This window comes from Salvia splendens, chromosome 18 (assembly GCF_004379255.2).
Source record: "Salvia splendens isolate huo1 chromosome 18, SspV2, whole genome shotgun sequence".
In the NCBI taxonomy this organism is placed as follows: Eukaryota; Viridiplantae; Streptophyta; class Magnoliopsida; order Lamiales; family Lamiaceae; genus Salvia; species Salvia splendens.
In genome coordinates, this window is record NC_056049.1 from 109602 (window position 1) to 178749 (window position 69148).

Here is a 69148-nt window from a genome sequence, read left to right on the forward strand (position 1 = left end):
GTACTATTTGTGGGCTGGAAAAGTGGTTTCACTTTTGCATTACATTTTTTCACCCAAAACCATGCAAGACAAATTCGGCCCAAGTCATCAATCCTCACATGGATTTATCATATGCGGAGTAGTAAAATTTTGGAGTCACATATTTTTTTCAATGTATAAAAATATGGTCCGGCCCAATTTGAGGCGGATTGTTTATTGAGTATTATGACTCTTTAAGACCTAGTTTTCATTTAATAGCATACTATAATTGGTGCTGTGATTTAATCATCATCTCGCTATAATATCAAGATTCCCCCGTTTGTATTAACTCACTCAATTTTTCGATCATCGGAAAGTTGACACGGCATTATCGGATTGGAGTCTATAAATAAAAGAAAAAAAAATCGAATCTTAGAGATGAGGCCGATGAGATAGGGCGGTTTGGGCGGATCGGAAAGTTGATGTGGCATTATTGGATCGGAGTCAATAAATAAGAGATCAAATTGAATCTTAGAGAGGAATAATGATGGGATGTGATAGAGTGCTTTGGACGATATATAGTATGTCATGAGATAAGAGAATTAATTGTCTCACCAATAAATTATATATTAAGTACTCCATAAAATAATTATAAAATAGAATCACTTGCCCTTAACTTGAATTCATCAATATTAATTCCAGATATGAAATTTCTTAAAAAATGGCACAGAGTGAAACGAATAATGGCTATGGATAATTTGTGATGTTCTTCGAATTAGTCATAATCTAGGATTTAAATTGAAGAATTTAACAAAATATTCGAAGATAATAACGCATCGTTGTTTTTTGTTCTTATTCCTCATAACCAGATAATCAATCTAATTAATATTGATTTGAATTTAAGAGACTGAGCCAACAAACGTTGTGAGTCAAAGTTTGATAGTATTACTTGTACATTTTTAGAAACAAATAGTTTATTTATGCAATCTACATTTATTTCGTTTTCAAAATCTTGACTATCGTAGAGATAAGTTTTTGTTTTGAAAAACCAATTGTTACCAATTATATAACAATAAAAATTAATTTCCCACAATATTCGTATATTTTTATCTAATTTTAATTTTAATTTTAAAAACTACATTTTGCACCGTCAAACATCTACCGGAGATAATTTTATCTGAATACGTCTTCTTCCTAAATTCAACGACATATGAACTTATATTCTGGAAAATGAGCAAAGCAGATTTCATAAACTTTTCGAAAAAATGCGCAACAACTTACCATGCTTCACCAGAAACTGAACAAAATTCTTTTATGAGGGGAGAATTCAACATTATTTAAATTTGCGTTGTCAAATATTACTAGCTTTTTCTTGTGGATTAAATTAAAATTGTGATCGATCAGATCCCTAAGAAAGACTTTTATCCCCTTTTTAGCCACACATAGACATAATCAGTTTTGCTTTTATTGAAGAATAAAGTATTTGGAAAACTTCCATTCGAATTCAACAACCATTGGAATATTACTAACAATTTATTTTCTATTCGTATATTCGAATTAAGTGCAAATAATATTTGTGGGTTGTGGGTTACTACTGAAATTACCTAGAAAATATGGGGTCAAACTAAAAAAGAGGAAATAAGTAAGCAGAATACTGTTTTATTAGAAAAAAAAAACACAGTGTGACTGACTGTAAAAAGGATTGTTTTCTCTCTTTCTCTCTCTATCTCTTAATTGTAAGTTTTTTGTTCTTTTGTATTTGAGTGCATCATTTTGCATGGCTTTAGCACCAACTTCCTTCGCTTAGACCTCCGTCACCACCATTCCTCACTCACTCACTTTTCACACCCAACTCTCACTCAATTTATTGCTTTAAATCAAACAATTTTGCTTTTTAGTTGGAGGTTCATGCTTTCCGCTGCTTATATATACAGACAATCAGGAATCCTGCTGCTGTTTTGCTACTTCTGCGTCCCTCTTCTTCTTCCCTCTTAATCGTCTGCGTCCCGGAGAATTTTGGTTTCTGCTATCATGGATGACTGGGATGCTCAGAAGATGTGAGTATAACAGTTTTTTTTTAATTTTACAGCTATTATTCGAGTTTTTCCCCTTTTTTCTCTGAGGGTTTTGTGTTTATTGATTTGGATAATTATTTCCTTTTTCGAAATCGGATGTTTGGAGTTTTATTTATTTAAAAAACGCTATTCTCTTTTGCAGGTTGGACTTGTACATTTACGATTATTTACAGAGGAAGAGGCTGCATATGACTGCTGAAATCTTAGCTGACGAGGCTGATATTCATCCCAAGTCTGTTGGTAAATCACTTCTTTCTGGCCGTTTCTTTTGAGATCCTTTAATTTACTTTACAACTCTGTGCTTTCTCGAATTGAATGTATCTATTAATGGAATCGGTACATCTTTGCTTGATTTAACCAATTGATTTTTACCTTTCCCAATAAAAGGAGAAGGACCATGATTTATCAGTCGCTTATGTTTGTCTACTTAATGTATGTGAGTTTAACTATTACTACTACTTTAACTTATGTATTTGACGTGTATCTGAGTCGCTTGATTAAGTTTGCAGAATCTTTTTGTTAAATTGTGTGTGTGTGTGTGTGTGGAAAAGGTAAACAAAAATTGATGTTAATGGCATGTAGTTTGCATCTTTTAAAAATCATTTTTAATGATGAACTGATAACTATTTTCTGTTTGCATGGTTGTTTTCTCGAGTTATTCGAATGGTTTTGAGTAAATTATGACTTAGTTGTCATATATGCTGATCCAATCTGGCTAAATAATCTGACCAGAGTGCTTTAACGTAGTAACATTAAATTTTGTTCATTACACTTTAATTGGAAGTTGTTGCAACAAATCAGCTTAGTTAATATGAGTACTCATTTTGATGTTTCACATTTTATTCTGCAGTTATCACCCCCCCGGAAGGATTTCTGTCAGAGTGGTGGTCCTTGTTTTGGGATGTATTCATTTCTAGAGTTCCCCAGGGAGATCAAGCCAGTACATCTGAGGTTTTTCGATTTTTTTTCTAAGAACTTGTTTGATTGCATTCTTATATTCATGCACTGAAGTTGATTCTCTTGTTATCTTTCAGACACCTTTGAATGATGTCTATGTTCTGCCAAATGCTCAGCCTGGTTCTCCGGTGCCAGATGTCAGCTATATGATGCAAAATGTCTCTCTAACACCGCCTAGGTCAGGACTTCCTAATCTGACTCAGGCAGTCAATCCACCACCAATGCCAAATATGGGAAGTTTGCTGCAAAATGCTTTTCCATCTATGATGCCAAACATGGATTTCACCTCAAATCAGTTCGGACAAACTCCCTTATCAATTTCGGACAACACTATGAGGCTGGAGCAGATCATGGCAGATTTGGTTGCTCAAAGGGCACGTGAGCAAGAGCATCTTAGGCTTCCTCCGAGGAGCCTTGGTACTAACTCGCATGTCCTTAATGTTGATCACTTAGCTAGCATGTTGCCGTTGGCAAGCAGTTCAAGGTAATCCTCTATCAAACATTGTCTGTCTACCCATTAAATATGCTTACTTCTTCTTCCCTTGTTTGTGGCCATCCGAGTTGATAACCTGTTAACTAGACCTATCAAGGGGGTGATTCTGCAAAGGCAAAGGCTGACGCGAAGGAATGTAATGTTCAGCTGGATGTTGATAGTATGCTTAAGTATCTGTTGCATGTTATACTTGTATCTCTATCTGCCTCGATTTGTTATTGGGGAAACTGAGAAAGCACAAAGATATTAAAAGTCAGGTTTGATTTCAGAAGTGAAATGTGGTCAACTGTCTTTAATCATGATGCTAATATGTTCTTCAATGTGAAATATGGTTTTGCAGCCGCCGTCAGAAGAAAGTTAGTAACAAGCAACAGATTCCAGTTATCAATGTAAGCCTATTTTTACATTCAATAATTGGAGTATTTTCACAGTGAAATGAATTTGAGATATACTATGTATTTTGCAGGACGTCAACTATGGTACTGGCTTGAGGAGGTCTATCCCGCCGGAGCTAACTCCTTATACACCAAAGCTGATACAGGATGACATAGGACATGCTGATGCTGGTTTGTACATTTGACTGTTCAAAATGACATACTTATCTTACATATGCTTCAATCATATATTTTCCATGTGTGATATGTACACTATTCTTGGTAACTTGCATAAAAGATGTATGCACCACGCATATATACCCCCTGCCAAGTTTACTAAAATATTTTATAAGCTTTGGTATAATAAGCGTACATTTTTAGGAAGATCAAACCCAAAAGTTATTTCTTATATGAGTACATAAACAAATGCTTCATACCTTTAAACTTTCCTTCACAGATATGCTACATATAATTTTTCATAATTTCCTATCTTTATTTTTTCAACTGTGATCTCTTCTCCAAGAAACTACCTTTAGGCTATGAATTAGGAATCTTTATTCTGACATGGGTTATGGAGAACTTGACAGGTTATGTGCTTGTCAGGTTTCTCTGAAGATGGTTCAATGGGTAGATGCTGATTGAATCTTAGGGTCTTATCAAAGTGCTTGCATTTCTTGCATTTCTTGCATAAAATGTACAATTAAATTGGAGGAATGTGTAACCATTTCCCTATGGTATCACTCTTTCATGCAATTACAAGTTATGTCAAAATAACTTGGCCTATATGATGATCACTTTGGTTGGTCTAGGACAAACCGTCCTGTTCTGTCCAATTATTTTGGAATTTCCTGGTTTGTCATATTGATAGCCGATTTCTGTCAATCTGGTTTAGGCTCTTCAGCAAGTTCCAACTCTGCATGTCCTGATACCAGCTCCTGAATCAAGAACTCATGCTCATGCATGAAGCAGCCCGCGCAGCGAATAATTCTCAATCTCATGTTTATTAAGATGACTTTGGCCTTATATAGTAAAAATTAGTCATTACCTTGATTAATGATATTCATAGAAAGGCAGTGCTTGTGAAAACACTTCTTGATGTTTGGACCAGAGGCAGACTATTTATTTATCTTGTTTTCTGAAGCTTGTTGGGTGACCTTTGATCTATTTTAGTTTTCGTTTTTTCATGGTTATTGGGATGCATTCCTTATAAAAAAATTTATAATTACTTGGCGGTAGCTTAGATTTAGCTTCCATAATGCGAAGCTAGAAAGTTAAGGCCATAGAGGACATGGAAACTTTCAAAAGTTAGTATGTCCATTGACTATTGTCATTACCTAGTAAACGCCTCATGCTTGGTATTGATAACAAAGTAGAAGCATTGGGTATGCCGAAAAAGGGAATATGAAAAGTGTTACCACAAGTGATGAAGTCAAGAGTATTGTATTGGTAGTATAATGATTTGGTCGGAGACTTGGTCAAGATGTTGCTATTATTATGATATGTACATTAACTATGTTGTGATGGTCGATGAGAGTTAGTAATGACAATATGAAGGTACTAAAGGTGATCATGTTGAAGTTTTATCTCATATTAGATACAATACGTAGTTCCGATTAGACAGTGCATTGAAACAGATGCATAGTGTTGGGGTGTAGGCATTACAAAAACTTGTTCAACTATGTAATGGTCGACATTCACTCAAGAATGTGTGCATGGCCTTCGTTAGGTTCCATCTTGGTGCATTAAGAACCGATTGTTGATGTTTGGATTTAGCCCTAGGTTCCTTTCATTAGTTGTCTCAACAACTTCTCTAACTTAACAAATTTCCATTGCTCCAATAACCACTCACTATCGTCGTCTTAGAAACCCATCAAACTTTTATTTGTTGAACTTCTCGTCAACATTGGTCTAGTGTCACGTAAGCCCGAAGGCTCATCCAAAGTTGTCACAATCAATCTTCGACATATATTATCTTCGAAGATTTTCATACTACCGATGCATCATTAATAAGATTACGTACCTAGTGATATAGCTAGATCAAATATGTTTTTTGTTTGATCTCATCAAATCTCACCTTTTGTGATTGTGAGTGGATCAAATAGTTTTTTTTTTAAACTCTCATCATTGACAATCTATCCTCCCTAATGTAAGTTCGTAACAAGAGAGATCAGCTTTGCTCTTCAAAATAAACCATGCAATCCTTATCTTTTTCTTCATAAGGAAATTTTCCCAAAGCTAAAATCCTTCACCTTGGGAAAATCACTCGTTCTAAAACCACCATTTTAAGAAAAACTATACTTCCATCACAAGATAGTTTTTCGAACTTCGAGACTATGATTTTCTATAGGATTTTTCGAATCCGTGTAATACTTAAACAAACTATTAGGTACATATACTCATAAGGAGGATGTAAAACTTTTTGAACATTACATTTAGACAATAATATATTTAATGAGAGATTTCTATGCATTAGGCAAGCGTTGGTAAAGTGAAATGCATAGATGCAAAACAGAATTTGGAAGTACATGTAGAAACACTTGAACTGAAGCTCACATATTTTCTGTAGTGGTATATATTTAAATCCCCAATATTAGCTTTTGAGGACAAGATCAGTTGCAATACCTAAAATAGCTCTTATACGTTGTCTATTAAGAGGTTATTTTTAAACTTCCCACCTCCGAATCATTAAGGTTGACAAATGAACGTTTTGCAATGAAATTCTTTCTTATCTTTTAATGTAAGGGATAATCTCCTCCAAGTAGCAAGAGCAAGAAAGATCTTTTTCAATTTATCATTAGGATTTTTCCACTCAAAGGTGTCGGCTTAACCAATCAAAGTTAAAGCACGATTTTGTAACTTGCGATATTAGGTAATCGATAGAATCTCAAACTATGTCTTTGTGTTCAAATGCCTAACTTCCTTTTTTAGGAAGTAGAAGATCTTTTCCCATGATTGCTCATGTGACGATCGTCTATGCTAGCTCTTAGGGAAGTTATCAATCATTTTCCTTAATAGAGATCTTACCTCTAATTTATTAGGATACTATATCTTTTGCTCACCACCATCTAATCTCTTATATCAAACATTTTTCCAACTTCAGGAGAGCTTTTGCAACTAAACTCCATACACTCAATGGCTACTTTCCTTTGGTAGCAAAAAAGAACTCAATCTTTTTCAGTTATAACTGGAGAAGTGTTTCTCATAGTTATCAACTATATTGGCCCAAATTTATACCAATAGAATCACTTATATGAGTTCGAATCTGACATAACACTATAAGGATATTCCAATATTCGTATAACATCATTAAAGATATATGAAATGACATGTCTACCCTTACCTAATGTTAGCATGAATTTATGTTCGATACACTTTTCGACGAGGCAGGTGTGTCTTAAAGGCCACTGTTCTTTGAGCACTTCTTATAAGTGTGTTTGTCGATAATGCTCAAGGTTCTAGGACTGAGGCTTCAGACAAGTGTTGCCAAAACAACAATAAAGATATATGAAATGACGTGACTACCCTTACCTAACGTTAGGGTAAATTTATGTTCGAAGCATTTTTCCACGTGACAGGTGTGTCTTAAAGGCCACTATTCTTTGAGCGCTCCTTATAAGCGTGTTTGTCTATAATGCTCGAAGTTCTATACTTGAGGCTTCAGACAAGCGTTGCCAAAGCAAGACCTACATAAGGGGTCTTCTAGTCTTTTTGACAATAACAAATTCTATATTTATTATATGTAGATTTTAGGTTGAAGCGGCTAGTTTTTATTTTTTTGGTTAGTGAGAACTATCAGTAGACATATTGCCACGAGAAGCATAAGTGAAATAAAGGTTGGTTAGACCAAAATTGTTTGTCTAGAGTCAATTGTTCGTAAGATTATCAGGGACTATGAAGGAAAGTGGTTATTGAAGAGATTTTTATTGCTGTATTTGACAGGTATTTCCTAGAGTAGATGTTAGGTATGGCATTAATGATGTTACCCATTACTTTGGTGGGTTATACTTTGTACCATTTTATGCATACAAATAAGTGTAAACTAAATAATCAAGTTGCCAATTTAACATTATTTTCCATTTATCAATATATATATATATATATATATATATATATATATATATATATATATATATATATATATATATATATATATTGTTTTTAATGTAAAACGTCATGAGCATGTTATCTCAGTTTGGATCCTGTAGTGCACCGGTTTATTTTGTTCCATGCTCCATTACACTAGGCGATGCAATGAATTTCAGCTTACATTACGCATGCGCATGTGGTAACATTTGGATTTATGCAATTTCTACATGCATGGTATCATGTTTTGCCAGAGAAGACATGTAGCAGAAAATATCTTCTGCCTTAATTTTGCAATTGAATAGTAAGATATTTTTAACTTGCATTGAACCTAATTTGGGGGGCTAGGATTAGGAAAGTTTTTATTGCAAGTATCTCATTTTTCAATTCCTCTCTTCTGATCTTCAAAACTTCTCCCCTCTGTCATTGACCTCTCATGGTTTGACTATCATGTAGATCTTAACGATTTTATTTCAATTCTTAGATTGAGCCTAGATATCTGATACTATGTAAAGCTTGAGGGATAAGTCTTATCTAAGGAGGTTTAGTCTCCCTCTAGTCGGAAATCGGAATTCACTAGTAAGCTGACTAGAGAATGTTGATGATCTTATTATCTTCTTTATGCTAAAATTCACCTTTGTTTTATTGGTGCTTGGGAAAAATTGCTCAGATATGCATTGTTATGGCAATGGAACTTATTTGACGGATGAGCTTACTTACCAAATTTTACCAATCTGCAATAGTTTGCATGAATATTGTATCTTCATGGCATAGCCATAGGCACACATTTTTGGTGATATAGTTTGTGTCTATTATAAGATGTTATTGTTTTTTAATATCTTAGATTTCCTATTCTTCTGGATTTCTCCTTTTTGATTGTTCATTTTCAATCCAATCTTTCAGGAAGGAAGATATTAGAGGATGTATCATTGCAGGGGCAATCTTCACAAGTAAGACCATGTAATTTAGCATGTGCTGCGTGACTGCTCCTAACTGTTTTATCTTTCCGAAGTTCAACTATTAATTATTGACGACCTTATGTCAGGTATTCGGTTATGCTGCTAACACTCCAGTGTCAGATCAACAGAGGAAAAATTCGTCTACAACAGAAATCTGTCAAGAGAGTTCATCTGACTTGGAAGCACAAGCATCAAAAAAGCTTATAATAAGTGAACCTGAAAATTCGAATATGATGACAAGTCCTGCTCTCTCTAATGATGGATCAAAGGGGAAAGGCATACATGTAAGTTAGAATGTCATTCAATTTTGAAGTACTAAATTTGTTAGCTTCTTTTTCTAAGAAACCGTTCTTCATGATCAAGGGGGTACCTACCATGACAGCTTTTTTCAGCTTTAACATTATAGCAGAATCTTTTGAATTAGTATCTCATTTATGGGCAAATGGAAATGTATTAGATGTAGGTAATTGCTTAAGTTCATTCTTCACCGTTGGTTTATTAGTTATGAAGAATAATGAGTTTCTTGTTGAATCATGAACATGCATTTATATTCCATACACATAAACACGCTTGCATTTCTGTAGTCACCAGATCAAGTCTAAGATGAAGAATCGTGGAGTTGGTATCTCGTGTCAGCCATGTGCTTGTTTCTCTTTACAGAAAAGTGGGTTTTAAGCATTATAGTCCTTCAAATACTCCATGCTTCTTGGAGAGAGGTGAACATTTTGTTGTGCCTGATGATGATATAGATGCCATTTAAATAGAGAGAACTAAGCTTAAACTGATTTTCTGTATTTCTATTTTCTTCTTGTTACAAGCCTTTTATAAGATAATCTAATAGTATCTATAAAAGTAAGAAATGTTTTTATTTTGGTACAATGGTTTGATTGAATCTAAACCGAGTCTCTCCAACAGTGCCCAGAGTTTTGGTTCTTGTAACAATTTGCTCTTTTCCTGTAGATTGAAATGACTGAATCAGAGGGGCCAGTAGATGAGGAAATAGCATCTTTTTTCTCAAATGATGAAGCTGCTGACACTATGAACATTTCCTCCACCCACACTTCAGCACAAAAACAAAAGGACCAGCAAGGTAAGTTTCATTTTCATGTAGTAATAATTTGCTGCTACCATGACCTCTTTCTCTGTGTGGATGTATCTGCATTGGGTTGAAGAGAGCGTAATGCGTAGAAATCAAATAAACCACCAGAAAGTTGCAATAACTGCTGGCTATTAATCTTTTCCCCCTTATTATGCATGTGATACTTATGTTGTTGAGCTTCTGCTTAATGATTTGATCAGCTGTTTGTTGAGGAATTATTTGGCATTCTCTAAGTATTCTCTGTTATGGAAGTCAGGTCAGCAAAATACTTGCACATCAGGTTATTCGTGTATATGTGTACCCTGAATGTATTGATGCTTTACTGCAGTATACAACTGCAAAGGTGTTTATCGGGATTTATATCATGGCAACCGAACTTTTTGGAAATATTATAATTCGTCAAACTTAAGTTAGAGGTCATTGTGTAGTCAGAGTACTGAACATGGTGTTCATATGTCAACAGATGCTATTACACAGCTGCAGTAAGGTATTCATACAGTTTAATTTTTAACTTATTATTCAAAAAATTTATGTTTTGGCAGACTTCCCTTTCATGCCAATCAGAAGTCTCCACCCAAGCAATAATAAGCTATTATGCTGCGACTTCTCAACCCAAGGGAAATTCTTAGCTACTGCTGGGCATGAGAAAAAGGTTCTGCAGTTTAGCTCATCCTGAAATTCTGTTTTTACGAGTGAAAATTCGTATGTGACTGAAGTTATTGTATCGTTACAGGTTTTCATTTGGAACTTGAAGCAATCAACGAGACATGCTGTCCAAGGGCATACACAGCTCATTACGGATATTCGATTTAAGCCAAATTCCCATATGTTTGCAACTTCCTCCTTTGACAAAATTGTGAAGATATGGGATGCAGCCAATGTAATAACTCTTCCCTTGCAACTTTTATATGCTGCTTTTTACCATTGCTAATAGTTTTTTACTGGACGATGGATCACATGCTTTGCATGTAATCAATGCTACAAAATGTCTACTTTCTTTCACTTGTATTTGGAATCCACAAGCATGACATTTCATCAATGGTATAAGTTTTCCTTGGCAATAGCCATCATACATTTGGAAGTTTTGAGCTATGCGTTCTGTTGTTCTGCTGAAGGAAACTTATATAAATGATTTACTAAAAGCACTTGGTACATATGCTCACCTGCTTTACACTCTGCTATTTTAGTCAAGAAAGATACTTTACAATCTTGTTGGGCATGCGGATCAAGTGTTGTCGGTGGATTTCCACCCAAGAAAGTCCAATCTGGTATGCTCTTGTGATTGCAGTGATGAGATCAGACTATGGAATTTCAAAGAATCTGCTTGCTTTCGCTTTTTCAAGGTCAGCTTGTGTAGTTTTGTTGAACGTCTTTTGCATGTGTGATTTTGTTAGCTTTATGTTTCATCCTTCTGTAATCAGTTTTTCTGCTATAATCTTTTGCTGATATTATTAGAGAGTTTATAAAATCTTTAAAGTAAATTACAGGTTTCTTAAAGTGTTTGACAACTTTGCAAAACAAACCTTAATTTCCTCTCAAAATAAAAAATTAAAACCATATGAGCTCTTTTTAGAGTTTTCACTTTGTCATTCTCCCGAATTTTGATATTCTGCCATCAATAAAGAGCCATATAATATCGTTTCATTAGCTGAATCGCGGATCATTCTGATGGAAAATGTGTAAGTCTGTACTGACATCAAGTTTTTGATGGTTGCTAATAGGCAGGTGAGATTCCAGCCTCGACAAGGGAACCTCTTGGCTGCTGCTACGGGTAATGTCATCAATATGATCGATGTGGAAACAGGCATGATCCGATACCGCTTTGAGGTAGACTCGGACCATATATAAGTTGATCACACGTGAATTCGTATCAGCAGCATGCGTGCTTACTTCAATTACCTGCAGGGACATGAAAAAGACATCCGTACAATATGCTGGGACATATGTGGAGAATATCTCGTCTCGACGAGTCAGGACAGCACGTGCATATGGTCAATTGTATCAGGTGGAAAGTGCATACACGAGTTGCCCGCTTGTGGTAGGGAGTTCTCGTCGTGCACCTTCCACCCTGCTTACTCTCAAGTAGTGCCGTGGGTTCCTACGAGGTACGTTGTTGTTGTTGCTACTGCATTATCTAAGCTTGTGATTGGAATTAATTGTTTTGTACGGTGCAGTCCATTTATATCTGGAACCCGGCGATGGGAAACAAGACGTGGAAGTTCGATGGTCATCGAGATATCGTATCTGCGATGGCGAATGCACCGGAGACTAACATGATCGCCTCCGTGAGCCATGACCAGTGGGTCAAGGTGTGGAAGTAGCCATACAATATATATCTCAAGTTATATGCTAACATGCATTATGTATGCAGAGATTGTGCCTCCCTGTTGTTGGGAGTTTGTCAACTTTGAACAAGTTACTGCTACTGTGCTACTTACTTACATAATGCATGTTTTATTATTGTGGTCGTATTGGAAATTTGGAATTATGCATGCTACATGATTCATTTCCTAAAATTTAACTACTCGCACTCTTTTTTGTTATTATTTTAAATAAAAGGCTGAAATATACTACTTAGTCTATTATTACCCTTCATGGAGTATTATCGCATGATATGAGAAGAGGCCCAATTGAATTTTATTATGCTGGGCTCAATATTATGAGCTTCTTGGGCCATTGACTAGTCAAATTAGAAAATTTGGGCTAGCTCGAAGCGAAGAGAAGACAAAATCAAGATGTAGCTATTGGAATTTACTATTTAGCGTCAGCTTTGGGCTTTAAATTAAAACTACCCAATCATTGCAACGTGACTCACATCATATATCAAATACAGTAGTATTTAAAAAAAATTAAAACGTGAGAGAGAAAAATGGGAGCATAAGTAAAGTTGATATGCAATAAAAATGAGAGAGAGAGAAATGAAAACGAAGACATAGCTACAAGTACAACTATAGGGAAAAGCATGATTTTGATAATAAATACACCTACCTGGGTACTCCGTGTATTTTGTTGCAATAATAACTAACTCATTAAACTGGAGAGTATGATTTGCACTGATAAATAAAATCTGCAATAAAATAGTAGGAGTATTAAAAAAAAGCAAATTGTGAAATAAATATGCTTTTATAGCACGTCAAATCAGAAGTTAATAATCTAAGGGATTAGCCGTATGGTCATTATTATAGAATAACTATTATTAACTCCTTAATAATGATCAATAATAAAAGTAGAGGTCACTAGAATAATTAAAAGAACACATTACAAAGAATCGAGAGTGTATTAGTGTGAATCACCCCAAATTTGTAGCTTATTTTAGGTGTTTTAGAGCACCAGCAACCTATCTCGTGGGTGTCTCTTATCTCGTCTCTCCGAGACAAGACGGACGCGGGACGCGTTGCAGCGTCCCGTCTCGTCACCATCCCACCGAGACGGATGGCGAGCCGTCTCGCCACAAGTGACGCCCACTCGCCGGCCCGCGAGTGGGCTTCGTCACGGTGACGCAATAAATCATTTTTTTAAAAAAAAATGATTTTAATAAAAATAAATAAACAAATAAAAAATCAAACGGTAATATTACCGTTTTCGACCGTTTTTTCTTTATTTTTATTTTTATTTTTATTTTTTTACTCTATAAATACTTCTATTTCAACCTCATTACACACACATACACACATCTATTCTCACTAAATCATATTTATTTCCTCTCCAATTTTCATCACAAAATGTTCGGCGACGGAAACTCTGGCGGTGGCGGCTCCGGTGGGTTTGACATCAACGTGTTTGGCGACTGGGGGGCATGTACAATGTATTGGGTGGTTCTGGTTCCGGTTCGTCGACGCCGGCGGGGTACCAACCACCCCATTTTGATGTGGATGCATACGCTAGTCCCTCCGCCCCGAGGTATTCGCATGGATTATCCCAAATTAGGGAGGATTATCCGGATGAACCCACTCCGGAAGGTGGACGAAGCGGTGGAAGCTCCAGGGCATTCGACGCCGTGGAGGAAGAGGCGGAGGCGGCCGAGGAGGAGGAGGTTATAGGCTGGCATCCGTACAGCCGCAAGGACACGATGGCTGTGTACAACGCCTGGATCAGCGTCTTGTACGAACCCATCGTCGGGAATCAACAAACCCGGAAGTGCTTCTGGGAAAAGGTCACCGAGGCCTACAACGAGATTAAGCCGAAGGGGTCCCGCCGCCGCACATTGAAGATGCTCCGCGCTCACTTTGACCGAGTCGGCAGAGAGGTCAAAAAATTCTGCGGCATCTACAAGATTGAAGCGGCTCATTACCAAAACAGAGCCACGGGAGCCGACATTCTGAGATCGGCTTTGCGAATCTATTTCAACGACACCAGCAAAGAATTCAAACATGTCGATGTTTGGGAGGTCGTCAAAGACGAGGCAAGGTGGGCCGGCGGTGTCCAGTCCAACACGGGCTCGGTCTCGAAGCGCACGAAGCACACGACGGGTGGTCAATACTCGTCTAGTGGGGGCGGTTTAGGCAACGCCACACAAGAGGTTACCTCGCAGGAGGTTGAGGGCACGGCGTACGATGCGGGGGGGTCCTCCCATGGGCGTCGTCGGCCGCAAGGGACCAAGGCGGCTAGAGGGAAGAGGGGCCGAGGCGAATCAAGCCAAGCGGGCTCCCAAGGGCCGCCCTCCTCCTGAATATCCATGTACTTCACCGCCACGATGGCGGACACTTCCCGCATGACGCATGCCCAATTTCAAGCCCATCATGCTGACATTCTGTATCTGGCGGGACAACTTGGTATTCCGCCTCCACTGCCTCGGGGGGATGATTCGCCGGCAGAGTAATTTTTATAATTTCTATAAAATTGTATTTTAAATTATGTCTTGTTTTATTTATTTTGCCACGAATTTAATTATGTATTTTTTAAGGATTTTAAGTTGTAATTTTTATTTTATTTAATGAAGTGTGTTTTTATTAATTGAATTTGTTGGAAATAAAAATAAAAAAATGAAATTGAATGAATAGTTAAGGGATGAGATGGTTAAGAGACGGATAAGAGATAGAGGGTTGAAGGTTCTGTCTCTTAGTTAAGAGATGGAGTGGAAAGTACAATGAGGCTCATGAATAGTTAAGATATGGGACGGTTAAGAGACGGATAAGGCAATCTGCAATGCTGTCTCTTATCCGTCTCTTAACCGTCCCATATCTTAACTATTCATGGGCCCCATTGTACTTTTCACTGCATCTCTTAACTAAGAGATAGAACCTGCAACCTTTCATCTCTTATCCGTCTCTTAACCATCTCTTTGAAGGGGTGGGCAGCGGAAGCGTGCGTTCAATATCCGATCACATGAATTTGATCTATTTAGCAGATTATTTAGACAAATTCTATTCGCGCAATTTTCACATGTATCATGCTCATAACTTGAATTAAAACATGCTTTAGCATATAAAATCCCTAAAACATGCTTACTACGGAATTAGCCAGTTTACCTCGTAGATTCAATCAAGAATCGATGATGGCTTGCTCCGTCTCCACGTGAAGATCTTCAATACAAGACCTCGGATCTTCTGACTGGTGTCCCGGACTATACGCTGATATTTGTGTGGGCAAATCTCACCAACGTACTAAGACTCGAATAATGGAAGACAGAAACTGCTCACGGAGGAAGCTCAAATTTCGAGCTCTCTCCTTCTAGAGGGGGACGAAAATTTTTTGTATTCAAAAGTCTATTTTCTGTCTCCTTTATTCTTCTATTTATATAAGTCACATATTGGGCCCAGTCAGGGATCTAAGGAAGAATTTGGATCAGGCCTCACCCAATTAGCTTTTTACTAATTAAATTGAACCCACAATTAATATAAGCTTATATTGGAATATTACAAGCAGCCACTACAGAAGTATTATTGCACTGCCTTTCCAAATCCGAAATTACAAGTATTCCGGGTTTCCTTTATTCGCGTTCAATTTATTTCCCGTGCTTAAGATAGAAACATCCATTAATTAATTATTGTTTGCTATGGACTTAATTAATTAACATATTTTATTCTCGAAGAGTGGACTCAGCAAGAAACTCTTATTTATTATTCATAGATTAATCAAACTCCAACTAGCTAGGTTCCGAATAATAAACCCTCGTTTCGAGATCTTTTTGTGGATGTTATCAAACGAGACTCTCCTCGCGCAAGTTTCAACATAATAGCAATCCTAGCACCTCTAGATAATGATCACCACTACCCAATATACCTGGATCGTTGGGTTACGAAAAACCCGCACCTTTGGTAAGTCAAAGTAGTGGATACTCAATATCGTATGCTCAATGTTAACGTACATTGATTAAGAAATTAATTATCAAGACCTCGTCTTTCAGTAGATAGCATAAAGACTCGTCTTGCTGTTAGATCCATTCAGTGCTATACCACACCAACGTCATCTTATTTCAATAAGGTTTAGAAATAATCGGACTAACATTGCAACCTTTCGCGATAGGTAGTCTAGGCCTATCTAGGTTGTGAAATTCTTATTTTTCTTTGTTTAGAACTGACCGTGTTACCTTAAATTGGACGACACCCACAACCGGTTTACTAAAACAAATACTTAGACTTTGTTACGTTTGCTCATACATTTAAATATGCAATAAACAACCATTAAATGTAAAACATAACAACATTATGACAAAAATAACCTGTTGCATTTATTGGAAAATAACCATTAGAGTTTTACAGTATGCAATCACTCGAAAGGTGATTTCAAGTATACAAAACCCTAAGAGCATCCACAACCGTGCTCTTGCCAGCGGCACGGTTGTGGGCCCGGGCGGTACTATTCATGCCTGCTCTCTGGCAAGAGCACAACACCCACAACTGTGCTCTTCCGCAAGGACGAGCACAATTAATATAAAATTCAATTACACAAAAACATTTCCATAATATTAAAATTCATTTAAAACCCACAATAAATATTACAAATGACAAATAAAATTAAACATTGCATAATTAAAATCCTAAAAATTAAAAATTACATAATTAAAATCCTAAAAATTAAAAATTACATAATTAAAATCCTAAAAATTAAAAATGACACTACTCGTTGCCGAATTTCGCCCACATGTGGTTGATTAGGTCTTCTTGTAGTTGATTGTGGATTCGAGTATCGCGCATTGTGTGTCTTGTCTCGATCCTCTGGCCAACCGTCGTATGCTCGCCTCGGCGTAGGGGAGACCTCGCTGTTGAGCTTCCGGCTTCGTCCTCGTCGTGGAAGCTAGCCGCCCTCGGCCCTTCGTCGGCTATAATCATGTTGTGTAATATAATACACGTGAACATGATGTCGGCGATATTATTCACGTACCACAGCCGAGCCGGGGCCTTCACAATGTTGAATCGAGCTTGAAGGACCCCGAAGGCTCTTTCGACATCTTTCCGCGCTGACTCTTGACGCTGCGCAAAAAGAACCCGTCTCGGGTCGTGCGGGTTGTGGAGCGTCTTCACGAACGTCGACCACCTTGGGTAGATACCATCGGCGAGATAGTAACCCATGCGGTATATATTTCCGTTGATGGTGAAGTCGATCGCCGGTGCTACACCATTCATCACATCATTGAAGAGTGGTGACGAATATAGCACATTCAAGTCGTTGTTGGATCCAGCAACGCCGAAATATGCATGCCAAATCCATAGGCGGTAGTCGGCGACCGCTTCAAGGATAAGCGTTGGGCCGCCGCCTTTGTGACCGCTCAAGTGTTGCCCCCTCCAAGCAGTCGGACAATTCTTCCACCTCCAATGCATGCAGTCAATGCTGCCAAGCATTCCGGGAAAGCCATGGACTGATTCGTGAAGATGAAGCAACCGTTGGCAATCATCAGTGGTGGGTGCTCGAAGGAATTCATCCCCAAAAGCAGAACGAACGCCCTCGCAAAAATTCTTTAAACATAGGATTCCAGTGGACTCACCGATATGCAAATACTCGTCGAACATGTCGGCCGTTTGCCCAGTAGCGAGTTGTCGGATGGCACACGTACACTTCTGCAACGCCGTGATACTTTGCCGGCCGGCTGCATCTACACCTGTTTGAAAGTATTCAACACGTGCGGACAATGTGTTGACAATTCGCATGAACAAGCGCTTTGACATGCGAAAACGGCGCCTGAAGTAATCTGCCGGAAACCGCGGCTGGTCGGCAAAGTAGTCGGCAACGAGCCTTTCGTGGGCTCCCTCCCGGTCACGATGGATGTACCGTCGATTTGATCTGGTTCGTTGAGGAGGAGGAGCAGGGGTATTCGCCGCGACATATGCTTCGTAAGCGGCACGATGTTGTTCGTAGTATTCTTGTTCTTCGCGTTCCGCTTCCGCCATAATATGGGTGAAATCCATTTGAGATTTTGAGTGGGGGATGAATGTGTTGATAGTTTGTATGAGAATTATGAATGAGAGATGAATGAGAGATGATTTGATGTGATAAATGGATGATGAATGTGTGTATTTATAGATGATTTTGGGGAAAAAAAAATAAAAAAAAAATCAAAAAAAATCAGAAAAAACGGGAAAAAAACGGCCATATTTTTGGGATTTGGAAAATATTTTTTTTTATTTTTTAGCATTATTTATAATTAAATACCGATTTTTTAAAAAAAAATTAAAAAAAAGTTTAAACACAACGGCTATGCCGTTGACGAATGGGAGCGCGACACGTGTGCGTCCGCTGGCACGGACGTGCTCGATACATCGAGCAGCGCCGTGCCAGCGGCGCGGCTGCAGCGGCGGCGGTCCTGCGCCTTGCCAACGGCGCGGACGGCGGTGGCGTCTTTCGCCACCGCTGCGGATGCTCTAACACTCTTAACATACTATTCATTCAATTTCATTTTTTAGTTTTATTTTCAACAAATTCAATTAATAAAAACACATTTCATTAAATAAAATAAAATTAAAACATAAAATAAAAATACAACTTAAAATTTTAAAAAAAATACATAATTAAAATCCTAAAAAAATAAAAATTACATAATTTAAAATACAATTTTATAGAAATAAAAAAAAACTACTCCGCCGGCGAATCATCCCCCGAAGACGGTGGCGGTGCACTCAAGCTACATGGAGACAGAATACCAATTTGTCTTACCATATACTCAATTCCGGCAAGATGGGCTTGATATTGTAGAGGCGTCATGCGGGAAGTGTCCGCCATCATGGCGGTCAAGTACATGGACAATAGGGTGTTTGAGCCCGAGCCCGCCTGGCTTGATTCGCCTAAGCCCCTCCTCCCTCTAGCCGCCTTGGTCCCTTGTGGCCGACGGCGTCCACAGGAGGACCCCCCAGCATCGTCTGTCGTGCCCTCAACCTCCTGCGAGGCAACCTCTTGTGCGGCGCTGCCCGAACCGCCCCCACTAGACGAGTATTGGCCACCCGTCGTGTGCTTCGTGCGCTTCGAGGTCGAGCTCGAGTTGGACCGGACACCACCGGTCCACTTTTCCTCGTCTTTGACAGCCTCCCAAACATTGACATGTCTGAATTCTTTGCCGGTGTTTTCGAAATAGACTCGTAAAGCCGATCTCAGAATGTCGGCTCCCGTGGCTCCACTTTGGTAATGAGCCGCTTCGTTCTTGTATATGCCGCAGAATTTTTTAACCTCTCTGTCGACTCGGTCAAAGTGAGCTCGGAGCATCTTCAATGTGCGGCGACGGGACCCCTTCGGCTAATCTCGTTGTAGGCCTCAGTGACCTTTTCCCAGAAGCACTTCCGGGTTTGTTGATTCCCGACGATGGGATCGTACGAGACGTTGATCCAGGCGTTGTACACAGTCATCGTATCCTTGTGGCTGTATGGATGTCGGCCTACATCCTCCTCCTCCTCGGCCGCCTCCGCCTCTTCATCCACCGCTCTGGAGCTTCCACCGCCTCGTCCTCCTTCCGGAGTGGGTTCATCCGGATAATCCTTCCGAATTTGGGATAATCCTGCGAACTCCTCGGGGCGGAGGGACGAGTGTATGCATCAACATCAAAATGGGGTGGTTGGTACCCCGCCGGCGTCGACGAGCCCTGGGTGCCCGGCGTCGACGAACCGGAGCCGGAACCACCCAAGACATTGTACATGCCCCCCAGTCGCCAAACGCGTTGATGTCAAATCAGCCGGAGCCGCCACCGCCATAGTTGCCGTCGCCGGACATTTTGTGTGACAATTGGAGAGGTTAGATGAAAATTGGAGAGGAAATGGAGATGATTTGGGAAGAATTGATGTGTACTTGTGTGTGAAATGGGGATGAAATAACAGTATTTATAGAGTAAAAATATATAAAAAAAGGAAAACGGTCGAAAAACGGTAATATTACCGTTTTCGATTTTTATTTATTTATTTATTTTTATTAAATTCGAATTTTTTTAAAAAATGATTTATTGCTTCAGCGTGACGAAGCCCACTCGCGGGCCGGCGAGTGGGCGTCAAGCATGGCTCCGGAGCGCGCCACGTCGCACGAGCGCGTGGCAAGACAGCCCGCGATCCGTCTCGGTGGGACGGGAGTCTCGGCGAGACCGGGACGAGACGGGACGCTGCAACGCATCTCGCCATCGTCTCGTCTCGACGGGATGAGATACGAGCCACCCGCGGGACGCGTTGCGGGTGGCCTAAAAGACAGCATTGCGGATGACATTATATGCGGTAAATTAATTTCTTGCCTAAAAAATTTTATTAAGTGAAAACATTTTGAACTTGTAAAACGGTTTAGTATTTTTTTAATATCGTGAGAGAATAAATTGTATTAATTTCTTGCCTAAAAAATTTTATTAAGTGAAAACATTTTGAACTTGTAAAACGGTTTAGTATTTTTTTAATATCGTGAGAGAATAAATCAATTTTCATAATATAATGAGTACTCAATTTATAGACGTTCATCTGTAGAGGTCCATCGCTTCAAAAGGATGAGAGGGAGGGTTTAGTGTGGTTTGTTGGCCACCCAAGTGATGTCAGTAGAATAGGGTAGAAAGAATCCTCTCTTCAACAAAAAGCGAATGAGAGAGAGAGAGTATTTTTCGTAATCTAAAGAGGAAGACAATAAAGCTGACACAGCCACCACTCCGCCACCCCTTTTGCCAGTACTGAGCCACCGGCCGCCATCTTAATTCGTAGATACACCACCTGCCAAGAATTTTCCATCTGAGCGAGGTTGGTTGATTTTATTCTCAATATAAATGCACCACAAATTTAGCTAGGGTTTATAATTTGATGGATCAAGCTGATCAGCCTGTTTGTGGTGAGACCGACGTCCGTACAATTAAAGCCAACTCTCTTTTATTTTTATTGTTGAGCTGAAGAACATAAAGGGGCAGTTGGCTCTCTCTAACTTCATCTGGGTACATTTGGTACTTGGTAGAGAAGAAATCATTCATCATCATTCCTATTTTCAACAATTCTCCTCATTCCGTATAACTATGGATTGTAATTGCATACATATATCACTGATTCTCTACCTTTGAAATTGAATTATCATCCTCTCCTTTTCTCTCTATACAGAATATGGAGCAGCAGCAGCAGCAGCAGCAGCAGCGCAGAAATGATCTCCACCGCGTGAAGGCAGCGGAGAATCAGCAGATGGCGCCTGCGCCGCCGCAGAAGTGCCCGCGGTGCGACTCCGCCAACACCAAGTTCTGCTACTACAACAACTACAGCCTCTCGCAGCCGCGCTACTTCTGCAAGGCCTGCCGGAGGTACTGGACCCACGGCGGAACCCTAAGAAACGTCCCCGTGGGAGGCGGCTGTCGCAAGGCCAAACGCCCCAAACACGAGATCGCCAGGTCTCAGCCCGCGATCCCCTCTCAACAGCCCATCTACAGCGGCGGCGGCTCCTTTCTCTCCTCCATGCAATCTTTATCCACCGCCCAACCCCAATTTCATGATCACTACTTCCCACCGCGCCCTTCTTGGACTCAAACCTTCATCAATACACCTCCCACCTCCACCGCTCCTCCCACCTACTGGACCGCCGCCTCTTCATTCAACCCGGATACCAATCAACCCTTTCATCCTTCATCTTCTCACTAGCTTCATTTCACATATTCTATCTCCTTTAATTTATTACCTTTCCTTTCCATTATTCCTCTAAATTAGATGCCTGTTTTATGTATATAAACAATATAATGTTCTTCTTATAGAGATTCAATTTAAGTTGGGTTAGGTTTGCTTCTTCAACTTTTTCATCAAAAGTAGTAAATCGGTTTTTAATGTTATTTGCCTTTTCGTTGCTTTAATTCACTTCATTTTGACAATATAGAATTTGACAGAGATAGAGAGTTTTAGATCGATGGTTTATAATCTAAGTAGGGGTTCTTATAGAGTGTGTAAAGTCTAAAAAGAGACTCATTCAAACCAAGATAAGAGAATAATGCATGAATGGATGAACTCAATGTCAAACTAAAGCTAAAGCTAAAGCTAACGCCTAAAGCTGATGGATAAGATCGATCGTTAGGTAATTTCGTGTGCCCCAGCTTATTACTTCCCAATTAACACTATGAATTACCACTTGCTTACTAAGATTGTGCATGTATCTCTAAAATTAAATTAAATAAACTTCCTAACCTTATAAATGTAACTCCCACATCTTTAGCAAACCACAAACACTACTAAAAACATGTACTCTACTAAATGGACTACTAATATCTTTTATCTTTATATACATGCATTATGCTGTTAAAGTTATTTAAGTAATTATTTTACTTTTCTACTATAACTAATTAAACCATTCTCGCTTCCTAACTTTTTTAATTCCAATTTTGATTCTCATTAAATTTTTAAATTTTAAATTGAAAAATCAGTATATACAAATAATTTTTTTGGTATTCTGAAGGGGTGTAGGCGTCACAATAAACCATTGGTAACATAATTAGTGGAGTATATAATAAACACGGCTATTGCAAATGATGGCAGTAATGATAATGACGATAATTAATACTACTACACTTTAACATCTAAGATACACGTTTTATACGATTGAAGTGAAGATAATCTATATATTTAACATACTCTCACATCTTAATAGTACCACGGACTATAGTCTATATCTATCATAATTAATTACTAATAATTTAGCAATACAGGACTAAGTCCGACTTCATGATGCTGCTCACATATTATATGCCTTCTCAATCCCACCTAATACATTATAATTCACTGACAACAGATGCAAAAATTCTTCAGTTAAAACAAGAATGTTGCGGTGGGCAGACACCTAAACCATTTGCACTTTATTAAAGAACAAATACCAGTATACCATGAAAAAAAATAAGAAAGCATTCGCCATTTTAAAAGACTTCAAATATAGTGGAGTAGTAGTATTAAATTGGAACATGTTGCATCAGTCCACTACTGAAATAATTTAAGCAGATGTTGGAAGAATAAAGTTATGCGGCCACATTATGGCCAGCCATAAATTAATTAAATAACAAAAAAATTGATTTTTTTTCAAAATTTTAGTTTAATACTACTTGATTTTACTTTTATATCATCTTCGTTATATGTTGCTCAACATATTAGTGTTGCTCTTTCGTAGTTTTTGCTCAACTTATTACTACTGTCATTTCTTGATTGTTGCTCAACGTATACAATAATTCGTGATATTAACGTGTTTTACGTAATGGAATTCAAAGATAAGTATCAACTCACAAGTCCATTCACACACATATAAGTTTATATCGGTAATTCTAATTTTTTTATACATGTAAATGAACTAAATTAACTCTTTATGGCTGGCCACATTATGGCCATTTAGCATCACTCATGTTGGAATGTTGTATGTATATCTATGCGACTATGCTTAATATTAATACCAAAAATTATAAATTAGTCAAGAAGATTTACATATGATGCGTTGACATAGATAGAGATAGAGTTGTATAAGTAATAAGTCTAGGCTCCATAAAATCCCTATATATAGAGAGGTGAAAAAGAGTGGTGGAGAGATCAAAATTTAGCCCATAGGTAGCCAAGAAACTAAAACAATTAAAAGGAAAATTAAAGCATGATATATATAGATATGATTGTGTGGCACAATCTTCCTTTTTCATTATTTACCAACTTTAAATTTCTTCATTTTCTTTTTTTTCTCTACTTTCCAAGAGATTGGTGACAAGTGCACCAAAGGAACAATCCTCTGTCGACCTTTACCACTACAATTCCATGTACATTACTACTTCACATTGGATTCTGGGTCCATATTTTTCATCTCTTCTTTCTTCTCTGGTAGTATTAAATTAATTTTTTTCCATTAATTCATATGGCATGCACAATTGAAGGGGACCCAACTGTCTGGAGCTTTTTTTTCAAAATCTTTTAACTAAATGTATACTCCTATATAAAGACATCACCCAGTTAAATCAAAGATGATTTTCATCATTTCTACTTTCCATGTAATTAAAATTTGATTTTCGCCACCGTAATTGACACACTTGCTAAAGAGTTCTTATTTTTCAACTTCGTATGATGATTTCAACCAGATAGTTTAATTTAATCTACCTATACTTTTCTTATTGAATCATACCCGTGGAGCAATGATATTGTTTGAAATATCCTATATATTTCAGGATCGAGCATTCTCTCTTCCTTTACCATATTTTGAGAATAATGCACTTGCAATTGATTAAAATCGAAACAATAATATTTTTATTTTATTTTTGTAGATAGAGGTTAAATAATTCTCATTGACTATATATATATATATATAATATCCTTCTATATATGTCATCATTAAATAGATTTTCCCTTGGAAAAGCATAAGAAAAAATTATCATTTTTTGAAAATAATGCACATGCAATTAAATAAAATCAAAACAAAAGTATTCATTTTTTAATTTTTTTTGTAGATAGAGGTTAATTACTTCTCATTGACCATATATAATCTCCTTCTATATATGTAATCATTAATTAGATTTTCCCTTGGAAAAACATGAGAAAAAAATTCCTTTATCATTTTTAAAAATAATGCACATGCAATTGAATAAAATCAAAACAAAAGTATTCATTTTTTTATTTTATTTTTGTAGATAGAGATTAGTTATTTTTCATTGACCATATATAATGTCCTTCTATATATGTCATCATTAATTAGATTTTCCCTTGGAAAACATGAGAAAAAAATCCTTTATCATTTTTTGAAAATAATGCACATGCAATTGAATAAATTCGAAACAAAAGTGTTCACTTTTTTTTGTAGATAGAGGTATTCTCATTGACCATATATAATCTTCTTCAATATATATCATCATTAATTATATTTTCCCTCGGAAAACATGAGAAAAAAAATCCTTTATCATTTTTTTGAAAATAAAGCACATGCAATTGAATAAATTCGAAACAAAAGTATTCATTTTTTTTGTAGATAGAGGTTAATTAATTCTCATTGACCATATATTATCTCCTTCTATATAGTATATCATCATTAATTAGATTTTCCCTTGGTAAAACATGAGAAAAAAATATATTGCATTGAGTGCATTTTAATCTACGTCTTCCATTTGTCCGATTTAGTAATGAAACTTTAATTCAAAAGCCATTTTTCACATGAAAAGGGTAATTAAAATATATGATGAAGAGGGCATAATTTTGTCGTTGGTCAATTTGATTCTGTTATATGATTATATACACTTTTTATTTAGCCAATCAAATAAAACCATTTACACCAATTTTAAAAGCCTCATTGAAGACGCACTGTTTCGCACTTTTTGGTCATGTGTAGTGTGACGCCGATCGATATGATTTTAATCCATTTGTGTATATCCACACTAATTTACATAGGAATTAATTTAATCGTCTGAATCATGCACTACATATATCACCCCCACGTGTCAAGGTTTTCGAAATCTCTTGAACTTTAAGTCTTCAGCCCTCATCATAATAATGATCATCAATCAAGCTCATTGTGTACTCAACAATCCTATATAAACTAATTATGACAACCAATTCTATCTTTCATTTGTTTTTTTATTGCTGAGCTGATTAGTAGTATTAATTAATTAGCTGTCTTAGGACGTTCTAGAAATATGCGGGTTAATTTCGCAGAACGTTACTACACTATAATATTAATAAGAATAATGTTATGTGGTCACATTATGACCAGCCATAAATTAATTAAATAACAAAAAAAATTGATTTTTTCTCAAATTTTTGGTTTAATACTACTTGATTTTACTTTTATATCATCTTCATTATATGTTGCTCAACATGTTAGTGTTGCTCTTTCGTAGTTTTTGCTCAACTTATTACTACTGTCATTTCTTGATTGTTGCTCAACGTATACAGTAATTCGTGATATTAATGTGTTTTACGTAATGGAATTCAAAGATAAGTATCAACTCACAAGTCCATTCACACACATATAAGTTTATATCGGTAATTCTATTTTTTTTATACATGTAAATGGACTAAATTAACTCTTTATGGCCGGCTACATTATGGCCATTTAGCATCACTCTATTAATAAACAATTTTTTTTTTGAATTATTATTAGAGAGATGGGGTGAATTAGGATATGTAGGGGCCATGTTACGAGGATCAGCAAAGCCAAAGAATTAGCTTACAATCTTTTAGTCTACCTTCCAAAAGTGATTAAACATGCATCGGCATTGAAAAATTGAAGGGAAAAGTGTCTCGCATCTAGCAATGTGTATATATCTTAATTTGTTTTGTGCTAATATTATTTAATAATTAACATATACATCCATGATCCATCTATTATACGAAAAATATACTCCCAGACAATAAACATAGCAAATTTGTTTAATTCTTTATTCGTCCAAAAAAATAGATAATCATTTAGTATTTGTTAAGGGTGGCTCAGTACTTATTTACATGAGCAAGAGGGATTGTGTGTGAATCTTACATTTTCAACTATATTAAACACTTCTACGTATGGTGCATGTAAAAGTTAATGGATTATTCTAGTGGGACGAGAATATTTATTAAAGAATCAGAAAATAAAGCCAGTGACCCTTTTTACTATTTTTTCGCTTTGAATTAATTTCTGATTAATGCGAAAAGATGGATATATTGGTAGTTAGTAAGACAGGTTAATATCGAAGTAGTTAGTAAGACATGTTAATATCGAAGTAAGGGAGTGATCAGTTGCTAACTCACTCTCTAGTTGCTAACTGCAACTAATTTAAGACCATAGGATTTTAGAAATCGTGGTCTAAAATTTACCATGTGTAATTTTCGTTTTTATTAATTAAATCGAAAAAGATAAAAAAAACTACCAAATTAGGGTTTTAGATAAAAATGTCAATATAGTGTTTTGAAAATATCAACACAATGCTTTGAGAATGTCAACACATTGCTTTAATAATGACATTCTACATGTATTATATTGACATATTTTATATACTATAGTGACATTTGTTTCTATACGAAAAAATTGAAAATTTTCAAAAAAAAAATTCAAATTTTGACATCGGAACATATGCAAGTGAGATCTCGTTAGAATCCTTATGAAATTATCTTTATTTTGATATATGTTGTGCGAAAAAATAATTTAAATCGAGAAAGTTATATGCATTTTAAAGTTATGTGATATTTTTCAAAAGTTAGTTACAACTAATTTGTTTGAAATTGACCTTAATATCCTTATTTGTTGATCGTATTAACATTTCGGCTGATCTAGGCCCTTGATTTGAATATCTAAGGGCTATTATTTAATTGTAGTTAGTAATTAATTATTGAGTTAGTAATATAATCAGCAAAGTAATGTTCTAAATATAATTTTTACATTAATTTAAAATAATCTGAATCAATATACCGTGGTTGTAACTTATACATATCTTTATGCTGTGTATACTTTCCTAAGAAAGCGTACAAATTATTTGCCTCAAAATAAATATGGGCCCAAACTAACCAACAAAGTCCCAATAAAGTTGTTCTAATCATTCTATACCAGTAAATTCTGAATAGGCCCAGCCTAATAAACGGGTGCAGCGGCGCAGCCCAATAATATTTGAGAAATTATCTGCTACACGTCGCAGTAGTACTCCCATGTGCATTTGAGCATAATAGGTGTAGAACACAACAAATCTATTTTTGCATGCGTATTTCTTTTTCTAGATATAGATATATGGGCAAGACTTTTATTATGTTTTCCGACATATCACTTTCTTTTTACGTATTTGTCCATAATTACCCAAAATATTCAATGCATATATGTAGGGACTACCTCCATGGGTAGCATATATAGGATTTCGTTTAATTTGACAAATAATGTAGATAGGACTGCAATAGCATTGATGGGAAAAAAAGATGAAAATGGAAAACCAGGATTTGAACATGAAACATCTCCACTCAGAAAAACATGAGACTTTATATTTGATATTAATGGTAGTATTGAAAATTTCATCCAATGTGCATTAATAGTGCGCTTCCTACATAGCAAAATACAAATGAATAGGGAAATTGAGTACCCCACACTCATTTTATGACTTCACCACTGCGCTTCTCATATAGTAGTAATTTCTAGTACTGTATCAATTACTATCATTTGACAATTTTTAAAGCGCAAAAATAAATGTACAATAAAACAAAAAAGAAAATGTTATTTTGGACCAAATATAAGTGGTGTTTACGGATTGCGTTCGCATGAGATAAAGTAATACTGTATCTCTTTATATGTAAAAGTATACTACATTACATTTATTAACAAAGTGAATCAAAACTTACATGAAAGTCAAACAGTAGTAAATCTCATTGTCACCTTTACTTGAGCATCTTATGGATGCTAGAATGTGAGGTAAAAAGTTATATGGGCTGAGAATTCGACAACTTTTTTTTCCGATTTCAATTACTCATACTAAAATGTTTGTAAATCATAACATAAATCTCTTTACCATCATGACGAACTAATTAAGTAATTTCATTAGCTAATTAAACAAAAATAACATCACAACAATTAAATGTAAATTACAGTAAATCTCCACAAAATAAGCTAATTGAACCGGTAGTTAAATTACCAGGAAAAAAGAAGGATTATTGTGTGAATTAACAGAATGCAGATACATATATATTGAAACAACAACAATATTAATCTCTCTCTGTCTCTTGTATACCAGTTCCCCAAAACCGAAAATCAACAAATTCTTGAAGAAATACAAACAATTTTCCAATTGCTTCATCAACATGTAAATGTATTAATCCAAAGTAAACCCCAATTCCAAAAACCTGATACACAAGCTAAACAAATACACCAATAAAAAGGAAGAAAACCAATGTCACGATAATATATATACATATATAAATTAAGGTTTACCTATTCATAATCCCATCAAATCAAAGTGATAACAATGTGTTGGAACAAGAAACCTTTTTCCGACAAGAAGAAGAGGATCCGAGGTTCCTCTCAGCGCAATATAGCCTTCTTCCATGTAAAAAAATAAAGCAGGCTGAATTTTCTTGCTGCTGACATGATCGCTCCGATCCTAATACCCTCCTTCTTCATCAATAGCGGAATTTAAGAAAATAAAGAAGAAGAATGGAAGGTTCTAGATGAGAGATGGAACGGAGGAGGAGCCGATGGTTGAAGGGTCGAACCAAGCTCCCAAGCTGCTTGTGTTCCAAACTAGAGAAGAAGGATCAGAAGAGTTAATCAGATCGATAGGGTTTGTGTTTAGGTTGGGATTCTGGTTGGGGTTTGGATTCCAAATCATTCTATTCTCTCCTTCCGCTTTCATTTGCTTATCCATTATACCCGGGTCGTCATATTGGATCAAAGACGCCATTGTTGAGGAAGGCCCAAAGAAGATAGAGTTGTTTTGGATGGGCTTGAAGCCGTTGGTGGGAGGTTCGGGTGAAAACCCTAAGCCGAGGCTGTTGATCTGCGGTGAAACCCTAAAAGAGGAAAAGGGGAAGTTGAGCTCGAGTGGATTAGGGTTAAGGCCGTAAAACAAAGGGTTTTGGATATGGTTGGAAGGAGGTGGAGGCAGATCTATCTGGGGCTGGGAGGTGGAGGAGGTGGTGGCAGAGGACGAGGACGAGGAGGAATGGCGCTTGGGGCGCTTGTTCTTGCGGCAGCCGCCACCAACGGGGACGTTGCGGAGGGTGCCGCCTCTGGTCCAGTAGCGCTTGCAGGCTTTGCAGAAGTGGCGAGGCTGAGACAAGCTGTAGTTGTTGTAGTAACAGAATTTGGTGTTGGAGGAATCGCAGCGAGGGCACTTGAGAGGAGGGTGGGGGTGATGATCACCTGGATTAGGCTTGTCGGCGGCGGCGGCCATGACTTTATTAGCTGATGATGAAGCCATCAAGGTTTTGTGATCATCCACTATTATCTGATTCTGATGAAACAAAGAGAAGGAAAGAGTTGGAGATGGGGTGCTTTTAGGGTAAAAATTAACAACACAATTCGGATATTCTTGGACAAAAGCTATAAAACAAAAGATGGGGTCATCTTTGTTAGTGTAATAATTGAGACAATGAGAGAGAGAGAGAGAGAGAGAGTACCTGTGGCCATTGGTTAGTGGTGGAAGAGATGATGTTGTTGTTGTTGTCACAGTTCCCTAGCATTTTTGGTCTTCAATTTCACACAAAGTGGAATCCTTAGAAGCCAAAGAGTATCAAGACAAAGAGCAGGTGAAAGTGAAACCAAAGAGTGTCTAGCTCGTTCAGTTGACGAGGGTGGAAATGTTGTTCAACAACATTTTAATTTAATTCCCTTCATTGAATACTTAATTAATTAGTTTCACGTGAATGAGACTATCACTTCAATTACTTTAACACTTTTCTGCACTTAACAACAATTATTACAATTTACAAATTAATCCTTTTGGAAGACCCTAGCTCTCATCATATTTGAATTTATTAGTCGCCCTAATATATTTCAAAATTAGCCGTTTCGGAATTTTATTCTTGTCATAGTATGTTTTTTTTTGTAATGTCTCTCTCCTGCCTCTCTATAGTATATGGAGTTAATGTATTAAAATTGCTATTATTATTATTATACTATAAAAAGTAAAAACAAAAAAATCGTTATAAAGGTGAGAATATAAACACAATAGCTATTTTGTTTGGGTTAAAGTACTCCACTGTTTTAATTGCTTTTAAATGAAAAACTCAAGGATAAATAATAGCCCATGAATTCACCTATTTATTTTAAGAATAATTCACAAATAAATACGGAGTATATTATTGGACGTGAACTAACTAAGTGGTTAATTTTAAAAGACCAATATAGCATATGTATCTTTATCTCATACACTAAGAGTGGCATATCGAGAAATTTGATAATTATATTCCTATTGCTATTAATTGATTCATTACTAACTAAAAAATGTAGTAAGAAACTTGAAATTTGCAGTATTCGATTGATGATAAAATAATTTAAAATACTACTAGTAAGATATGGAATGTAGGTGCAAGTAGGAGTGTAGGGCGACATTCTTAGCGAGGAAGAGGACAGAGAAATAAAGGCATAAGACCATCCACAACGCGTCTCGCGCCGGGCTCGCGTCTCGTCTCGGAGAGACGAGACCCCCGCGAGACGCATTGCAGCGGCCATCTCGTCTCCAGCTCGCGACCGGCTCGTCGCGTAGCTCGTCTCGGAGAGACACGAGACGAGCTGTCTCGCCACGCGCCCGAGACACGTGGCACGTCCCCATGCGTGCGTGACGCCCACTCGCTGGCCCGCGAGTGGGCGTCGTCACTGATGACGCAATAATTCATTTTTTTTTAAAAAAAAATCGATTTTTAATAAAAAAAAAAATTTTTTTTTTTCAAACGGTAATATTACCGTTAAATATTTATTTTCATTTTTTAAATTTTTAATTTTTTTACTCTATAAATAATTCTATTCCATACTCATTTCAAACACAAACACACATCTATTCCTCTCAAATCCTCTCTATCACTCCAATTTCCATCTTCAATCAACTCAAACAAATGGATCCTTTTGAGCAAATGCGTCAATTAATGGAACAATCACTCGAAGAAGATCGACGACGAGAGGCGGAGGAAGCCGCACCACCCCCACGAAGTGGAGCGCATCCATCTATACAAGAACGGTTGGCTATTCGGGCAAGGACACGCGACTCTAGCGCCCACACCCAACTCCAAGATGATCTAATTGAGCACATTTGGGAAAACTTTGTCGGAGAAGATTAAATTATGTCATTTTTATTTTTTTAGAATTTTAATTATGTCTTCGCTTTTTTAATGTTAAGTTGTAATATTGTTTTAATTTTAATAAAGTGTGTTTGTTTAAATTGAATTGGGTTTTAAAAAAAATTATAAATTAAATTGAATGAATAGTAATTAAGAGACGGTATAGAGACGGTTAAGAGACGGAGCGTTGCAGCCTCCGTCTCTTAGTTAAGAGATGGAGGAAAAAAGGACAGTGGGGCCCTCAAATAGTGCTCAAATAGTAGTTAAGAGACGGTTTAAGAGACGGTATAGAGACAGCGTTGTGGATGGCCTAAATCTCGAGAAGTTCAAGAATGATAATTAAACGAGAGAACAATTTCCATGGAATTTGCAAAACCCAACGCAATGCCAAATATCCAATGCATCCCTCTCCCTAAATCTAGAATATAGTATGCATAGCGTAGTAGACACAGCTATGTTAGTCTCTCACATTCCCACAGTTGGTGATACAGAAAGAGACAGAGATAGGGAATGCCAGCTCCAAACACCATGCTGGAACCAGCAAATCCCACTTATTCCTTCCTATTACTACTATAACAACACTCTTAATCTTACTTGCTAAATTAATGCTACATAATATTTTCTACGATAATATTTTCATAGTATTTTTTATGGAAATTTTCATGGGGATATGGTTCAGATATTCTATTGAAAGAGCTCATTATAACCAAAAATAATAAATAATAGGTAGAATTTCGAGGTTAATTAATCAAATTCTAGTCTTATATACAAAATCACTGCGAATAACTTTATTATTGAACAATGTAAGTTACATATGTATAACTTGGTTTTTCGACTAGGTTGGTTTGTATTGTTAATCTCTTAAAAAAAAGATGGCATAGGGGGATTTTATTTCAATTTGTACGACATGCAATAATTAAATAGTACTAGTAAGTCTTATTTGAAAAAAAAAACATTATGATTTGATTTGATCGCTGTGCTACAAAATTAAGGGGGAAGTTGTAATTTTCCTATTGCAAATTAAGTGAGTCTTTCACGTCTTTAAATATTGCCGAGTATGACAGGAAATAACAAAGGAAGAATTGATCCAACTTTGCAGAAACTCGTCTCTCGTATATTTAATAATTAAAAATTATTAGGAAATCGGACACCAAAATCCAAAGAGAGAAATGGACCACATGTGAGTGGTGGATGTCTACATCTAATTCGTACCCATATATATGTACATTGACCATGCTTTATTAGTCACTGCATCGTCAACCCTATTTTCTCACAATAAAAACCCAAAACTAATTAATCATATTTACCAAAGATAACGCTATTTCAGTTGATGTTGATGCTTTCATTAATTCAATTCAACTGATATAGTATGCGTTACAAGACATCTCTCTCTCTCGCTATATAAAGGGTAAAGAATGAAATTAAGGATATGGGGGTTTTAGATTAAGAAGAAGAGCATATACTGTAGTACTAACATAAGCACGAGGTCCCATGTGGTGGCAGCTCATCTTCAATTAAAAACCAAAAGCTGTGAGAATTCAACCAACAGATTTTGTAGTACCCCTAGAGATTTTCTCATTCTCCTAACTATTCCATCAAAATACCTAAGTACAATTGCTTTTCTTTTAATATGTTTCTGGTTTACAGAATAACACTTTTTAATTACTCATCCATATTTACATGTTGATCATGGGAATTTTTGTGTTAATTATTAAACAAGGGATGAATCTTGTGTTATTTATATGCAATAATATGACACCCACCCTCCATGAAGATCAATGTGGCTTGTACCGTTTAAGATAAATGGTACTCCTTAGTAGTAGTATATAATTTCTTAATGACCATAAATTACAAAGGAGCATTTACTTTGGTTGATTAAATAAAAGTAATAGTAGTAGTATAAACTAATCCACCACATACTTTACAATTGACGGAGTACTATTAATTAGCCAATGATTTTAATGAGGCAATTATGCAAAGCAAATCCAGCACATGAGCAATGTAGTCCTTTTCCTTCCATGTCCTTTTATGACTTTAGGTATTTTTCTAGCAAGCCAAATTGAAAGAGTGTTTTTCTTGAAGGAGTATATTTGTATGACCTCTTCAAACCCACGAAACTAAATAATGGTACATGATAAAAATAATGTACCCATTTGTTTAGAAAAGTTGGACTCTTTGATTATTTATATATGAATTCTTTCTGTTAAATATGGCCAATTGTATTTAATTATAATTACTAGTAGTATATTCCATTAGTGAAAAAGTTGAATATTTTCTGCATGGAGTTGTTCTGGGCTTCCAATTCCCAATGAAGAATCTTCGCTGCTAAAGTAGTTTCAGACTCGAGTTGTTCCTCACACTTTCATCCTCGATTCTTGCTCAATGTTACAAAATGCTGCTGCTAATCTTCTATAGGCCAGGATTTATTTATTTATCTCAATTTTCGAAAAGTTAACATTGATCAAAATTCCATAGGCAATTTTGAATAACAATTCTTTTTCAAATATCTAAAAACATGTAACTAAACATCTCCCACATCGATCTTTTCTTAAGTTGAATATATTTGTACATTCCATAGAATGTAGCACAGAGATAGATATTCTTATGAGATAAAGAGGGTAGACATGTGGAGATAGAAATGAGAGATGGGAAGAGGGGCCGAAGGCAGTGATTAGAAAGGTAGGGCATCAGCCACCATGGCTGGCAAAGTGGCCAACACTCATATTTCTTTTCCCTTTGTAATTTGCGGGACCAAACTCTCTCCCACGCCCATGTGCTCCCCAATCATTTCTATTTTCTCTTTGCATCCTCCATTCTGTTCTCGCTTCCATACATCACTTAATTACCATCCATGTCTCTTAACCGTCTCATCCCTTAACTATTTATGGGCCCCACTGCATTTTTTACCTCATTTCTTAACTAACAGACAGTACATGCATCTCTCCATCTCTTAACTATCTCATCCCTTAACTATTTATTCAATTTCATTTTGTTATTTTTATTTCCAACAAATTCAATTAATAAAAACACACTTTATTAAATAAAAGAAAATTACAATTTAAAATCCTAAAAAAATTTAAAAAAAACACATAATTAAAATCTAAAAAAATGGTTGGGGAATTGTGTGTGTAGTGTTATTTATAGATGAATGTGGGAAAAAAAAGAAGAAAAAAATGCAAAAAAACGGTAAGAAAATGGCCGAAAAAAAGGTCAAATTTTTTATTTATTTATTTATTTTATTCTTCGGTTTTAAAAAATAATAATTAAAATACTCTAAAATCGACACCCACTCGCAGAGCCGGAGAGTGGGCGTCACGCCCCAACCGCTGCTCGCCACGTGGCCGTCGCGCGTGGCGAGACAGCCCGCCAACCGCCCCTCCCCCCGGGCTAAGCGACGAGACGGAGCATCCACATCGGTGTCTCGATGCGGTCTCGTCTCGCCGGGACGAGATCGAGCCCGCATCGAGACACCGATGCGGATGCTCTCATATTTCATACCCTCGACCACATACTTAAATCTTTCTATCCTCAACCATTTTAATGAGTCCCTCATAAATTAAATCACAAGTAGGACTACTAATTAAAACACAATTCGAATAGCAGCCGTTGACACTTGATTAGAATAGAATGAAAAGAAATGTGACACGTTGGCTGAGTCACAACTCACACCCACCACTACCTAACACCTCAAATTTGTATTATGGCATGGATTAGTGCATTGGTCAAAGGCAGTCCACATGCTTCGACCATATTAAGCATTGGCATGGAGAGAAAGGCCCCTCCACTCCTATATACCAACTCAACTACTTCCATGGAATACTGATTTTTACTAGTATTAAATACTTTATTTGGATGTCGTCTCTTCTTGGCTATTTATATTACCACAAATTAAGATATACTTACAGACAACATAATCGCCAAAAAAAAAGACAACATTATAATGCATATGACTTCAAAACCTTAAACCATAAAAGATGTGTAAGCCTTGAACAAACGTGAGAGACAAAACATACAGAATATAACAGTATTAATTTATGATCATTTAAACAGAAGAATGTCATCAATTTATCATCTTGTTTTTCCTTTCGAAATGATTATCACACAAGAAGTGCCTTCATTTCAATGTCAGGAGCAAAAGAGGAAAAAACAAAAAAAAAAAAGGATAATAAGTACAAAAACTATTTGGCAAATAATCCGCAAATAGAATGGTAGAGAGATCAAATCAAACTATCTGCTATTCTGTCATCTTTAACAAATATTTACATCCGAATTTGGTTATCATATAGATCTTAAGTTCTTTTTCGTCCCACTTTTCTTTTTACTATTTAAGTGGAGTGAACTTCAAATCCTATCAAATGGAAAAGTAAATCCAAATTTATTAGATTATATCCATCCAATCACAGTTTTACCATGCTAATTGTTTATTTTATTCTCTAGTCGATTAGTGTATCTTTATTTTGACTAGTGCACAATTTCTTTATTCACGGCTATAAAGTCTAAAACATTCGAAAATTGGCAAAATGTCAAACTCAAACAGCGGTCTAATAAAAAAGGAGAATATATATATATATATATATATATATATATATATATATATATATATATATATATATATATATATATATATATATATATATAGGTAGTGATCTATGGCAAACACTCCTTAAGCAAATAACTAGAGAACAAATCATAGCCACAAGATCAAAAAAATCAAGGGCTAATATTAATTTTCGAATTTAATGAGATATTAGCTCCCTCAATCACAAATTTACTCCATAATAACAAGTCAGGGGTATTTTGGTCATTGCACAGAGAATTAAATCCAATTTTGAAAATTGAATTCAAACCGTGTCGCGTCTTCTTCTCTTCTTCTCTCTTCTCCTCTTCTCGTCGCAGTTGGCGGTGTCGCTGAAGAGAGTTTTGGTGGCGACAATGGCGGTTGCCGAAACCGTCTTCGCTCTCATCGGTAGCTCAGCCGCGCAGGAAGGTCCCGCACCGGCGCTGGCTTCCGTCGCCGTAGCCGTAGCTTCGTTCGTCGTCGGCGCGGCGCTCAGCACCTGAGTTTTTATTTTCCTTTCTAGGCTATGGCGGAGTGTGTATGTAATATATATTGATTTGCGGTGTTTGGGGGTTTGGATCAGTTGAATTGCTGTGTTTGGGGGTTTTGAAATTCTTTTTCGGTTTGTAATATTCATTCGACATTTTTATGTGTGACTTCTAACAGTGTGTATCACACTATTAGATATTCATACTGTGCATTTGATGTTAATTAGGATAAGTAGTATAAAATTGTCATTTTCTCCAAATCATATTGCCCGTAAGTTCTTACCAATTTTGATGTTATTATTATATTGATTTCATTACTTATTTTGTTGTTGTTGTTTATACTATAAGAGTGATGTGTTTTGTAAACAAGAGTGAAGTAAAATCACAATAAGAGTGATGTGTTTTGTAAACAAGAGTGAAGTAAAGTCATGCTACGAGTGATGTGTTTTGTGAACAAGAGTGAAGTAAAATCTGAGTAAGAGTGATGTGTTTTGTGAATAAGAGTGAAGTAAAATCTGAGTAAGAGTGATGTGTTTTGTGAACAAGAGTGAAGTAAAATCTGAGTAAGAGTGATGTGTTTTGTGAACAAGAGTGAAGTAAAATCTGAGTAAGAGTGATGTGTTTTGTGAACAAGAGTGAAGTAAAATCTGAGTAAGAGTGATGTGTTTTGTGAACAAGAGTGAAGTAAAATCTGAGTAAGAGTGATGTGTTTTGTGAACAAGAGTGAAGTAAAATCTGAGTAAGAGTGATGTGTTTTGTGAACAAGAGTGAAGTAAAATCTGAGTAAGAGTGATGTGTTTTGTGAACAAGAGTGAAGTAAAATCTGAGTAAGAGTGATGTGTTTTGTGAACAAGAGTGAAGTAAAATCTGAGTAAGAGTGATGTGTTTTGTGAACAAGAGTGAAGTAAAATCTGAGTAAGAGTGATGTGTTTTGTAAACAAGAGTGATTTGTTTTGTAAACAAGAGTGAAGTATTCAAAATCCACTTCAATTTGACAATTTCTCCATTGAGAAACACCACGGCTCTTTTAGCATGCACTTCTCTTATCAAGGTTATGGATTCATCAACTCACACATACATCTAAGCATCCAATTTCTGATCAAGTTATAATTATTTTTGGAGAATTACACCAGCCATATACCTAATTCAACTAGTACATAGGAAGAAAATCCTAAAACTGATATTAGAATCCTTGAATAATTTTCAATCCCAATCCATTTCGGTAGAAATTACTAATTAATTTTTTTTACTTAAATCATTTTCGAGCTAAAGCCGAGCGAAAGCGGAAAGAAAAAATGTTATCTTCACTTAGAAAATATATAATGCATAATTGCTCCAGCATACAGCGCCGGAGCCGAAGAAGTCGACGAGATCACCGACGGCGGCGGTGCAGCCGTCGGAGACGTCTGAGAAGGCGTCGGAGTGGGCGGAGCCTGCGGCAGCTCCGCCACAGAGACAGCTAGCGCGGCGCATGACTTTCGTAAGATTGGATTCACGGTGATTATATGTTATTCATGAATTCACATTGATGTATTGAATTCCCAAAATGCCCCTGGACAAGTTTTTTTTCATAAAAATCTGAAAGTTTGTTTAAGCCATAGGATTAATTTGGAGTATTAAAATGTGTGGCTGAGATTTGTTCTCTAGTTATACACTTAAGATTAGTTATATATTGATCACTACCCTATATATATATATAGGGGAGCGTTATTCTCCCTTAGATTCTTTATTCTTCTTAATATGGGTCGTTAGATCTCATTCATCAACGGTCCAGATGATCTGCATTATTACACTATAATGGTGAATTATTAGTCGGTGTGCATTATTCAACTGAAAATCTGCATTATTACACTATAATGGTGCATTATTAGTCGGTGTGCATTATTCAACTGAAAATCTGCATTATTAAATGACACGTGGCACCAATCTAACCGTCGGATGACAAAATCGTGGGGTTGAGATTAAAAAGAACAAAGAACAAAAGATAAAAAAGGAAATGAATACGTCCCTATATATATAGGATTGTATTATATACCAAACTAGTTTAAAACACTAAACGCCAAACTGATCATTATATAATAACGCGGAGTTCATTACAACTTTATTTGTAGTTCATTATAGGGAATTCTGAGATTTAAAAACAATGACATCATCATGCATAGTTTAGAAATCTGAAGTTCATTATTAGTTTGTTATTAGTTCATTATAATGAATTCTAGGTTATCATATAATGATGTTGTTCGGCGTTTAAGGTTTAGGAGTGGTTTGGTATTGATCAAAGTCATATATATATATATATAGGGTTTTGATCCATGCAAAACCATTCTTAATACAAAAATGCATAACCAAGCATACAAAAGTCATTTTTAGGTCATTGTAAGCTTATTTTTACGTCATTATAGTAAGGATGACATGAAATGATCTTAACATGACCTCAAATCCAAAGTTTATAATATGACCTAAAACTGCTTTACAATGACCCTCCGTGTTTTTGTTAAATTATTGACCATTGGATTGTCAAATCTCATGGTCAGGATTTGGTCTGGATTTTGTATTGAGATCAAGTTTTGTATTGATCATTTGTTTTGATCCATGCAAAACCATTCTTAATACAAAAATGCAGAACCAAGCATACAAAAGTCATTTTTAGGTCATTGTAAGCTTATTTTTACGTCATTATAGTAAGGATGACATGAAATGATCTTAACATGACCTCAAACCCAAAGTTTATAATATGACCTAAAACTGCTTTACAATGACCCTCCGTGTTTTTGTTTAATTATTGACCATTGGATTGTCAAATCTCATGGTCAGGATTTGGTCTGGATTTTGTATTGAGATCAAGTTTTGTATTGATATTTTCATATATATATATATATATATATGAAAAGATGGGGAATTTTTCATGTGGGGTCACACGCATGCATAGTTGCAGCGCACTTCATATCAATATTTTCTGCAATAATACCTTTAACTTAGATTGGAAGTAGACAAAATCGCACCAAAAACACACACTAAATAGCTATGATAGTGGCAGTCGCCAACAAACATTATCTCCCAAGTTGTCATCTTAATATTCGTTCACTATCTTTGTAATTAAGTTATTATTAATACAAAGGAGTTATAGAAGATAATCAATTAATTTAACTAACAACTCTGGCATTAAAGAAGAGGACGAGGTAGTTACGACAGGAAAGCAAGAAACAGCCAAAATTGACTAGTCGGTTAGATTGTTTGTTGAAGTTAACATGAAAAGAAATCACCATCCTAGACAAAGAATGTTTTTTTATATAAATAAACAAATAGAATAAAAATAGTCGGAGCTAACCATGCGTAGAACTTTACAAATGAGAATTTTTTGGAATAGAATAGGCAATTAATGTAGGAATTAAGCACTAATCCAGTTATTCAATGCTATATTTAGACCTAACTCGACGCAACATGGAATAATCTTTTTTATTTCAAGGTATTTCTACAAAATTAATTTATCTACCCCTTTGGTTGCCAAACTATAGGGACCACTGGTCACTATCCTGGATTTGTGGTCCTCCGAATCTAACAAGTGTGTGTGTGTGTGTGTGTGTGTGTGTCAGAGAGAGAGAGAGAGAGAGAGAGAGAGAGAGCAACCTACATATCCCAATAAAAAACATAGTAGCTTGCAGCCCAATGAATGCCATCTTAAAACGAATATGGTGAGGTCCAAATCCGATTTGGGCCTATAGACAATAGACAGAATTTATGAAATCCTATTTACTATAAAGATGGGCTAAACCGTTTGAATTTTGTGTAGACTAAAAGGAAAAACAACCCCAACCCCCACTGTAATGCAAGGTAGAATAGCATGGCTCTCGGCAATATATTTGTTCTAATTATAAATATTCAGTGTTGCAACCACTACCGATTTTATTTATGCATTATGCAAAATTTGCCAATACCACATTGTACAATATTTATTCGGTACTCATGTTTAATAAAAAATGAGTAACTAACTCAAAGACCCTCGAGTATTAACGTAAAGAATCGAGGATACAATTTACTCATATAATCCATTTCTTTATGCATCAAAAGTATGCATAGAACAGGATATACTTGTTAGTTTATCATCTACAGCTTAGTGACTAATAAACTGTTTATCCACCAGGGCACTAATATTTAAGCAAACAAGCTCAAAAGACACTAAAAATAACCAAAAAGGAAACACAGAAAAAAACTAAAACTTGTGTGAGTCTTTCAATGATGGATTAGGATCAGAATATTTACCAGATCTTAGGATGAGACGATCGTATCAATGATTTCAATGAAACAAGGTTATCAGTTAAACTAAAGCAATTATTATTAACTAACTCCCAATCAGATTATAAAGAAAAATCAAAGAATTTGGACGTACCACAAGCTAAACACTAAACAGCTGTCCTCGTACAGATGTGGACCAACCCAAATAAGACACTCTTCACTATTTACCCACAACCATACGACCTAACAAAATTTCATACTTGTATTTTTACTAAGACATTCATTGAATACAAACTCCCCACAAAAGTAGCCTAGTAAGTGAGTGCCCACTTTGCTCCAAATTTATTGGCTGCCCAGTATCCAAAAATTTCATGTGGGAAAAAAATTATTACTGTGACAATTCAATGAAATAGTTGGATGAATAAGACGTGTCTGGACATGAGCAGAGAGTAAAACTTTCAATCAATTATTGAACTTCTCATTTTCCAGCCAAGTATCTAAATAATACATTCTTGGACAATGACCACCAAAACAAGTAATAAAATCATTACTGGGTGGAGTGACTTCTAAAGCAGCATATTATAATAATTTAAGGCTAAAGCTGTTTCTCAATAACATCTTCACTTTCTATGTTTACTAACCAACCTAGGGAGGAAGAAACCGAGAGCTAGAAATTGATCAACACAGTGACATGGGATTAAGCGCCGTGTGAGGTACACAAAATTTAACCGTCTCAGTTCTTGGCATGAAAATACTTTAGAAACCAATCTCTGGAGTCTGAACCGTTTCTTGGTTGGCAGAGACAAAACATGATAAATGCATGTGTAGGCACTAGGCAGATGAGTAGGACATTCCAAGCTTTATATCAAGAAATTGATGTAGGGTCACATAGAAAGAAGTTTAGAGTTTTATTGGAAGAGTAAGAGTGGACTCAAATATATGTTTTACATAAACAGAGTTGCAAATGACCCCTACCATCACATACTTTTAACACCAAATATTGTTTTGTACAGAATTAGACTACGCATTCAAGGAAAAAAGAAAGAAAAGATGGCATCAGTACCTGTGGTCCTGGCCTATTTCTGCTCTTCTTTTCCACCAGTCAAGCTCGACTTATTCACCTTTCTTCACTTGGTTACTATTCTTCGGGCATTCACTCTCCAAGATTCTACGGCAAAGGAATGGAAACCAGCAAGGAAGAAGGGAAACGGATCCTCCAGGAACCTGAACTCGATGAGGAAGGTGAATGTGACGAAGATACCGGAGAAGATAACAAGAAAAAAGGAGCACTGACTCCCTCCAAAAGAAGAGTATCTAGCGCAGGAGGATCAACACAGCTTTCTTGTCAGGCAGAAGACTGCAATGCTGATATGGCTGACGCCAAGCCTTACCATCGTCGACATAAAGTTTGCGAATTTCATGCAAAGGCTGCAGTGGTTCTTCTCTCCGGCTTGAGACAACGTTTCTGCCAGCAGTGTAGCAGGTTTGGTTCCTAAAATTTGCAATTAAGTTGAGTTCAATGTATATTTACTTACCATAAAGATAGGAAAATGGGAGCTTTTGTTTCAGTTTTCCTGGTATGGATCATGGATCATGGAAAATCATGTATTGCTCAATTCATACAATTGAATGCAGGCCACGAGGAGAATATATGAAGAAGGATCTAGGTAGTAAGACCACAGTTCTGCATAGAATAGTAAAAATTATTTGAAATGATACATCCGTGTTAGCCACGAAATTTAACATGGATGTATTCAAGAAAAATTTATGATGCATAAATGTTCCTCTACGGCCATGGAACCCTTTACTCCCCAAGTCCAAAACAATTTCGCCATGGAGGGTCTGTTGCCTAATTTAGCCATACTATGTATGAAGACAACAAGATACGATATGTGCATCCTGTTCAGCATTCACTCTCTCACCACATGTGCAGGTTTCACGAATTATCGGAGTTTGATGAAGCTAAAAGAAGTTGTCGCAGGCGTTTGGCAGGACACAATGAGCGGCGGCGCAAGAGTTCATGTGATTCTCACTGATAAGAGATGTAACAAAATAATGTGGCCTCTAGAAGAAGGCAAATTCACTAAATCCAGATTAATGAGGATGCCATAAAACCAGCCCTACTTCTAAGGATTCAGTGTTCTCTCTATCTTCTGTCAATTGCTGGATTTCTTTAAACAAAGAACCGGCTCAGTGTGTGTATGAGTCAAATATTTTGTAACTGTTTCTTGTACTTCTGGTTCGCAGTGTATGATGTATCATGCCACCTAAGGGAGGTACCAAAATAATGCAAAACCTCCTTTGACTGGCTTTATCTATAATTTGATCGTTCAGACTCATCAATTACCTAACTTCTACAACCAAGGAATTATCTTATAAGATCAAGATCTTATCACAAATATTCCTCAATATTTAGTATAATTGCAGAAATTGAGTATAATTATAAGCTTAATTGCATAAATTGAATTTAGACATAGATCCTCAATATTAAACCAAGGACTTAAAGTCTTTAAGATTTCCCTGAGTGCTTTTATACATCCAAAGGTGATGTCTGAAAATAAGAGATCAAAAAGCATACCTCAATGTTCTGGCTGATATCCAGAGAAGAAATACTAGCAGTCACCAGCAACTGCGTGCAACCACAAGCATACCAACTTCAAGCTAATACACCTTTTTAAAATTTATACCAGGCTGCCTATTGGAAGTATAAAATTATAACGGAGACATAATTTGAAATGCAAACACAAAATTGTTAAATTTAACAGGCAACTATATTCTAGAACAGTGACTGGTTCATATGAGTGCACAACTTGAGTAAGAGATGCAACCAGTATTCAAAACCACACCATGATAAAGACTCGGAAATACATCCACACCAACAGATCTTTCAAAGAAAAATATACCAGCATTAATCTTCATTAACAATGTAAAAATTATGGTAAAAGAATCTAGCAAGTAAAATTGAAAAATCAGAAATTCCATGCTCATAAAACCATACAGCCTGTGCTGCAATCTGCACATGTTCTTATCCATAGACATTAAGTAAGCTTCAAATATTTGTGTATGACTTGAATCAAGAGCTCACTGAGTTCCTTATCAAGGATAAATAAAGCAGATGAGAGAAACAAATTGTAAATTATACAAAGTAAGTAAAACAATCCAATACATCAAATCCACCTCCAATCATTGATAAGCGAAGTATGACTGGACCATAATTTATGTCTATTTCATCAGATCATTTCAACACTATTGTGCCAGATTGGGAGTAATCTTGAAGGAACCAAACTGAGTACCGATAAAAAGTATCACCATCTTTTTTGGAGTGACCAGAAACAGAATCAGCAATTATGTCTTCCGACAGCACACCGGTGTTAATCACGCTTGATCCCCAGAATTTTCATAGCCAGTTCCCATGTGACAATAGCAGAAGCATTAGCGGGAAATGCTCTAACTATTGTAGGACCAAGCCCCGTATAGCATCCTCTGATTCCGGATCTCCTATAAATCTATCAGCGAGAAAAATAAGAAATTTATTGCTAATGTTGTGCAGACCTTAAAAAGAACCTTGTTGCATACCAATTTTAGAATCTGGACTGGATTTCTTGTATGGTTCTTCTCCGGTGAAGTTTGGATTATGGTCTTTGCAACATCTAATGGCAGCACAGCCGACCAACACTAACATTTGCAGAAATGATTGAAGAAGTTAGAAGCAGAATAGGATGGAACAGAATCTACAGATAAATACAGAAAGACATAAAAAAGTGAAGCCAAAAGTCAGAAAGAGCAATTCTGTCAATCTTTTATAATTACTTTGAACACTTACGGCTATCCCACCAAGGCCGCCACTAACAATCCCAACTCCGACATCAATCACATGGGTTAGATCAGAGGAGGCATCTCTGAGTGGTTTATGCATGTAATAGCGCACATACTCATAAGTGCTAAAGAAGACAGCATTTCCAATAGATTCTCTAAAAAACATGGCACCTCCTCCGCGGAAAAGGCCTGTAAGCTGAAGTGAAATGATCTCAGCTAAACAGTAATTCACTGTATTATAACAACTGACTATCATGTTTCTCACCCCTTCACTTTTAACAGTTTTTACGGCACAATCAACAGGACTGCTGTATCGACTTGAACTTTGAAGGATAGAGTCAGCACCTTGCACTTGCATTCTACACTGAAAATCCCACAATCACACCAATGGTGTGAACAGGCTCAAAGAGAAATGCCAAGGTTTTGTTTTCACTTACCTTTACCAGCTCAGATGGGCATAGTATAAAGCTAATAATACCTCCAGCAAAAGCTCCTGAAGGAAGTATGGCAAGAAGCTGTGGCTTTCCACTTTCTGGTTTTCCCTTCAAAGGCACCCCCAAAAAGTCAAAATTAAACATGGGAGGAGTAGTCAAATACACATGTCATTCGTATAGGCAATCTGTAAAGTTATAACTTAGCTACTTTCCAGTATCATGAGCATCAAAGAACTCTAAAGCATGAAGGGCGGCGATGTCTATGGTATTCAACATATACCTGGAGAACATGTTTTGTCTGGGAATAGATTCCAAAGGCAAGTGAGCTTTCAAAGGCCATTCCAACAAAAGACGACGTTGCGCCAGAATAGAGTCCTTTAACCTGCCAAAATAGCAAGAGTTGTCCACAGAGAAAAGAAGAAGAAGAAGCAAATACTATCCTAGATAACCTAGAACATGACATAAGACCATGATATACTAGCAGTGAAGTTGAAATGACAAATGACTTGGTGACATTATGATAAAAAAAAAATCAGAGCTCACTAAGAGTTTTATTTCGGTGGACAAACTTCTCTGCTTGAGATAATCCTTATGACCATCATAAACAAAGTAATATAAGAAAATCAACACTAGAAAAATAAAGTGAAGTTTCAGCCACATAGCATGCAAACTCAATAATAACTACGAAAATGTGCATCAAATAAAGGTCTCACAAGGAGTCAAGATGCATACTCCTTCCGTCTTCAATATTCTTATAGTACAATGCAAACCACTCCTGTACTTAATCCCATTAGCTTCTATATTATGTTTTTGCAGCTTCACCTGCTAATACAAATCGACATGGACGAAAAAAAATTAGCTACCCGCAAGTTTTCCTAAATAATAGTGGTTCTAGTGCAATTGATGAAGTATCTTCCATCACTCATAAAAGGTAGTCAGAACTGCAAGTTAAATTCACAACAAAGACAGTTTCTGTGATTATTTTTGGCCTAAAACTAGTGATATAAATTCTTGATAGGAATCACAATTTCAACACCAACAATATTGCGACGATGAATGCTGAATTAAATGTGTCTATATGATTGAATACAAGCCAAGTAATTAGTTACAAATGTGAAGTAACAGCAGCAATGATGTGTATTGACTATTGAGTCTATTGACGATAACCAAACTCCTACATATTTTCAGTAAGAGATTCTAATGATAAAAGAGCAGCAATAGGCCAAACATTTATACTGCAAAGTGCCTAAACTTTGACAATCTTCCGCTCCATCATCAATAGGTTATCACTAGTATTTATGCAGGTTGAAAACGAAGATCACCTAACTAATAACAGCTAACTCATTCACAAAGCAAAATAAAGCACGCCAGCAGTCCACTTGTTCAAAGCAAACTAAATACATAGCTAACTTATTTCTTTCAGCTCAGATTTTATCCAATCTCGACTGGACAAAATTACAAAAGGATCATTCTCAACCAGCAAGTCATCAGAAATTGAGTCGCGAAATCCAATCCAGAAAACAATCACAATCGAATAACTAATAAGGAAGTTAGGGTGCGTGTGTGTGTGTGTGTGTGTGTGTGTGAGAGAGAGAGAGAGAGAGAGAGAGAGAGAGAGAGAGAGAGAGAGGGAGGGACCTTGACAGTATCGAATGGATGACCAACAATGACAGTGGCAACTCCAGCCAGCATACCGGCGACGTATTCCTTGTAACCCGACGAAAAACCCGCACTCTCCCCCATAGCTCTATTCTCTAATATGAACACTCTCACTCCAGAAACTCTAAAATTAAGTGACTAAGCCATGAGAAACAGCATTGAGCAGGATCATCTTCTCAATTGCACTAACTGTGAGATCAAATTCTCACAGGTGACAGAAATCCGGTGGCGGGGGGCGCGGACGCAGTAGTGAAGATAGGTCGGAAGCTGAGAGTGGATGCCGCTCCTGCTTTTAAAATTGGGCAGTTAAGTACTTTTTGTAGTAGTAAAAGTAAAAAAAAGGGCAGGTTTTTAACTCATCATTGGTTTAATTCTTACTCCTATTAATATTTTCTACAATCATATGGATAGTTTAATTATACCACTTTTGAAAATTGGGATATTTTTTAGTTATTCCTTATGAAAATTCAAGCCAATTTTTATATGTTTCTAATATTATGTTATTAAATGAAATGATGCTTTTGTTGGAGAAAGAGGCAAACAACTAGACATAATAAATCTAAGTATTAACCATTATTTGCATAGCAAACAAAAAAAGAAAAAGAAAAACTACATGATAATCTATAGATCAAAATGCATTTTAAACTAAAAACAGAAAATCAAGAAATCTACATATTACACCAAGTTTATATGTATCTTTATTTACAATAAAACTAAAAGCATAGCCATCCATTTCTTTCAACGATGCTTGCTCCTAGTATCCCCACTATAAAGCCTGAAAATCAAAACAAATAATCACAATTAATGCTTATCAAGAAAACATGATGATGATGATGATGGTATGTACCAATCATAGACAGTAGGGGAGTTGGGCTGCGGCTTATCAAAATAGTCAGCTCCGACGTTTTTGGTGGCGGAATTGCTTCCCGGGTTGAAGACGCTCCTGTTGGAATCAAATTAATGATTCACATAATTCATCACACAAATCATACATGTTGAATAAGATTGATAAACTTAAAGCGGAAGCATACATGGATTCGGATTCATGATATTGATTCTGAAGTATGGAAATTAATCTTCCAAGTGTCAACGCAATCTCACAGATTCTCTGTAATCTGTAAGTCTTGAAAATACGTCAGATCAACAGGAATGGGAATCTGTTAACCTATTTATAGGTTGCACTTGGGGACCATAACCATGTATTTAGAGAATAAGTCCCTAACTTTATTATAACTTTAATTTCACCCATAACAAAATTAAAGTTATCCAAAGTAGTATCTGCACAACAGTCCTCATACTTTTATAGATAATCGATTGACCCTATAAATTATATAACCTTAGTAGATCACGTAATCGGGTCAATCAATAAATAGTAATAAATATTATACAATCTTTAGACTATTATGTTGGACCATATTAAAATGTTCCAACAATCTCCCACTTGGGCCAACATAAAAGTCACCAAATGATTGTTCATTACTAAAGTTGCGCGCTTACTATTTATATTAGTCATCTTTACCGATCCGGTCTACTAAACATGTTAATATGGAACCAAAGAAGTTTAAGTCACAACACGTATACATGACTAAACTCATCAGTGATCACAAATATCAACACATCCAGCAACACAAATCAAAATATGAGTGTGCAGCATGAAAATTACATGCTATGTGATCTTTTGCATGTCTATTTCCAACTGGTCCTCTGAAACTATAGTGAGATCAGAAAATATCAAAGCATAATTCAAAGTAACTAAACCAAAGTAACTGAAGTGTGCACTTAATATAATTGAAATTCAATATTATTACATAGATGAACACAAACTCCCACTAGACCAAAGTATCACAAGGTCGAACACCCATGTGAAATACATGCTCATGAAAGACCGAAGGCGGTAAACCTTTAGTGAAAGGATCCGCAAGCATGGAAGTTGAACCTAAGTGTTCAATTTGCAATTGTCTACTCTGAATTCTATCCTTAACAGCAAGGAACTTGATGTCAATGTGTTTGGACTTCGACGAGCTCCTGTTGTTGTTGGAGTACATGAATGCGGACTTATTGTCACAATATAACTTGAGTGGTCTTTCAATACTATCCACAATTTGCAGTCCTTGAATAAAGTTCCGCAGCCATACTCCATGTTGTGATGCCTCAAAGCAAGCTATGAATTCTGCTTCCATTGTAGAGGTGGCTATCAATGTTTGTTTAACACTTTTCCAAGATATAGCCCCTCCGGCTAGCATGAACACATAACCTGACGTGGATCTACGACTGTCTTGGCATCCCGCGAAATCCGAATCAGAATACCCAATGATCTCAAGCTGATCCGATTTCCTATAAGTGAGCATATAATCCTTTTAGTACAGGAATGGAATTTAGAAAACCAATAGCAGATTCTTGAGCTAGCAAAGAACAAATATAACAAGTAGGACAGTAATTAGCTCACGTAAATAATAAGTAAATAAATTAAATAATGACAATTCCCATTTCAAGATGTCGGCACAACATTAAAATTTCATCTTTGGACAAAATAATAATTCGCAAGTGACATCTTAATACGTAGTAATCAAGTATAGATAATCATTTCCTGTCAAACAATAAGTCTTCCTTTGGGCCGACTTAGTGTCCACAATGACTTAAGGATAATCTCATATTATTACCACAAAGTACACAAGAAACACGGCCAAATAACAATCTTCCTTTGGGCCGATTAACTATTCGCATGTATTTCAAGTATACAAATAATACACATTCCAAATAAAATTAATCTACACATCAGAGCCCACTTTGGCGAGTTAATGCTTTAATTAATTTATTTAGAATGATAAACAACAAAAGCTTTAAGTCATTATTTAATTAATTACTTAATAACCAAAACAATTAAATATTATTAACTGTTTTAAAAAATAAATCTTGCGGGCTATTTAAAAATTTGATCGCCTTAAAATATATATAATCTGCCACACGACCAAATTTTGGACTTACGTAAAATAAAAAATAAAAAAAAATTTGACAGCCCACTTAAAAGACCAGAACAGAATGAAACCTTAAAACACAGAGTTTATAAAATAAGATAGACAGCCCACAAGAAAATAAGGCCCAGAACCTATCACCCTCATGAATTCTGAGGAATGAATAGCGGCAGTTATTGTGAAAGAGAGGATGCGACGATTCGATACGCCGTGCATTCCATCGCCGGTAACCGCTGCGAACCGTGACATCACTGCCAACGCCCGATGTCGCCGGTTATCACCCAAGACAGACGGCAACCAGAGAAATTTCAAAATAATTTTGAAAGAAATTGATGGATTCAAGAACACTGATTGCGTGCGCAATAATTTTGAAATGAGAAATTCAAGAATCAAATCTGAAATTTCAAAACTAATTTTACAGAATCTATGTATTGGTTTTGGAAACGAGGATTTCAATAGTCAAATTGAAACAGAGTTCAAAACCACAATTCAAAACAGAATTCAAAACCAATCAAAGTATCAAACATTGGTTTGCGTGCATTACAAAATCAACCATTATTGAAAAGCTTTTGAATGAATTGAATCAAACATTAATTTCGTATGAATTGAACGAATCCAACACAGAACTATATATCAACGAATTATCAATTCATTCCGACATGTATTGGCTCTGATACCAATTGTTGGAATCAAATTAATGATTCACATAATTCATCACACAAATCATACATGTTGAATAAGATTGATAAACTTAAAGCGGAAGCATACATGGATTCGGATTCATGATATTGATTCTGAAGTATGGAAATTAATCTTCCAAGTGTCAACGCAATCTCACAGATTCTCTGTAATCTGTAAGTCTTGAAAATACGTCAGATCAACAGGAATGGGAATCTGTTAACCTATTTATAGGTTGCACTTGGGGACCATAACCATGTATTTAGAGAATAAGTCCCTAACTTTATTATAACTTTAATTTCACCCATAACAAAATTAAAGTTATCCAAAGTAGTATCTGCACAACAGTCCTCATACTTTTATAGATAATCGATTGACCCTATAAATTATATAACCTTAGTAGATCACGTAATCGGGTCAATCAATAAATAGTAATAAATATTATACAATCTTTAGACTATTATGTTGGACCATATTAAAATGTTCCAACAATCTCCCACTTGGGCCAACATAAAAGTCACCAAATGATTGTTCATTACTAAAGTTGCGCGCTTACTATTTATATTAGTCATCTTTACCGATCCGGTCTACTAAACATGTTAATATGGAACCAAAGAAGTTTAAGTCACAACACGTATACATGACTAAACTCATCAGTGATCACAAATATCAACACATCCAGCAACACAAATCAAAATATGAGTGTGCAGCATGAAAATTACATGCTATGTGATCTTTTGCATGTCTATTTCCAACTGGTCCTCTGAAACTATAGTGAGATCAGAAAATATCAAAGCATAATTCAAAGTAACTAAACCAAAGTAACTGAAGTGTGCACTTAATATAATTGAAATTCAATATTATTACATAGATGAACACAAACTCCCACTAGACCAAAGTATCACAAGGTCGAACACCCATGTGAAATACATGCTCATGAAAGACCGAAGGCGGTAAACCTTTAGTGAAAGGATCCGCAAGCATGGAAGTTGAACCTAAGTGTTCAATTTGCAATTGTCTACTCTGAATTCTATCCTTAACAGCAAGGAACTTGATGTCAATGTGTTTGGACTTCGACGAGCTCCTGTTGTTGTTGGAGTACATGAATGCGGACTTATTGTCACAATATAACTTGAGTGGTCTTTCAATACTATCCACAATTTGCAGTCCTTGAATAAAGTTCCGCAGCCATACTCCATGTTGTGATGCCTCAAAGCAAGCTATGAATTCTGCTTCCATTGTAGAGGTGGCTATCAATGTTTGTTTAACACTTTTCCAAGATATAGCCCCTCCGGCTAGCATGAACACATAACCTGACGTGGATCTACGACTGTCTTGGCATCCCGCGAAATCCGAATCAGAATACCCAATGATCTCAAGCTGATCCGATTTCCTATAAGTGAGCATATAATCCTTTTAGTACAGGAATGGAATTTAGAAAACCAATAGCAGATTCTTGAGCTAGCAAAGAACAAATATAACAAGTAGGACAGTAATTAGCTCACGTAAATAATAAGTAAATAAATTAAATAATGACAATTCCCATTTCAAGATGTCGGCACAACATTAAAATTTCATCTTTGGACAAAATAATAATTCGCAAGTGACATCTTAATACGTAGTAATCAAGTATAGATAATCATTTCCTGTCAAACAATAAGTCTTCCTTTGGGCCGACTTAGTGTCCACAATGACTTAAGGATAATCTCATATTATTACCACAAAGTACACAAGAAACACGGCCAAATAACAATCTTCCTTTGGGCCGATTAACTATTCGCATGTATTTCAAGTATACAAATAATACACATTCCAAATAAAATTAATCTACACATCAGAGCCCACTTTGGCGAGTTAATGCTTTAATTAATTTATTTAGAATGATAAACAACAAAAGCTTTAAGTCATTATTTAATTAATTACTTAATAACCAAAACAATTAAATATTATTAACTGTTTTAAAAAATAAATCTTGCGGGCTATTTAAAAATTTGATCGCCTTAAAATATATATAATCTGCCACACGACCAAATTTTGGACTTACGTAAAATAAAAAATAAAAAAAAATTTGACAGCCCACTTAAAAGACCAGAACAGAATGAAACCTTAAAACACAGAGTTTATAAAATAAGATAGACAGCCCACAAGAAAATAAGGCCCAGAACCTATCACCCTCATGAATTCTGAGGAATGAATAGCGGCAGTTATTGTGAAAGAGAGGATGCGACGATTCGATACGCCGTGCATTCCATCGCCGGTAACCGCTGCGAACCGTGACATCACTGCCAACGCCCGATGTCGCCGGTTATCACCCAAGACAGACGGCAACCAGAGAAATTTCAAAATAATTTTGAAAGAAATTGATGGATTCAAGAACACTGATTGCGTGCGCAATAATTTTGAAATGAGAAATTCAAGAATCAAATCTGAAATTTCAAAACTAATTTTACAGAATCTATGTATTGGTTTTGGAAACGAGGATTTCAATAGTCAAATTGAAACAGAGTTCAAAACCACAATTCAAAACAGAATTCAAAACCAATCAAAGTATCAAACATTGGTTTGCGTGCATTACAAAATCAACCATTATTGAAAAGCTTTTGAATGAATTGAATCAAACATTAATTTCGTATGAATTGAACGAATCCAACACAGAACTATATATCAACGAATTATCAATTCATTCCGACATGTATTGGCTCTGATACCAATTGTTGGAATCAAATTAATGATTCACATAATTCATCACACAAATCATACATGTTGAATAAGATTGATAAACTTAAAGCGGAAGCATACATGGATTCGGATTCATGATATTGATTCTGAAGTATGGAAATTAATCTTCCAAGTGTCAACGCAATCTCACAGATTCTCTGTAATCTGTAAGTCTTGAAAATACGTCAGATCAACAGGAATGGGAATCTGTTAACCTATTTATAGGTTGCACTTGGGGACCATAACCATGTATTTAGAGAATAAGTCCCTAACTTTATTATAACTTTAATTTCACCCATAACAAAATTAAAGTTATCCAAAGTAGTATCTGCACAACAGTCCTCATACTTTTATAGATAATCGATTGACCCTATAAATTATATAACCTTAGTAGATCACGTAATCGGGTCAATCAATAAATAGTAATAAATATTATACAATCTTTAGACTATTATGTTGGACCATATTAAAATGTTCCAACAGCTCCGCCACACATTGTCCTTTTTCCCAGCCGTGGGGGACATATTCGTCGGCGTTCCCGGCGTCAAAGGGCTCGACGGCATCGACAGAGACCTCTGGTACACGATGCCACTCCCCTCTCCTCCATCTAACCATAAAACACATGTCTTCATTAAATGATTTATGCATATATGATAATTAGTGTTGTGGTTCTAACCAACCGTTGGGGCTGGTGTACACCTTTTTGAGGTGTTTGAGGCCGCGCCCCGGTTGCGGCCCTGCCACCACATCGTCCCACAGATGATCAAGAAGCACCATTTTCTCTCACTTTATAATCTTTTGCTTAATTACTTTTATTTCTTCTGGAGTCAGTATGAATATCATATTTTGGTTTATTTATATTCATTAATAATGTTATTTTAAGGTTGTGCTCAAATATCTCCTAAACTTGCTCTATGGCTTGCATATCCTTCTTACACTGCAAATAATCGGGTGGTATTCATGATGGAGTATTATTTACACAATGATTTTCTCTTAAATATATAGTAGTACAACTTAAACACCATACTATTTCTTACTTTGAATTTTTAAAAGATGGAACATATTTTTTAGTCTTTAAACTTTGCTAAATTATCATTTTTGTTCCATAAACTTTGAAATGTCTTTTGAAATCCCTCAACTTATTTGAGCTATTTTTTTTATTTTTTTGGTTAGAAATGCCCTTAAGACCATAGAGAGAAATTTAGTCTATTTATTCTCTCTTCTTCATTAAAATATTTAATTTTCCCCGCTTTCTTTTTTTCCCTTCTTCCTTCTCCCTCTTTTCTGCCTCGCATCAATCGTCCATGTCCATGTCCAAGTTGATTCCCACACCAACTTGAAGAATTCAAAACATCAAATACAAGAACTCAAATTCATTTTTTTCTCTCAAACTCGTCGTCATTTTATCTTCCCCAATTCACTTTCCCTCTCTAACTCTTAATCACCAAATTAATGAAATTATAGAATATCAGCCGTGAAATTATTGGTAAAAATTGATTTAAATCTCCAAATAGTTCAAGGATTTAAGATCGGAAATCGGCCTTAAACTCCCCCAAAATATTTAAGCCGAATATGGCGAGAGCCTTGAGATTAGTTAGGTTAGAGAAGAGGTAAAAAGAAAGAAAGAGAAATTAAATATTTTAATAAAAAAGAGAGAGGAAAGAGACTAAATTGTCAGACATGGTCTTGAGGATATTTTTATCTTAAAAATTTCAAAATAGGGAAAAAATAGTTTAAATGATATTAAGTTAAAAGTTGACGAACCTTGAAAGATATTTTTAAAATTTATGGACCAAAAATAATAGTTTAACTAAGCTGGTGAACTAAAAAAAATGTTCCTTTTTTTAAAAGTAGTTGTTGGGAAAAGGATGTCTAATATTTGGGCTTAAATAGTTAACTGGACCGGGTTTAATTTATTATGTACCCTCGGCCCGGGTGTTGCCAAAAAACCCAAAAATAAATAAAATGGAATGAAATACACTCCACGTTAACCTCTGCAGGTTATAAAAATGTTTAAAAATAAAATAAGTGAAAGGGACGTATGAGGGCAGACGCGTCCATCAATCAAATGCTTGAAAGAAGAAGTCAAAATGCTCCCCACACCAAGGGCTGCCGTTTGATTCCAATTTCGATTAAGTATAAATATTTTGAAATAAACTACTCATTCTTTAATTAAAAAACTCTGCAAATTTCAGATAAAAATTTAATGTTTGCAAATTTGTAGAACAGCTGATTTTGGCAGTATCATTAGAATGGAAAAAATAAGTATATACAACAGAAATAGGTATATATACGGAATTATTCTGAAAAATGAAAAACAATTAATCAAAATGCATAAGCTTGTGGCAGCAGTCAGTGTGTAGCAGTTGCACAACTCTCACACAACACTCAAACACACGTCATATTTTCAGACTGCTCATTTGGATTTTACTATGTCGTTGCTCGCAAGAGGTATATTTATTACTGATTTTATAAGAGGGGATTAAAAAAAGAATGGAGTCAAAAAAAGAGGCACGCAAAAGTAGGTTTTAATTTTTGAATGGATGATGTGAGAAATAGATTGGGTGAGGCATGCACAAACCGAACCGAACCGAACTGGCGGTTAATCACCGGTTCAGGTTCACAATTTTCAGAAACCGGAATCGGCGGTTCAACAGTTCGAACCGGCGGTTCAAATAAAAATAAAATATATATATTTATTATTTATAAAAATTAATTTTTATATTTAAACATTAATTTTCAAAAAAAAAAAATAAATACAAAAATTTCATAATATCTCATATTTATTTGTTGGGCCTCTGAATTCTAAGAAACCATTCTTGATTGTTTCTCTTTTATAAAGGCATTCTTGAATATTTTATGTTTCATTTTCAATGCAAGACAAAATATGTTGAAGTATTTTCTTTTTTAACTATATGTTTAGATCATTCATTAATCTTTTTTTCAATGTAGAAGACAAAACTTGAATGTGACATGTTGCTCATAATTTGTATATTTATAGAAGGTGGACATGCTCAAACCATTGGATTTAAATGTAGGTATGTTACTCATTTTTCTCAATGTATTGATTAAAATGTGCAAAAAAAACAACAATTAATATAATTTGTATAAGAATGATAAAAATAGACGATTAAAAAAACAACCAATATTTAAATTTATTGGTTAAGACTCCAAGTCTTTAGTGATTTGTAATTGTTGTAACTTGTAGCCCCGTTTAAATTTATATCAATAAACCAATTTTATTCATGATTTTTTGAATTTTATTTACGCACATTACATAGATAAATAAATAATAAAATGCAAAAAAACAAAAAAACTGAACCGCCGAAACGACCCGGAACCGGCGGTTTTGAACCGTCGCCCGAACTGACGGTTTATTGAATCGGAACCGCCTAAACCCTTGGCAGGCCGGTTCAGGTTCATGATTTTTTTGAACCGTAAACCGCCGATGCCGAACCGAAACCGGCAGTTTTTGAAGCGTGTGCATGTCTCCTTCAACTGGGACACAACGTATTGCACCCCACGTGCCCACCTCACCCCTATCTACTCGTTCCGCTTTACCTAAGTCTGTATCGAACCATTCACATAAATGAACTATGGAGTAGTAAATATAATAGGGATTGCATCTAAAATACGGGGGAGGATCCCCTAGTCTGCTTCAAAACACAGCACAAAATGCTGTGGTACAAAACGCACATATTTATGAACAAAACGCACATATTTAATCAATCCCTTTCCTTTTCTTTTTTGCAATATATCATTCTTGTTTTTATATTTTTAAGTAACTACTGCATTATTAATTCTCAACAATATATCATTTACTGTATACCTTTGTAGTTGATGGGGTACGTACTAAACAAGCCCAATAGCAGTGACGGCCCATCAGCCCAAAGCCCAAGGAAGAGTATCAGTTCGGCATTACCAAAGAGTTCGGCCCCAGCCTACAGCTCGGTAAAAGCCGACCAATCAAGCTCTACTCTCAGATCGGCAAAAGCTGCTCGGCAATAGTTCAGCAGTTCGGTCTCAGTATTCGACCGAACTGGGAGATAGTGGACTCATGCAGAACCTCCACGACCTCCACTACACGATCTATTTAGTGGTGTCAACTCATGCAGGATCTCATGCAGGATAGCTGACCAAACAAAGAGATAGTGGACCCATGCAGGATCTCATGACCTCCACGACATCCACGACCTAGTTAGTGGTGATGCAAGCCATGATCTTAGTTCAATGTATAAATAGAACTTAGATCAGATAGACTAAAGGAAAAAAAAGCTCTCTAGACATCAAATATCATATAGCAAGTCTGTATTTGTAAGCTGTAAACCAGATCAAGCAATACAATCTTGCCCTCCTTTCTTCCCGTGGACGTAGATTTACCTCAGTAAATCGAACCACGTAATTCCTTGTGTCGTGATCTATATTTTTTACCTGCATTTATTACCATCAAAAATTCGTCCAACCATCACTGGCGCCGTCTGTGGGAACCAGAGAACCAAATCTGTGATAAAAGCGAGTTTTTGATCCTCTTCCACCAAAAAAATGCATACCAGATCACATAATACCCGTGCTTCCGTCCGTGATAACCATGAGGAAGCTAGTCCAGCCCGTAGGTCTGGAAAACAGCCTCGTGAGAAATCTACTTCCAGTTCTCACGGAGAAGGAACAAGCCGCTCAAAGACTCATCGCACCGAGTCTTCCCAGCAGCCCGATTTGAACGAGGCTGTCAAGTTGTTTTTGGCCGAGAAGCAGGAAGAGTTCTTAATTTTCCTGCAAAAGGGCCAAAAGCCGGAGACGAAAACGGTGGATTCTCCCTCCTCATCCAGACATGAAAGTCACTACCGCAGTAGTGCCGTGTCTTCCAGGAAGAAGAATCCTCAACCCCGACATGTTCCTGTTCCTCCTCGGTACCGGAATCACAGGAGAACTCCATCTCCTCCATACCGAAGAAATGTCGGGTTCGCCATGTACGGAGCATTGAAGACTCCGTTCTCGGACGATATCACCCGAACTCCCTTGCCACAGAACTACCGAACTCCGTCGATGACTTATGACGGGTTAGTGAATCCTCATGACTTCCTGGGACGCTATCAGTATAACATGGCGAACCAGGGTCTCAATGAGGTCCATATGTGCAAGCTGTTTCCCGAGCTGCTTATCGGGAACGCAAGAAGGTGGTTCGATAGCCTCCCCCAAGGCAGCATTAGATCTTACCGAGATCTAATGGATGCTTTCCACAGGAGGTTCTTTCAGAAAGCGGAAGCCCGAATCACTTCGGCTCAGCTGCTTTCTATACGTCAAGGTCGCGACGAAAAGATCAGCGACTTTATGACGAGATTCCACAAGGAATGCCTACAAGTAGATGATCTCAATGATCTACTTGTCATTTCGGCATTCCAAAATGGAATACTGCCAGGAGCTCTCTACAGGAAGCTCGTTGAATGCAGTCCGCAAACAGCTCAAGAGATGTGGGACATTGCGGACCAGTTTTCTCGTGCCGATGAGGCAGACCGTCGAAAACGGTCTTTAGACAGCTCATCTAGAGAAGACAAAAAGAAGCCCGATCATAGCGATCAGAGGCTTCCTCGCCGAACTCCTTTTGAAAGAATTCAAAGGGCACCGGTACAAGGCAGATTGGGACCACGTCTCGATCTTGAGAAACCGCCCGCTCAGTTCGTACCTTTGAACAAGTCGAGAGCGGAAATTTTCGAACTGCATTCCGATATGTTCGAAAAGCCAAAGCGGATGACGAAATCGACCGCGCGCCGAAGTCAGGATAATTATTGCTCCTTCCATCAAGACCACGGTCACGATACCGAGGAGTGCCGACATTTGGCTGCAGGTATTGATGTTCTTGTGAAAGCAGGGACGTTAAAAAAATACCAAAGCAAGCAGCCGAAAAAGAACAAGAAGCAGAGAAGTGCGAACTGCGCTCCTCAGGATCCGAAAAGGCAACAGGATCCCGAAGACGATGACGAGCCGCAATATGATGGAGTAATCCAGACTATTGACGCTCTCCCAGCCGGGAAGACTAAATCGTCCCTGAAGTCAGAGCGCAGAGGCTTCAATCGAGAGGAGCCAACGCATAAAAGGCTGAAGCAGGACGAAGTGATTACATTTTCAGATGCCGATCCCGTCCCGGCCATCTCTCCTCATCAAGACGCCATTGTCATTCAAGCCGGAGTGGCAAACAAACTGATCCACAGAGTGTTCGTGGATACAGGAGCGTCAGTTAGCATTCTTTTTAAAGAATGTTTCGATAAACTGGAAGTGGATCCAGCTCGGCTCAGTCCGGCTCCGCTTCCTCTGAAAAGTTTCGCCCAGGAGGACACCCGCCCTGAAGGTATTATCAGCCTTCCGATTACGGTGGGAAGAGCGCCTACAAGCTCCAGTACGATGATCGAGTTCTTTGTGGTAAAAGCTCGGTCCCCGTACAACATTATACTGGGAAGAGACTGGCTCAACACAGTTCGGGCCATTTGCTCTACTTATCACCTCACCATCAAGATCCCCACTAAAGGAGGAATAGCGGTCATCCGAGGTGATCAAAAAAGAGCAAAAGAGTGTTTGCAGATTGCGCTTAAAAGTGCCGAGCAATCAGATCGGCACCATCAAGCATAGCAATCACAGCAGCCGGAGTCAGAGGCAGGCGAAATGACCGAAGTCACACCGGAGCCGAACTCGATGGAAGTTCGGTTATATGAAGATGATCCATCCAGAACGGTGAAGATCGGTTTCGCGGGAACACCTCTACACCGGGAAAAGACCATCCAGCTCCTCAAAGAGTACAAAGGCGTCTTTGCGTGAACTCCGTACAGTCTGGTGTACGGCACTGAAGCCGTGATTCCGGTTGAGATCGGCATACCCAGTCCCCGAACTCTTAATTTCTCAGCAGAACTGAATGAGGACGGACTGAGAGCCGAACTAGATCTTGCCGAAGAAAGAAGAGAATTGGCCTGCATAAAAGCAGCCAAGTACAAGGAGCAAGTAGCCCGGTATTATAACCAAAGGGTGAAAAAGCTGCAATTTCAAGTGGGAGATCTCGTCTTGAGAAACAATGAAGTAAGCCGAGCAGAAAAGCTGGGCAAACTCGAACCCACATGGGAAGGTCCATATCGGGTGTCAGAAGTCCTCGGCAAAGGGTCTTATAAATTGACTCACATGTCAGGAGAACAAGTACCCCGAACATGGCACATTTCCAACCTCAAGAAGTTCCATTTGTAAGAGACAGTCCGGTCAGTCAGTCTTGTGTCTAGTTCGGTCCTAGGGGTATGTGCTTTCTTTGTTTTTTACTTGTTTTTCATGTTTGTCTTTATGTGCGTTGTCTCTCTATGTGCGTGTCGTCTCTTACAAATGTTACTGAGGTATCTTGTTCTTTAAAGGCTGATCCCCTTTTTAGAACATGTATTAAAGACAATTGTGAGTCCAAGCTTCTCAGGAAGATACAAGACTCCACAATTCAGCTTAAGAAACAAGCAGTTCGTCTGAAACGAACTGCAAAAAGGGAAAGTCCGATCCGAGCGATAAAACTCGCCAAATTAGGACAAAGGGAAAGTCCGATCCGAGCGATAAAACTCGCCAAATTAGGACAAAGGGAAAGTCCGATCCGAGCGATAAAACTCGCCAAATTAGGACAAAGGGAAAGTCCGATCCGAGCGATAAAACTCGCCAAATTAGGACACAAACCAAGTCCGGTCAAAGAAGATTTTACTTCATAAGACCACTTCGGTTAACAAAGGGAAAGTCCGATCCAAGCGATAAAACTCGCCAAATTAGGACACAAACCAAGTCCGGTCAAAGAAGATTTTACTTCATAAGACCACTTCGGTTAACAAAGGGAAAGTCCGATCCAAGCGATAAAACTCGCCAAATTAGGACACAAACCAAGTCCGGTCAAAGAAGTTTACTTCATAAGACCAAAGACGAGTCCGGTCAAAGAAGTTTATTTCATAAGACCGAGGACCAAGTCCGGTCAAAGAAGTTTACTTCATAAGACCAAAGACGAGTCCGGTCAAAGAAGTTTACTTCATAAGACCAAAGACGAGTCCGGTCAAAGAAGTTTACTTCATAAGACCGAGGACGAGTCCGGTCAAAGAAGTTTATTTCATAAGACCAAAGACGAGTCCGGTCAAAGAAGTTTATTTCATAAGACCGAGGACCAAGTCCGGTCAAAGAAGTTTACTTCATAAGACCAAAGACGAGTCCGGTCAAAGAAGCTTACTTCATAAGACCGAGGACGAGTCCGGTCAAAGAAGTTTACTTCATAAGACCGAGGACGAGCACGATGAAATTTTTTCGCTGAGCTGTAAATACGCAGTGATAGAAGCGAAATGAAGATTTGATTTATTAAAACTTGTTCGGCATATAATTCTGCTGCCCTACGAGAAGGCGTTACGCCATTACAAAGGACTATTCTACTGTCCATGGTTGCTAAAGTTGAGCCATCTATTCACAAAATCCTCGTGAAGCCGAGTTCGGCCATTCCGGGCAGCTGAAGAATAAGCAGGTCGACGAGATGCTCTAATCGACCTACCGCCTCTTCCCTGAGCCCGGGAAGCTCTAGCACCTCGGCGGTGAAGAGCCTCTTCACGAATCATTTGCCGATCTTGCTCACTCATAGTCACCGCTCCTCTGCGAACTTCAGTCCGTCCTCGTCTTGACGTCTCCGGTTGTTCCTGAGTTCGTTGCTGACTTGGAGTAGGGTTTTGAGCAAGTGAATCAGAGGTTTGAGCTGGAGTGCGAGCATCTGTTGGCGGGAAATGCCTAAGGAATCTCTCGATTGAGGGACGCCGGGAAAGAATGATGTCGTACCGAGAAGCCCAGCGCCGCAATGATTTCACGACTTGTTGGCAAGCCGAGCTCTCCAGCGCATTGTTCCTCCGGAGTACATGATATTCCTCCCACAGTTCGTCAACTCGTTCCTGAACTTCAGAGATGGTCATTCCCCCGCGCCTGCAGATGAAATCCTCATACGCAGTCCTCTCAGCGACGGCAGTATTCAGCTCGGCCTCCAGATCTTTCTTTTCGGACTCTAAGTCCTTATTGTCGGCCTCCAGCTTCACTAAACAAGCCAAGAGTTCGTCATTCTTCATCTGGTCAGCTATGGCTTTTTTCTCAGCTTCGTCTAAAGCGGAAGAGTACAGCCGCTTCCAGTGAAGTACCTCCAACTCCTTAAGAGTTAAGAATACAAAGCAGCTATGTCAGTTCGGCATTTCAGTTTACTGAGCAGATAGTAAACCACAACAGGAGTAAAAGAGAGTACGAAAAGCTATACGAAGACACAAGTGTAGAAAGAAGAATTTTTTCATTCATAAGAAAAAAAAATTTTTTACACAAGGAGGGCTTCAAGGCCATTTTACAACAAGGAAGAAACTAAACTAAGAGAAGGGAGACGAAATCATACTCCGCCAGCTTCGTCTCCGGCTCCTCGGTGAGGTTCAGCTTCCTTCTCCTTGTCTGCCTCAGCTTCAGCCTCGGCCTCCCTGCTCCCCCCAGCCTGCTCGGTGCCCCCATCACCGATCTGCAGCACCTCTTGCTCGGTCTGCCCGTCTCCGGTCTGCTGATCAAGCTGCTCGGTCTCACCCTCTCCGTGGAAAATTGGAGCGGGTGAAACTGGCCCTAAGGAGGCAAAGATAGCCTCCATATTCTCGTCCCGGTCAGCTCGGCAACTACGAACTCGGTCAGCAGAAAGCAGGACCGAGGACGAAGCAAGCTCCTCAAGGAGCGGCAGACTCTGGAGACGAGCTGCTATCTCTCGGCCGTACAGCGGCAGGACGACTTCGGGCCCCTGCTCGGCATTATCGGTCATCAGTTTCAGCAGATCACCGACAAAGGCCGAAAATTGATTGCTCAGAAAGAGTTTCTCCGCGAAAGCACGGAGAACCTCCCCTTGGGCAACCACGGCGGCAGCATCCCTCCGTTTCGTCTGCTCTCGCTGGATGATGAGCTGGTTTTTGGCAAACTGGGCTTCATCCTGGGCCGAGATCCTAGCAGCTCTGGCCTTCTCAAAGTCTGCCTTAGCCTGTTCGGCCTGGTGACGAGCAGCCGCCAACTTCCTCTGCATCTCAGCATAGTCGCTGGACGCTTTAGAGAGTTCGACTGCGACGAGCTTGCTGAGCATGCTATTCCTCTGAAAATGGAATAAGGAAAGAGTCAACAGAGGGGCCACCAAAAAAACATAGGAAAGAAGCAAAGCCAAAGAATCAAGAAGAGAAGTTACCTCGGCAAAGTCCGTTGGCCATGCAAAAGGCTCACAAACATGCTCCGAAGGGGGCGCCAAGACGATGTCTCTCTCCGGCGCTCTTGGGGGCTTCTGGGTCTTCCCCTTCCCCTTTGCCGAAGTGGACTCCGGCTTTTTTGGATCCGAAGAAGAGGTCTTCTGCCTCTTCGGATTCTTCTCGGCATCAGGCGCCGAGCTGGTAGCCTTCTGTTTCTCCGGCTCCTTAAGCTCGGAGGATTTGCGGCTAATCTTATTCAGCAAGTTCACTGCCAAAAAGCAAGAAAGCAAGGTTAGTTTTCGCCACAAAAGCAGTAAGGCACAAAAAAGAAGTCCTCACCCTCAGTCTCTTCGTCCGAAGACGAGGAGTCGAACACGAAGTCGCCCTTGACCAGCTCAGACTCCAGGTACTGCTTCCTAATCATAGGAATCTTATTGAGCTCGCCCTCGAGCTCGTCCAACGGTTCTAACCGAGGATGAGGAATCACGGACTTCGGCCCTCTCCAGGGAAAGCCCGGAGCCGCTGTCCTATTATAAAAAAGAAGCGATGTTGCCACTTTGGCCACTTGGTTTTGCAGAAGGCCCTAAAAGGCTGTAAAGGGATCAAGTAAAACCAAGATCCTTTTCTCTTAAACTGGAAAAAATTAAGGATTGCCCTCAGAGACAGATCCTTATCTAGCCTACGCAGTTCGGTAGCAAAGGCCGATAAGTGCCTCCAAGAGTTCGGAGTCACCTGACCTAAAGGGAGTTGAAAAAAATCAAGCAGCTCTACAAAGGCAGGGGGAAGAGGGAAACGAAGCCCGCATTCCAAGCCGGCTTCATAAACGGTGGCGTAACCCTCCGGCGGCGAGTCAGCCCTATGAAGGTCGTCGGGAATCGCAACCTTCCCCCCAGGAAAAAAATATTTTTCGTGTAGGGATATCACAGTATCCTTACTCAAGATGCTGTGAAAATACTCTACGGTCTTCTCCCAGGATTCTTTCCGGCTAGAAGACCCCTTACCCCCTTTCCTACCGCTACCTGACTCAGAAGAAGAAGAAGAAGACATGGTTCTTACTCTTTGAAAGTCTGAAGAAATTCTGAAGAAATTCTTGAAAGCGGAAGGAAATTTTTACGCAAAAGAGAGAGAATGCAGAAGAAGCAATAGCAAAAGTGTTCAAATGATGAAGAAATGACGTATTTATCAGATTCGGAGAAGATTTCAAAATCATCGCACCGTTTCGAATCCCACCTTTTCAGGATTTAACGGCCGGATTTTACTGTCGCATTTAATGCAGTCACGCGCAAGGCACGTCCCCTGACGTCAGCCTCCCCCGTACCTTTATCCAGAATGCCGAAGTGACTCGCTTCGCCGAAGTGATTCACTTCGCTTTTCGGGGGGGTAGTGATGGGGTACGTACTAAACAAGCCCAATAGCAGTGACGGCCCATCAGCCCAAAGCCCAAGGAAGAGTATCAGTTCGGCATTACCAAAGAGTTCGGCCCCAGCCTACAGCTCGGTAAAAGCCGACCAATCAAGCTCTACTCTCAGATCGGCAAAAGCTGCTCGGCAATAGTTCAGCAGTTCGGTCTCAGTATTCGACCGAACTGGGAGATAGTGGACTCATGCAGAACCTCCACGACCTCCACTACACGATCTATTTAGTGGTGTCAACTCATGCAGGATCTCATGCAGGATAGCGGACCAAACAAAGAGATAGTGGACCCATGCAGGATCTCATGACCTCCACGGCATCCACGACCTAGTTAGTGGTGATGCAAGCCACGATCTTAGTTCAATGTATAAATAGAACTTAGATCAGATAGACTAAAGGAAAAAAAAGCTCTCTAGACATCAAATATCATATAGCAAGTCTGTATTTGTAAGCTGTAAACCAGATCAAGCAATACAATCTTGCCCTCCTTTCTTCCCGTGGACGTAGATTTACCTCAGTAAATCGAACCACGTAATTCCTTGTGTCATGATCTATATTTTTTACCTGCATTTATTACCATCAAAAATTCGTCCAACCATCAGTAGTTAATTATTTTATACAATTGATGATTTCAATTCATTAACATTAAGTTGGGGATCATTGAGTTTGAAATAATACTCTAATTATAATTTTCATTCTTGGAATAAAGAATTAACTCAAAAAATATGTCATCCTTAATTTTTTTCTTTCGTAGTTAATTATTTATATGATTGATGATTTAACTTACATTTAATTAGAGTATATATTTATCACTCGTATTGAATATTACGGAGTAATAATTAGCTCAAATATATGATATCTTTTCAAAAAAAATTTCTTTTGTAGTTAAATATTTTATATAATTGATGATTTCACTAACATTTAATTAGGTATATACATCATTGAGTTTTAAATATTATTAATTTTAGTTATCATTCTTGAAATAAAATAATTAGCTCAAAAATATATTTATTTTTACATTTTTTCTTTCATAATTAAGTACTACTCTTATATAATGATGATTTCATCCATATTTAATTATTTTGAGATGATGATTTTGTTTCAGAACTGATAATATAAAAAAAAGAAAACAAGAATGGGAAGATATTGAAAAAAACAGAAAGTGAGAGATTGATTAAATAAGTGCGTTTTGTTCCTAAATAAGTGCGTTTTGTACCACAGCATTTTGTGCTGTGTGTTTGAAGCACTGTAGGGGATCCTCCCCGCTAAAGGGGGCTAAAATACGTACCTCTTCAAAGAGAGATTTGCATTGTCTCAACTTTACACCACATAGAATTTAGTCAAGTTATATTTTATACAACAAAATTATTTGACCTCATAAAACTAGGTAATGGTATATGGTTTAGGCATTAATTAATGGTCCCAAAATAAACTCCAATGCCGCCCAACCCGTACACTGCACTCTTCCAGTTTGGGGCCACCACAACCTGTCACCCACCACTCTAGCCCAACAACAACGACCCAAAACCCACAAATCTCTTTCTTTTGCCCAAATATACATTTCAAATTATTTCTCTTAATTTCAACTTAGGTCTAGTTTGTATATTAAGTTGTAGCACCTTTGTGACTTATACGGAGTATAATATATTCAATCCCTTAGACGATTTAAGGATAGAATAAAATGAATGTGAACAGTTAGCAAAAACTATGTGGTATTTTTAATTTTACAATAATATGTGAGTGTAATTAATGATGAGATGGAGTATATATATCTATCTAATTTTTAACAAAGTTTGATTAATTTTTTGTTTCATATATTTCAATGACTGGAATAATAACTCTAGCTCGCTCATTTTTAATGACCTAACATTTTAAACAAAGAATAAGTTTTCCGGAACATTTATTTGGTCAATCCTCTCGGCGTAAGACCAATGGCAAAGAATCGTTGGCATCGCTGCTCGGTTAGCACCACACCATGCTGCCGCCAAGGCACCAACAAATGGTTCAATATTTTTGTCGGCTCTCATAAATTCGCTTGCTTATCGACATTTGCGGTTAAAGAAACTATCGTCATCACCGAATTGTTAAGATCAAAGATTAGGATATTAATTTGATATTGTTCCCTTTGGGTCAAATTCACCAAAATTATATCGGGTACACAATAGACATATCCAAACATTATGGGCCAACCTCGAACATGGGTTCATTTTGAGTCAAACTCGTCGCACGAATTTATTTTTGGATCACCAAAAGACATCAAACAAATTAAAATAGAGTTGGACAACACCTATATAGTTTCCAAGTTTCCTTACTCATCCGATGTAGGATAAGTTTCTAACCCAACACGAATATAACAACACCCAATCTAATCTCAGTTCGGCCTTTTATAATTTTGAATCTCGTTAAATTAAAGTTTTACGTTGTTTGAACAAAAAAAAAATTCAAATCCGTAATTTAAACAATTATATTTACCATAATTATATACACCATGTACCATGCAAAGGTCGACCCAAATCAACGGAATCCATAAATATTTAATTAAGTCGAAAAAGTCTTGGAAGATGAGCGAATTAGTATAATTAATTCTAATACATCCAAATTTGTTTAAAAAAATGGATAAAAAGGTGGAGGCGCCGGTGCTGGGGCAGCGCCGTACGAGGGGGAGGTAGGGTAGGGCATACATCAGCATGGGGGCAAGAGATGTTTGGTCTGAGTCACATGACAAATGCCCACGCCTCCCAACTCACGACACGTCATATCAGGCGGCGGCTTCTGCTGCCTCCCACCCCCCACGCACTGTTACTGCTTTCATTCACTATTTTTTTTCCTACAAATTTATTCCCTGCGGTTTCATCAAAGAATAAAGCTATGAGCCGCATTATGGCCATGCATAAATTAATTAAATAATAAAAAAAATTAAATTTTTTTCAAATTTTTAGTTTAATACTACTTTATTTTACTTTTATATCATCTTCATTGTATGTTGTTCAACATGTTAGTGTTGCTCTTTCGTAATTTTTGCTCAACTTATTGCTACTGTCATTTCTTGATTGTTGCTCAACGTAAACAGTAATTCGTGATATTAATGTGTTTTACGTAATGGAATTTAAAGATAAGTATCAACTCACAAGTTCATTCATACACATATAAATTTATATCGGTAATTCTAATTTTTTTATATTATATGGACTAAATTAACTTTTTATGGTCAGTCACGGTCAATTAGGATCACACTTCATCAAATATCTTTACACACGGGATGGTTGCAATGTTTTGACCGGTCACCCACAGTAATAATAGCACCCACACTTACACAAGTAGTTGTCTTTTTATTAGTATACTGTACCACTAATGTGGGCAATCATAATGATGCTGCCATATCTTACTAACTTCACATGTCATACTCTCCCAAATTATTTACACAGTACTAATAAATAAATAAATAAGTATGCTACTCATCATGTAAGTAAAGCGCCCCCTTATTTATAATTGACCAATTCTGCGGATTATCTTTTTGCATTAAAATCAGAAAATTGGATTTCGATTTTCAATAATACGTCACTACTAATTTTAAGCCATTTAATATGTTAATGCAGATTATTTTTTAATATACTACTTCTGTCCCATAATAGATGTCAAACTTGGAAAATGGCAAGAGATTTTAGAAGATATTGTTTTGTGTATTAGGTGGAAAAAAATAATACCCTCTTCATCCCAAATAAGTTGGTAAAAAACTTTTGAGCACGGATATTAAGAAATTGTATTGAATAAATTAAATAAAAATATAATAAAATAGGAAAGAGAAAAAGTAAAAGGTACACAGAACAGAGATAGTAAAGTAATTGATAAAATAAAGTGGGAATGATTTGATGTTTTGTTTTT

The 69148-nt window shown here is 37.2% G+C and overlaps 6 protein-coding genes and 1 long non-coding RNA gene across 12 annotated transcripts; 4 read left to right on the plus strand and 3 right to left on the minus strand.

Annotated features, from left to right (window-relative positions):
- Positions 1–3832: 3832 nt before the first annotated feature.
- Positions 3833–4875, plus strand: LOC121776490. Its single transcript, XR_006045304.1, has 3 exons — positions 3833–3872; positions 3950–4049; positions 4750–4875. It is a non-coding gene; the product is annotated as an uncharacterized LOC121776490 (long non-coding RNA).
- A 3212-nt stretch (positions 4876–8087) lies between these two features.
- On the plus strand, positions 8088–12370 carry LOC121776489 (transcriptional corepressor LEUNIG-like). Of its 4 annotated transcripts, none has more exons than XM_042173662.1 (10): positions 8088–8142; positions 8844–8890; positions 8986–9183; positions 9860–9989; positions 10541–10650; positions 10732–10878; positions 11186–11341; positions 11724–11825; positions 11904–12103; positions 12173–12370. In XM_042173662.1, the coding sequence occupies exons 1-10, from the start codon at positions 8109–8111 to the stop codon at positions 12273–12275; spliced, it is 1227 nt and encodes a 408-aa protein (XP_042029596.1). In that variant the 5' UTR covers positions 8088–8108; the 3' UTR covers positions 12276–12370. The 4 variants fall into 4 exon arrangements, 3 of the variants coding, with proteins under 3 accessions (XP_042029596.1, XP_042029597.1, XP_042029598.1); XM_042173663.1 differs by lacking the exon at positions 8088–8142 and adding an exon at positions 9484–9615 and having other exon boundaries at positions 8352–8890; XM_042173664.1 differs by lacking the exon at positions 8088–8142 and adding an exon at positions 8352–8519.
- An 8504-nt stretch (positions 12371–20874) lies between these two features.
- LOC121776237 (dof zinc finger protein DOF3.5-like) lies at positions 20875–22185 on the plus strand. Its single transcript, XM_042173397.1, has 2 exons — positions 20875–21124; positions 21473–22185. Exon 2 carries the CDS (start codon positions 21476–21478, stop codon positions 21998–22000), a length of 525 nt encoding a protein of 174 aa, XP_042029331.1. The 5' UTR covers positions 20875–21124; positions 21473–21475; the 3' UTR covers positions 22001–22185.
- A 6752-nt stretch (positions 22186–28937) lies between these two features.
- Positions 28938–30579, minus strand: LOC121777705 (dof zinc finger protein DOF1.4-like). 2 transcript variants are annotated; one of them, XR_006045551.1, is made up of 3 exons: positions 30425–30579; positions 29238–30258; positions 28938–29161 (listed from the first exon to the last, which is right to left on the minus strand). XR_006045551.1 is itself a non-coding variant. In XM_042175049.1 (2 exons), exons 1-2 carry the CDS (start codon positions 30485–30487, stop codon positions 29470–29472), a joined length of 852 nt encoding a protein of 283 aa, XP_042030983.1. In that variant the 5' UTR covers positions 30488–30579; the 3' UTR covers positions 28938–29469. The 2 variants fall into 2 exon arrangements, 1 of the variants encoding a protein (XP_042030983.1); XM_042175049.1 differs by having other exon boundaries at positions 28938–30258.
- An 11341-nt stretch (positions 30580–41920) lies between these two features.
- Positions 41921–43680, plus strand: LOC121777787 (squamosa promoter-binding protein 1-like). 2 transcript variants are annotated; one of them, XM_042175146.1, is made up of 4 exons: positions 41921–42072; positions 42373–42842; positions 42995–43026; positions 43293–43680. In XM_042175146.1, exons 2-4 carry the CDS (start codon positions 42541–42543, stop codon positions 43469–43471), a joined length of 513 nt encoding a protein of 170 aa, XP_042031080.1. In that variant the 5' UTR covers positions 41921–42072; positions 42373–42540; the 3' UTR covers positions 43472–43680. The 2 variants fall into 2 exon arrangements, with proteins under 2 accessions (XP_042031080.1, XP_042031081.1); XM_042175147.1 differs by lacking the exon at positions 42995–43026 and having other exon boundaries at positions 41924–42072.
- Positions 43681–44320: 640 nt separating this feature from the next.
- Positions 44321–47559, minus strand: LOC121777786 (mitochondrial arginine transporter BAC1-like). The gene is made up of 8 exons (XM_042175145.1): positions 47248–47559; positions 46342–46431; positions 45890–45991; positions 45613–45717; positions 45441–45539; positions 45183–45371; positions 44936–45034; positions 44321–44865 (listed from the first exon to the last, which is right to left on the minus strand). Exons 1-8 carry the CDS (start codon positions 47350–47352, stop codon positions 44731–44733), a joined length of 924 nt encoding a protein of 307 aa, XP_042031079.1. The 5' UTR covers positions 47353–47559; the 3' UTR covers positions 44321–44730.
- Positions 47560–48006: 447 nt separating this feature from the next.
- LOC121776492 (dormancy-associated protein 1-like) lies at positions 48007–54413 on the minus strand. Its single transcript, XM_042173666.1, has 4 exons — positions 54317–54413; positions 54099–54243; positions 48116–48208; positions 48007–48043 (listed from the first exon to the last, which is right to left on the minus strand). Exons 1-4 carry the CDS (start codon positions 54411–54413, stop codon positions 48007–48009), a joined length of 372 nt encoding a protein of 123 aa, XP_042029600.1.
- Between the last annotated feature and the right edge of the window lie 14735 nt (positions 54414–69148).

Bases quoted from the DNA above. Each gene is read 5' to 3' on its own strand.
- LOC121776492 (XM_042173666.1), bottom strand. From the start codon at position 54,413: ATGGTGCTTCTTGATCATCTGTGGGACGATGTGGTGGCAGGGCCGCAA. The intron at 54,244-54,316 runs GTTGGTTAGAAC...TTTTATGGTTAG, and splicing joins GGTGTACACCAGCCCCAACG to ATGGAGGAGAGGGGAGTGGC. The intron at 48,209-54,098 runs GTCCAACATAAT...TTCCAACAGGAG, and splicing joins TGTTGGAACATTTTAATATG to CGTCTTCAACCCGGGAAGCA.
- LOC121777787 (XM_042175146.1), top strand. From the start codon at position 42,541: ATGGAAACCAGCAAGGAAGAAGGGAAACGGATCCTCCAGGAACCTGAA. The intron at 42,843-42,994 runs GTTTGGTTCCTA...AATTGAATGCAG, and splicing joins TTCTGCCAGCAGTGTAGCAG to GCCACGAGGAGAATATATGA. The intron at 43,027-43,292 runs GTAGTAAGACCA...CCACATGTGCAG, and splicing joins ATATATGAAGAAGGATCTAG to GTTTCACGAATTATCGGAGT.
- LOC121777705 (XM_042175049.1), bottom strand. From the start codon at position 30,487: ATGCTAGGGAACTGTGACAACAACAACAACATCATCTCTTCCACCACT. The intron at 30,259-30,424 runs GTACTCTCTCTC...TTGTTTCATCAG, and splicing joins CCACTAACCAATGGCCACAG to AATCAGATAATAGTGGATGA.
- LOC121776237 (XM_042173397.1), top strand. From the start codon at position 21,476: ATGGAGCAGCAGCAGCAGCAGCAGCAGCAGCGCAGAAATGATCTCCAC.
- LOC121776489 (XM_042173662.1), top strand. From the start codon at position 8,109: ATGAATTTCAGCTTACATTACGCATGCGCATGTG. The intron at 11,342-11,723 runs GTCAGCTTGTGT...GCTAATAGGCAG, and splicing joins CTTGCTTTCGCTTTTTCAAG to GTGAGATTCCAGCCTCGACA. The intron at 12,104-12,172 runs GTACGTTGTTGT...TGTACGGTGCAG, and splicing joins GTGCCGTGGGTTCCTACGAG to TCCATTTATATCTGGAACCC.
- LOC121777786 (XM_042175145.1), bottom strand. From the start codon at position 47,352: ATGGGGGAGAGTGCGGGTTTTTCGTCGGGTTACAAGGAATACGTCGCC. The intron at 45,992-46,341 runs GTATGCATCTTG...CTATTTTGGCAG, and splicing joins GAATATTGAAGACGGAAGGA to GTTAAAGGACTCTATTCTGG. The intron at 45,718-45,889 runs GTATATGTTGAA...GTGCCTTTGAAG, and splicing joins AGACAAAACATGTTCTCCAG to GGAAAACCAGAAAGTGGAAA.